General features: G+C 32.6%; 1 long non-coding RNA gene across 1 annotated transcript; it reads left to right on the forward strand.

The window, feature by feature from the left end:
* The first annotated feature begins 27,491 nt into the window (after positions 1 to 27,491).
* LOC143257157 (uncharacterized) lies at positions 27,492 to 36,822 on the forward strand. Its single transcript, XR_013031707.1, has 3 exons — positions 27,492 to 28,243; positions 31,036 to 31,180; positions 35,782 to 36,822. It is a non-coding gene; the product is annotated as an uncharacterized LOC143257157 (long non-coding RNA).
* Positions 36,823 to 72,089: the final 35,267 nt, after the last annotated feature.

Here is a 72,089-nt window from a genome sequence, read left to right on the forward strand (position 1 = left end):
GGTGTACTATATGTGTGTTAAAATAACGTCCTGAAGGGAAAGTGTATGGATACAAAATAAAGTAAAAATGTTTATTGCTATTCATTTCTCTTTACTAGATACATAAAACAAAATACTAAACGGCTTCCTTTACATTACAGTTTTGTTTACAGTTTCGACTTCTACACTGTTCATCTGTATAGAATTCTAAAGAGGAAAACCAAATCTCTATATTACAATGTAAGAAAATATATCGTATATAAAATCTGGTCCATAACAATACTTTAGATACATCTGTATTAGATACGTTTAATAAAACCCGAATTGACTTCCTGTTTTTTACTACATTTGTTTAAAATGTTTAAAAACATTAGTTTAAAATGTCATTATAAAAAAACCAAACGCAACAATAATTTCTATATAATATTAGTCGTCACATGAAGTTTAAATAAATGTTTCTTTATATATAAAGCAGACAACAATATTTTAATGACTCCTTATAATTTTAGAAATGTATGAAATTTCTAGGTTCTTTTATTTATCATATTTATGTTACTTATGTACAGTCTATTCAGTTCTATAGTTTTTATAGTTCTTGAATACCAACAAATTCAGCACACAAGTCATGTGTGCAATGAAAAGAATCATATCAGTGTTATAAAAATAAAATATCATAGTGAACGCTTCCCCCTCCAGTGGCATAGTAGTGTGTTTGCAGACTTACACCACTAGAAACCGCATTTTGATACCTTTGTGGGGCAAAGTACAGGTGGTCCATTCTGCAAGAATCGATACACAATACAAAATAATAATTCCAAGAAATGTCACCCTTACTGGACTGTACATTCCCTGGGACACAGCACATCATAGAAAACAAAAATTTAACATTTTAAGAAACCAAATAAACACAGTCATAAAACAATGTTCATCCGATAAAATAAACAAAATAAAACAACACTTGACCAACATCAACAAATTTGCTCCATAAACGGTTGAAACAATTATATGCACACACCTAGATCAATAACATTGGGCAGAGTGTAATTTCCCAATTGCTCAGCCTAAAGTAAATAGAAAAGACCTATTTTTCTCTTCAAACTTTGCTTTTGTGACCTGGAGACGTCAACATGGTTGCATTCCTGAGGAGTTTCCAAGGAGGCTTTTCCAATTTTCCTGTTATTTTTGCCTTTGGTACAGCAAGGACATCGCAGCGCACTTTAACAGGACCACAACGAACCGAGTTTTCTGAGGTGATGCACAATGTCAAGTGTGAGCCACTAGTGGACCCCAGAAGGTGTTGTTCCCCACCTTGCGCATAAAATTGGGTCTTATGAAATATAAGGGGCAAAATTCAGGGGTTTGATTCCCCTCGGTGGGCTTAGCAGATAGTACGATGTGGCTTTGTTGTAAGAAAACACACATAAACACACAAATAAAGAAGATCCTGGAATACACAAAATCCCGAGAAACTACTCACTTCTAAACATTTTGTTCATTTTATATAACTTTGTAAAATACATGTGAATCTTATATTCATATGTTGTTTTATTGCGACCTTATGTAACTAAAATTGTGCAAATTTGCCCATTTTACATAGAAAATAAGTTAATTTCTAAATTTCATTATGCAGGTCACAAACGCAAAGTTTGTAGAGAAGAACGGCCATTTTCTGTTCTTTTGCAACATAAGCAATTAAGAAATAACACATACTGTCTAGGAACAAAATTGTGTTACATTGTGTAATAAATCCCAGACACAACAAAGTACAAAACCTTACACTGCTGCATTCCATATGTTCCCGACAAGAGCGAAAAAATAACTAACATTGGGTTTGCTTTTTTAGTGGAACTTCGTGCAAAGCTATTCGAGGACTATCTGCGCCAGCCGTCCCTAATTTAGCTGTGTAAAACTAGAGTAAAGACAACTAATCATCACCACCCACCACCAACTCTTTTACCATCGAATAGGGGGATTGACCGTAAATTATAACGTCTTCACGGCTGAAAAGAAGACCATGTTTGGTGCTACCGAGAGTTGAACCCGTGACCCTTAGATTACGAGTCGAACGACTTAACCAACTTGGCCACCAATATTCGGATAAGTAAATCTTATAACAAAATACAACATTTCACTAAACATCAAACTTATTTTAAACCCAGGTAGAAAACTAAACACCATACAATGTAAAACCTACACTGAGAAATCCAACACCAACATTATTTACAAAATACAAAGCAACAACTGCCACGATTTGAATATTGAAGAAACAAGTACAAAATTGGAAACCAAATTCAAAGAACACAAAATCACTGTGATGTTCCTCGAACTTTAGAGTTTACAGTAGGACGACCTGGAGGAGGCTATGAGGGCAGTTTACACATTAGACGTTGGAACGTTTCGTCAGACGCTCACCATCCTTTTATCCTGTAATATCGGCCAATTCTTTATATGATATATATGTGGAATAGTGTTGACATTTCAGCTTTTATAACCTTGATATAATTATCTTCATTGTACACAGGATTTGTGCACTGAATTTGATGATATTCAATTACTATAAAAACTATACAACTGAAAAGACTGCACACAAATAACAAAAACATGATAAATAGAAAAACATATAATTATATATCGAATAACTTTAACTCATCTGATGTTTGATACATTTTTAAAATTATTAGTAGTGATCATAATATTGTTGTAAAGTCAATCTGTTATATATTTATACATATAAAAAACCACTTATTTAAACTTCGTGTCACGACTAATATGATGTAGAAATTATTGTTACGTTTGGGTTGGTTATAATACCATTTCAGCTTTACATGAACCTATTAATTTCAACTTATATTCAATGTAAAGAAATTTGAAAAAGCACCTTTAAAAGATTAGTAAATTTTCATTTACTCAACTAAATATAGTGTTATGTGTGATTCTTAGTAGCTTGAGTACTGTGTTATTACTCTACGAATAATTAGTTTCTTAGTTTGATTGTATACAAAGTCACATGTGAATGTCCTAAAGCCGGAACTAAAACGAAAACCAATGTGGTAAAGAGCAGGCAGTCGTTTGGTATTTTATTAAAAGTATATAATGCAAATAAATCTAAAGTATTGTTATGGACGAGATATTATATTGGAAATATATTCTTGCATTGTAATATAGAGATTTGGTTTTCCTATTTAAATTCTATACAGATGAACAGTCTTAAAGTCGGAACTATAAACAATATTGTAATGTATAAGAAGGCGTTTAGTATTTTATTTTGTGTATCTATTAAAGAAGAATGAATAGCAGTGTTATGGTCTAGTTATCAGCCACAGAAAACATTTTTACTTTATTATGCAACCTTACACTTTCCCGTTAGGATGTTATTTTAACACATATGTAGTTCACTTATCAATAAAGCTGGACGTCGAATTTAAGTTATTGGTGAATAATATAAAGTGTTTTTTTCATTTTATTGAATGTAGTAATTGGTAAATAAGTCCGATAATAAGTATAAGTTAGAATATGTTTAAGATTAATGTTATTATTTTGTTACAAGTAAACGATTGTTGCTTATTTAGCATGAATCGTTATAGTTTGTTGTTAATATTTAGATGTAGATTTTACTGTACAAACATTACTGAAAAATGTAAAAAATGAAATACAATTGAATGCACATTGTAGTACGGAAGGTTTACTCCAGTGTGTATTATGTTTGGTTGTAAAGCACAATATGTAAGTCTCCTTTTTACAATATTGAAATCGTGGCAGTTGTTGCTTTGTATTTTGTAAATAATGTTGGTGTTGGATTTCTCAGTGTAGGTTTTACATTGTATGGTGTTTAGTTATCTACCTGGTTTTAAAATAAGTTTGATGTTTAGTAAAATGTTGTATTTTGTTATTGTAAGTTTTATTTATCCGAATATTGGTGGCCAAGTGGGTTAAGGCGTTCGAATCGTAAGCTGAGGGTCGCGGGTTTCAATCCCGGTCGCACCAAACATGGTCGCCTTTCCAGCCGAGAGAGCGTTATAATTTACGGTCAGTCCCACTTCGATGGTTAAAAAGTAGCTCAAGAGTTGATGACTAGCTGCCTTTACTCTAGTCTTACACAGCTAAATTAGGGACGGCTAGCGCAGATAGCCCAAGTGCAGATGTAGCCGAAATTTGAAAATCAAGCAAAGAAACAAACAGTATCTTTATCTACTTTATGGTAGAAGAATCAGCTAAGCAGCCTGTATACGTTTAGTGAAACGAAAAAATTGTGTTTACCTGTGTCTTTTAATGTTAAAATAACTAAGTAGTGGCTATAATACGGCACATCACACACCTTCATTTCCACTTACAGTTTTCATGTTATCCCACCACTACATTAGCTACGGTAACAGATATGTTTTACATCTAAATAACAAATAATCACTCACAGTTTCCTATTGATTCAGTGTGTCACCTGTTACTGGAATCATTCTGATTGGTTGTGATATTCTTATATTTGAGCATCTCATTAAAAATACAACTATAATAGTTGAGAATCAGTACCGTAGTCTAATTGTATGTTTACACTCTTGTAACACGTAATAGAAAATACACGTATCTAATACTTCCAGAATCCTTCGTAATACAATTTTATATCTTGTTTGAGAGTATTTCTATATATAATAAATTATTATGAATATTATACTAAGTTCAGATCTTAAGTATTTATTGGAATGATGTACATGTATATGTTACGGATATTTTACATATATATCTCACACATACTTTATATATAAATATGTTACTGGTACTTTTCATATGTGTTACTGATGCTTTACATATATATGTTACTGATACTTCACATATAAATGTAAACATAAATGTGTGTATGTTACTGGTACTTTTCATATGTGTTACTGATACTTTACATATAAATGTTACTTGTTCTTGACATATGTGTGACGGATAATATATATATATTTGTTACTGATACTTTACATATATATATCACTGATACTTTATATAATTCTGATTATTATGTTGTCAGAAACTAATATTTTTGTTTAGTTTAACAAATCACTATTTGACAATATGCATGGTAACTTTGACATTTTTCTCTCTGTTGTTTCTTTGTTAGTTTGTTTTGAATTTCGCACAAATCTACTCGAGGGCAATCTGTGCTCGCCGTTTCATATTTCGCAGTGTACGACTAGAGAAAAGGCAACTAGTCATCACCACCCACCGCCAACTCTTAGGCTTCTCTTTTTACCAAGAAATAGTGGGATTGACCGTCACTTTATAACGCCCCACTGTTGAAAGGGCGAGCATGCTTGGTGCGACGGGAACCCGCGACCCTCAGATTACGAGTCGCACGCCTTAACACACTTGGCCATGCCTGGTCTCTCTATGTTGTAATTGTGTACTTTCTCTGTGTTTTGGTAGAACTGTCGTGTCTTATTCTTGGTCACTAGATGTAAACTTTCTGTAAAAATTAATGTTCTACTTTCTAGTTTTATTAAGTAAAAACAACATCCACAGTTAAGTCGTCACTGTTTTGTGACACTCCCTCAAAATACCTTTGTCCTATACCTTGATCCTGCAGCTAATAACAGACAAAATTCATTGTTTTCAAATAAGTTTCGTTATAATGTTAAACTTCATTAACCACATGAATATTGATTATAACAGATCAGAGAAATAAGAATACAATAATTATTATACTGTTGAAAGATGTTTAAGTCTGAATTCAAACAAACAATTTAAATGTTATGAAGAAATATCAATTATAAGTTATGTTTTTCTTTGTCGTTTAGGAACTTGTTTCAATGTTTATATCTGGTTTGTTGTTGATGAAGGTTTGTAACAAAATATTTAATGCAAAACTAGATAATTTATAATAAAAATAGGTAGCTAAACGTTTGAAACGTGTCTGTGTTTCTAATGAAAAAATAATGTACTTTTGTTTATGGATTTTAAGTACTACCAGAGATGCAATGGAAGGTACATGTTGGACATGTAATCATCGAGTTATATTTAAACGTGAAGAGCAATATAGAAATATGTGACTGGAGTTTTACGTAAAGTAATATCCGTAAACAAAAAAGTAGATTGGTTTAGAAATTAATAATAGGAGATTTTGTTGATAAAGTAACGAAAGTGTTGAATATGATTATATTTTGTGAAGTGTTCTGAAACATGATTGGTTGAATTTGTTTATGACGTAATGTTAAGAGTCTTTTTCAACGTAATGTTTTTCGGCTGAGCTTTACAAATTGATAAATACTGACGAATAAAATATCAATATAAAATGTTATCATCGATACGTATTTTAAAATCTCATTTTCTTCACTGTATGAAGCTATGAAGACATAGCATGAAGAAGAGGTTTTGTTTTTTGTGATGTTCCTGGAACCTACTGTTGTTCAACTAATGTTACAAGGGGAGTTGGAGAATTAACTCTGAGAATACTTCAGTATTCACATGGAATTTTATCATCAATAAGAAATAAATAATACAAATAATTCCTGTGTTTTCTTGTTGTTAAAAGTTAACAACGAGAGATCGAATACTGAATTTTATTATTATAAGTTATCTATGTTAAAGCCTCTTTTTAACGAAGTCGTTGCCTATAAATATATTCAGAAAATATTTGAAATTATCATTTTACTGTACAATAAGAGATTGTCAAGCAGTTTAAAACAGTACATAAAATTTTAAATTTTAATTGTAAATATTAGAAATCTCTATCAAATAAATCCGCTTTCGATAATTACTTATTATTTCTATGTATTAAGTATGAACATCATCGACAATCAAATACATTTTCTGGACCATAATATGTAATGAAAATTTCATTACGTATTTCATTGATATTTTATAATTTAGCCTATATCTAAATAGTAAAACGATAGATAATGACTAGAGATAAGTAGTTAATAATCGTTTATATATGAAAAAAAATATTACCTTACATGCGACATTTGTACTTTTAATTCATTGTAATAGGTTGGAAATATAAAATGTCATTCGAAAAATAACGCAGGATTTCATAATACAGATATCATCGTTATGGATCACTATATTATGAAATCTGTTTACATTTTATATAATAATATGGAGTCAGCACTTTGGAACAGATAATTAAAATAATAGTCAAAATAGTGAAAAATAAATGACAACCTTCTCATAAATATAATTTAATGCAGTGCCATCTACTGTAAGAGCAGCATCTCTACTGTAATAATAGAGTAACTATAATCAAGTTCCAATTATGTTAAGAATTCTTATAAGTTCGCTTTTTCTTTCTTTTTTTACAGTTCATGTGTCAATTATAAAATACCTATTAAATTCATTTTTTAGGTCAATGTGCCTTCTGGCAAACTTACTTAGAACTGTAAATCCAAGATCTTGTTTTGATTTGATTTAAACAAAGGTTGAAGTCGAAGTTCAAACGAAAGAATCGTGAACCGATTTGCATTATAAATAAAGTTATTTAACGTTATTTCCTTATAACTGAGTAAAATAAATAGAAACAAGATATAACCATTCGAAAAAAATAAAATCAAGGTTATCTACGTTTCTAACATTATAACTAAGATATTTGAAAGTGCGGTTATGTTTTATAATGTTTCTTGTTTCATAACAATAAAGTTGAAGAACAGAATGTTTCATTTCTCTCACATGTCAGAACAGTATAAATATATAAAGATTTTGTTATAAGAACAAACCACATTGGTCGATTTGCTGTGTTCACTATTTGCAATAAAATCTCGTATTTAATCGTTGTGAGTACTTACACTTACTGCTGTTCCACTGAGGACAATTTGAAGAAATTGTGTCAGCTCTTACAGAATCTAGTTTCATGAATTTACAAAAATAGTAAATGTGAAACGTTTGTGTTCTAATGATAATAGTAAAATGTAACGAAAACTTAAAGGTTAATTTTACAGAAAAACGAAATCTTTGCATTTAAAAAACTACTTATACTGATTAATTTTGCAGGTTCCCATTTTTTATAAAAATATGTGCTAATAAATGAAACATAGAACTTGGTACAGAAAGAACCCTTTCCGAGCCGCAATCCGAACTTTTTAGTTTTTTACTTTTGCCGCTAGGAAAAGTACTGTGACGTAATAGTTGCCAAACACACTGCCACGTCAGCGCGTTGAATGTAAATAAACATGGCCAGTGCATACGGAGAAACAGAGGTGGAGTCTGTTTTGACTTTGTGTTGTGAACAATGTCGAGTAGGGCCATATCAATTCGAACCGACTCTGAACGAACCTGAAACAGTTATTTTTGACACAGATCCGACAAGCTTTAGTGATGAGAACAGTTCCACGAGCGAGAGTAGCGGAACTGTGAGTGATACTGAAAAAAAATAAGATTATATATTAAAACAACTTGCTTTATGAGGTTTGTGAGATCTACATTTAATATGACAATGTCAAAGTACTGTGTGAAGATTAATTTCATTATGATGAGTTATGGAAATATGTTAAGGAGTTTACATTTGATTGTTTACAAGTATACATTTTTTTAAATACATAACATGTACTTGATTACTTCAACATGTTCAAGATATAGTCTTATTTCAATTTATCTTGAAATGGTAAATTTGAAAAATAGAATTCTTCGAACTTTTCCATGTTTAAAAATGATACAAAAACAACTACAGAATTATCTACCAGCTTTTATATTTGGAATATAATCTATTTGGAATAGATTTATCTACTGTCTAGATTAGGAAATCAAGGTTTTATTGAATTTCAGGTGCCGCAAGTGCAAAATACGCTCATGAATGTGAAATGTGAATGTCTTGTTACATTCTTCAAAATCTTGTACAAAAATATAAAGTAGCAATAAAAAGACAAAAAATCGTCTCACAAAGTATGTAACCCGAAAAAAGCACCGATAAATTTACATAAAACACCAGCACTGAAGGGAACAAAATGGTTGGAGCGCAAAGAAGCGTGTTTATCAACTATTACGTCATAGTTGTAAAGCGTCACGGAAACAGCCAGACGACCAAGAGGATATTGAGTTCGAAAACCTTCGTATTTTGTTTCATTTTTTACTTAAAAACAAAAGTGTTTAAAAATATGGCATCCACACAGAAATTATACCTAACCAAATTACAGTTTCTAAAACAATTATTAAATTTCTTGAAAATTCACCTTTAATGACTTGGATATCAAAAAGGTTTGGATAAAAACAAAATAATTTTGGTATAACGTATGTTTATGGAACAAATACTAAAGCTATCTCCTACAGTCGTTAATTGTTAACTATTGACTACAAGGAAGACAGCTATTGATTAAGTAGCACCATACCACCCACCAAGTGATTAACTGTCACTGTTGTGTGGCACTGATAGCTGAAAGTACAAATAATATGTTGTGCTATAAAATGAAGTTAACACCGGCTCGAGTTATCTGACATTATTTGTTCTGTAACACAAATCTAACTCTCTCCTATTATCCGTTTATATTTACAAATAAGGTTTGTTTGTTTATTTGTTTGTTTTGTTTCGCACAAAGCTACTCGACGGCTATCTGTGCTAGCCGTTCCTAATTCAGTAGTGTAAGACTAGAGGGAAGGCAGCTAGTCATCACCACCCACCGCCAACTCTTGGGCTACTCTTTTACCAACGAATAGTGGGATTGACCGTCACTTTATAACACCCCCATGGCTGAAAGGGCGAGCATGTTTGGCGCGACGGGGATGCGAACCCGCGACCCTCAGATTACGAGTCGCACGCCTTAACACGCTTGGCCATGTCGGGCCAGAAATAAGGAAACAAAGACATTAGATATTCAGTAGAAACAGTAGAAATGTTACACACATTAGTTTATTGTCGTAATAAGCTGATAATCTTTCTTTCTTTGGGTTCTGTGTTACAGAGACGTGAAACTAGAAATTTATGGTTAATTTTGGAGATTAGAATTAGGTATTTTACACGTACATTAGAAGATAATAAATGAATAATTATACATATAATCAAAATTTAATATATCACATCAACTTTTAGATTTTTCAACAGAGCCTTAAGAGTTGTTTGTGTGAAAATTTTTCCAAGCTTTTAATTAATTAACTAACCATTTCAGACGTGGAGAGTAGAACATTTGTATGAAGTTAACAACGTATGAATGATTACGTTTCTTTATGAAGTATATTTTTATTTAGTATTTCGTTTGATCTTTGATTAAAATTCAAGTAACTAATACTTAATATTTACATAAAATATTTATTGACTTAAAATTATTTTCTCCAATATGATTCGATCTGGCGTGTAGAAAATAAAATCTTCAAATTTGATTCAGTGGAACGGCTGTGTGTTACAAGTCTACAACTTACGTATTTTCAAAGAACTACTATTATCTAAGAAAATTTAAAAGCAATTCATTTTCTGTATAATAATAAAAGCTTTTTTCTGTTACTTTAGTAGGCGTATCAAAATTAAATTGATAACAAGATGTTATCATTGGACACTTTTAGTTTTGTTACAGGTTTAATAATATTAATTGTAGTTAATTTGTTGTTTTCAAAAATCCATACTTTCAAGAAATATATTTCGTCAGGAGAATGCACCATATTATTGTCATCTGGTGAGCAAAATAAATCGAATGGTATATCTTCGGTTTGATTTGTAAACGATTCTAATAAATAGTATTATCTATATTATGGAAAATACTGGGTAAAATAGATTCATAAATCTTGTATTAAATACAAAACTGTTTCTTACAGTAAATCAACGATTTCTCTTCAACAAGTATAATGAATGTTTATTATGAAGTTTTTAGTATCTATGGAAACATTCTGTTTTATGAATTACGTAGATCCTGTTCATCATCATAATGTCCTTGGATTCTACTTGGTAATGTGTAGATGCCCCCTAAACTGACCATTTCAGGAAAGGGTGGTTTACAATATTTTATGTTACCAAGGGAAAGATCTGATCCACTGTTAGAGAAACATTTCTAAAAGAAAACACTCTGCAAGAAGAACCAAAATATTTCATAACCAGCCAGCACTCTCACATTGAAAGTAATGTATGAAATTAAAAAAACAGACATGACAAATAACCTGCACACAGAGATTCATTGAAACACCTTTATAACTGTAAACAAAATAACTTAATGAAGTTAACTCTTCAAACGCGACAGAAGAACAATATTTGTAAACTTTTCCTGAAGGTCACAGCTGAATGGTTAAAAAGTCTAATGTTTTTCCAGCGGCTTCTATTATGTGATATATAGGAATATCTCGTAACAAATATTCAAGTATATGTCTTCCTGCATTAGAGCAACAAAATTAACTACATATTGTGGCAAAAACGAGTTTTAAGGTTGGTGCAGATCGCATCTGAAGAACAAAGGGTCATACTACGTACGTCGAGGCTGCCAACAATATTCTATTGGTAAACACCATCCTTCTGGGAACTGATTTCCATATATTGCGTGACTGCATCAAGATAACATACAAAGGTTAAGATTAAATAAAATTAATGTCTGTTTCTAACTGTCAAAAGGAGAAAACTTTGGTTATAAAAACAACTTCTGGTTGTAACACGTTTTATAGAACGTTGTGTTTTTTCCTGTCAAACAGAGAAAACTTTTGATGTAAGAGAAGCACTAGTTTTTACACATTTATTAGACGTTGTCTGTTTTTTACTGTCAAATGAAAACCTAGCCGTTGGACAGGATCACTATCAACACACATAATTATATTAAAAGCAGTGAATCGGTTGTTCTTAAAACGCCATATTTTCCAGAAAAATATGTTCAAATACTAGTTCATTACATACCATTAATTTAATGGAAGTTTTCTCACAGACACATCACATAGAATATTGTTGGTGGTAGCGAAAAAGTCTAAACACCTGTCCTTTTATTTTTACCACAGCTTACGAATGTCCCACAGTTGGACTACACCTGGTATGTTCTGATGGTTAGGACACATAGGATACAAACACATCGTCGAATATTTTCACTTTTCTTTCGCCTTGGAAAGTGGTTTTCATTAGCTGCCTTTTCTTCAGTCTGACACTTAAAAATTAGTGACGGCTAGCTTCTCATGTAAAAAAAAACACCAAAAAGTAAATTTTTGAACTAGTTGTTAATTCTTACAGTTGGTATAAGTATTGAAACAAAAACAGTAATTAGAAATTTAGCTTTCCTGGTATTTTTAAGCTACTTCAATAATCGAGAGAAGCTTCTCTAATTGTGCTGCTCTCTACCTGCTAAAAATAATTGTTAATGTAACCATAATAATTTTCAGCGCTTTAACTGTCCAAAATAATAGATCTAGAGATTAATGGCTTATTTAAAACGTTTATTAGATTTTTACTAAATATTTCAAAAGCAATTTGAAGTAAAATGTTATACCCGGAATATTGTATCATTAACCGTAAACAGAGAAAACAAGCGAGACGTGATATATAATTTAAATTGTCGCATTCTATACATGAAGAAACATAACTAAGAAGTACTTAAGTCAGAATTTTATCAGTTCATAAAACTAAACCATCAGTGGGAATAAAAAAAAAGATATTATAATAGCTTATTTTTGACAAATGTTAAAATTTAATGTTCGTCATCCTTCAAATAATAAATATTATAATGTGTATATGATATTCAAGATCTACAGAAAATCAGATGGTGAACAGAAAATTCACCACCAAGGAGGTTATCTTAATTGCATATTATGGCCATACATACTATTCATACACTCTTTACCCTCTTCGATGTTTCCAGTGTTAACAGTTCGGTCACTCAAAGACGTCATGTCGTGGTTCCTTAACGTGTGCTTGTCGTAATGGCAATAACCATGATGCCTATGAGAGTGAAACATATCCTTATTGTATGAATGGCAATGGCTCTCAACCGCCTGACTTTCGTTCTTGCCCTTAATGGTGGGAAGAAAAAAAGGTAGAGCTTTTGAAAACAATTCATCACATTACCTATCCTCAGGCTCGAAAATTGCTGTCCACCACCTCATCTAGGACGTATTGTGTTGCCCTTCGTTCCTCAGCTACTGTGAGAGTGCAGACAGATCTCTCTGTGCCTCCTGAAGAATCGTTCTCCAAAAAAAATGTCTACTGATCTCTATGGTTAAAAAGTTGATGAGTCCACTTCAACACATATTTCTGTCCCTTATATATATTCCTCCAAACCCCAAGATCCACATACTTTCGATACAGGTAGAGGCATTTATTTGGATTCATCTTCCTCTCTCACACCAAAATTCAAAACAATCATTCGTGCACGTCCCCAGTCTCTGGAATCCCCTTCCAACAGCAAAGATCTGCCCAATCGACCAAGGTCAGGATCCATGGAGGTCGATGGAACTCCCTCAAATAAGAAAAGTAAGGAAAAAAGATGTGGTCGTAAACAGAAGGATTATCCGCCCAATTCGCCTACACATAAATAAGAATGTCCACCCTGATACAATGGAATTGTAGAGGTCTACGTTCTAATCTGGATGACATCAAAACACTGATTGCTCCCTACCATCCTTCGTGTCTCTCCTTACAAGAAACATTTCTTAAACCTGCCGATACAGACACCTTTCGACGGTTTTATTTATACAGAAATGGCAAGCTGTGTGATGGATGAGTGCATGAAAGGGTGACACTGTTGGTTGATCAGCATGTGCCCACCCTGTCTTTGCCACTCGACACACCCTTGGAGGCCGTAGTCATCCGTGTTACCTTGGGTCATACCACCACTGTTTGTTCTCTCTATCTGTCACCTGAAGAGACATATGATCAATAAGACCTTGATGCTCTTATTAAACAGTTACCGTCTCCCTTTTTCGTCTTGGGGGACTTTAATAGACATCATTCCCTCTGGGGAAGTGCTGATATTGATGGGTTCGCTCTGTAGAGCATATGCTCTCTGATTACAATCTTTTTCTTTTCAATACTGGTTCTTCAACTTATTTTCACACACCTAATATGTCCTTTACTGCTATTTATCACTCAGTTTTCTCCCCTTCATTATTTTCCCATTTTTCATGCAGGGTTGACAATAATGCACAAGGTAGTGATAATTTCCCTATAATCTTGAGACTGGCCGTGGTTGATGCAACCAGACCCGCGTGAACATGTGAGGGCTAAATTAGGCTAACTGACCCTCTGTTACTGCTCTTACAGAAATTGATCCTGCCACTATGTGGCAGCAGTATCTGACTGTATTATACAAGCAGCTGCTCAATGTATTTCTAAAACCTCGACACATTTTTTCACTATATCCTCGTCCATTGTGGAATCCTGTTTGTCATATGGCTCGGAAGGCTCAAAAACGAGCCTGGGATACTTTAATTCGATATCCCACACTCTCAAACAGTATCGCGAAACAAAAGGCCCGTGCACATGCTCGATGGGTCAGGTGTCAAAGCAAGAAGGAATTGTGAATTAAGTTCATAACCAGCATTTCCTCTACCACCAGTTCCAAAAGTCATTTGGGACAAGATTTGAAAGGTCAGTGGGTAATATCACTCTGTTCCCCTCTCGATATTTCTCTCTGATATCCAGAAAAGTAACTGATGCCAAGAGTATCGCCGATACTCTAGGTGAAAGCTTTTGCCGGGTATTTAGCAGTTTTGATTCTTCTACCACCTTCTTAGCCATCAAGACTCGGGCAGAGCAATTACCTCTTTCCTTTCAAACTGATTGTCTCTATGACTATAATCGTCCCTTTACACTGGTGGAACTAAAACTGGCCTTTCACCGGTCGAGCAGTACATTGTTTGGACCTGATGATATGCACTATGAGATGCTGTACCATATATCTCCTGCTTCTCTTGCTATCCTACTGGTTGTTTTTAACTAGTCTGGCAGGAGAATGTTTTTCATGATGCCTGGCGTCAGGCTATTGTACTACATTTCTTCAAGCCTGGGAAGGATCCCAAGATTCTTTCAAACTACCGTACAATTGCTTTGACGAGCTTTCTCTGTAAGACCTTAGAGAGGATGGTTAATGATCATCTTGTTTTGTGTCTCAAATCAAAAACACTCGTCTCTTCCATTCAGTGTGGGTGCAAACGTTAGCGCTCCACCATGGACCACCTCATTTGACTTGAAACGTCAATCAGAAAAGCCTTTCTCAAACGACAATATCTTGTAGCAATATTCTTTGACATTGAAAAGGATTATGGTACAAGTATGGCATTTTGCGATGCCTCCATATATATTGGTTACGTGGCCATTTGCCCATTTTTATAAAACTTTTGTATGATGGACAGGTGATTACGAGTTCGTGTGGTTTCGACACTTTCCTGTTCTTTTCTACAGAAACTTAGAGTCCCTCAGGGCTGTGTTCTGAGTGTCACACTTTTCAGTATAAAACTTAATGCCTTCACTGAACAATTCACTTTCATGCTTCAAACAGGCTCTATGTCGTCAACTTTCACATTTCAGGTCAGTCGTCGAACACTAGGTATATTGAGCAGAAGCTACAGACTGCCATCAATTGTTTACAGAAGTGGATCACAGCAAATGGCTTTTCCTTCTCTCTTCTTAAAACCGTTTCATGCACTTTTTGTGCCACTTTGATCCTGAACTCAGTATCGGTGAAGTTTAATTGCCTGTGGTCTCTAAGACTAAATTCTTGGGGCTTATCTTTGACCATAAGCTAACCTTTACACCACACATAAAACAGCTACGGATCAAATGTACAAGAGCACTGAACATCTGCCGTGTCCTCTCTTCTACAACTTCGGGAAAGGATCAACGCTCTATTCTAAACATATATTGTGCTCTTATTTGTTCGAAACTCGACTATGGATCACTGGTTTGTGGCTCTGCCAGACCATCGGCATTAAAGATGCTAGACCCTATTCATCATCAAGGACTTCCTTTCTTCTGTGGGGCTTTGCACACTTCCTCAGTTCAGAACTTATACATAGAGGCTCATGAACTTTCTTTGCACCACAGCCGTTTGCAACTGTTTTTACTATATGCTTCGAAACTTTGTTCCTTACGAAAAAATTCCATCTGGATTTGTATTTTCTTTCCTCGATGGGTCATACTTTTTCAGAACAATTGCTCCTTTTGGCCTTCGTATCCAATCGCATTAAGATGAATTGGGTCTGTTCTTGAAACACATTACTGTATCCACTGGTCAGTCCAACCCACCATGGCTTTTTACACTCCTCATTTGTGACCTATCTTTAAGTCATCTGAGAAGAGTAAACACTCCTGATTGGAAATATTGTCTGCTATTTGCTGAACATCTGTGGCTCCCTTTTAAAAATCAACAAGTTCTTCTTGTTCAATTTGAAATTACCATTTCCGACCGTAGCATTAAGTAACTCCAAACCAGGACTGGAAAGGCCAACTTCAGGTGCCTGACGGTGGTTTTTGTACTTACCTATTAGTCTTCCTGGCGAGTTATGATTATTACAGTCACGCTACAGAAATTCCTTTGCAACTTCAATCACTGTGGTTTTTCTCTTCACGTTGTAGACTACATGTAAACATTGGTTTTATGGTATTTATTCAATTTTAACTTTATTTTGTATTACCTTAATTTCCTCATAAAACACTAAATCAACCAACCAACCAAGTACAGAACAACGTTTCGACTTAAGGCTGACACCCACCACAACACTGGTACAGATATGTTGACGATAGAATTACTAGATTGACATCTATAGAACACGCATTTAGGTTCTTCAACCCGAACATAAAGTTCACATGTTAATAGGAAAAAAAACTAAGAAAATAACATTTCTCAACCTCAAGATGACAAGAACCGAAACACAATTCAAAACAGAAATCCTCAGAAAAATCACCCATACTGAATTATACATTCCCTGTGACCTAACACATGAAACAAAACAAAAACTCATCATATTAAGAAACCAAATAAACGCAGTCACAAAACTATGTTCACCTGATAAAATTAACGATGAAATCAACAAAATAAAATAACACTTCATCAACATCAACAAATTTCCTCCACAAACCGTTGAAAAAATTATTCGCACACACCGAGATCAATAATACAATCAACAACAAACAAACGACAATAAATCCAAACAAACTACAAAACCTCACACAGCTGTATACCCCATATTCCTGACATCACAAAAAATACAAACAGCATTTAGATGAAAGAAAAACCTATAACAAAACACAATATTCCAGTAAACACCAAACTTATTCTAAAACCAAGAACAAATCTAAACTCCAAACTAGGTAAAAACTACGCTGACAAACACAACACCAACATTATTTACAAAATACAATGAAACAACTGCCACGACTTACATATTGAAGAAACAAGCAGAAAAATGGAAACCAGATTCAAAGAACACAAAAACACCTTCACATGTTTTTGAGCACTGCAAATCAAATAAACACAACATAACCATAGAAGCTTCCCAGATACTAAGTAGGGAGATATATATAAACAAACGCAAAATCAATGAAACCCTACTTAAACAACTAAAATCAAAATTAAACCAATATAAAGATGTTCGTAACGTATAACTGCATCGCCCCTTACAATACCGTACCTGTTTACACTCTCGTCCCTGAAACATGTGCTCAGCAAATGTCAGTTGCAAACTACATCTTTGTTATCCTAAAGATGACCTAAGATGATCCAAACGTTGTTCTGTACTTTATTTTAATTAAAGTTTTAATACCCATACCAGATGTCTTGAGAATACATTTTTCATAACCTTGACATTTTGATATATCTAACATCGTAAGTTAAGTTGTTAAGTGTTTAGTAAAAACAGGGCTCTTGTGGTTCCAGTTTCTTCAGTTTAGTTTCTCATAAAATCAGCCGTTGATATCGATATGTATCTGTAAGCTTGTGTACTAACGTCAAGCCCTTATATATGAGGTTCGGAATCGTTAAATTTTGTTATGAACCAAATATTTGGGTCGAAAATATGTTACTTTTTTCACTATTGGAGCAACAGGTGAGCTTATCAACACATGTAAATGTCTCACAAAAACGGGCAACCTCTACCTAAATAATTTTGAAGTCGAAAAAACATGATAAAAGTAACATTATTCAATTGACGGTTCGACGTAAGAGATTTAATACTGAATGATTACATAATACATATAAAATAAAATATCACTTTTATACACGATGTATAACAGTGTTTGAACTAGGTTCTGATTTCATGTTAACAGTTTACTAAACGCGACGTTTATTGGCTAAGCCTTTCAGCTTGATAAATAGTGACTAATAAATATCGTTATGAAATATTAATAATAAAGTGTTTTCTAATAATGTCATATTATTCACTATCTCTAACTGTTCGGACTATATGTTCAAAATATTTTGTTGACTGTGATGTTCCTCCTACCTAAAGTTTGCACTTTGAGTACCTGGAGAAGGCTCTGAGAGCAGTTAACAGATTAGACGTTGGAATTTCTCGTGAGACACTCACTGTCCTTTATTCCAGTAAAAGAGGCCACTTCTATATTTTATATATATGTAAGAAAATGTTAACGTTTGAGCTTTTATAACCCTGTTATAACACTCTTCATTGTACGCAGGATTTGTATACTGAGTTTATTGATATATATTCAATTACTATAACAACTATACAACTGAATAGACTGTACCCAAGTAAAATAAACAAGATAAATAGAACATAACAATTGTCTGTTGAATAATATTAAATCTTTTGAAATTTTATAACATTGTAATATTATTAAATGTCATTTTAATATTGTTTTTAGGTCGGTCAGTTTGTTATCTATTTTATATATACAAAATCGTATTTAACTTCATGTGTCGAGTAATATTACATAGAAATTATTGTTACATTTCGATTTGTTGTAACAACATGTTAAACTTCACACGGACATATTAATTTCAAATTACATTTGATAAAAAACGTTTGAAGTTGCAAATTTTAAAAGATTAGTAAGTTTTTATTTACTGAAGCAAAGATAGTGTTATATGTGAGAGTTAGTAGACTGTATTATTATTATTCGAATAATTAGTTCCTTGGTTTGATTATATACAAAGTAACATGTTATTGTCTGAACGCCGGAACTCCAAATAAAATCAACGAGGTAAAGAACATGAAGTTGTTGAGTGTTTTATTAAACGTATCTAATAGAGATATTTCTAAATTATTGTTAGGGACTAGATATTACACACGAAATAAATTCTTACATTGTAGTACAGAGATGTGTTTTTCCTATTTAGAATTCTATGCAGTTAAAGTGAGTAAAAGTCGAAACAATAAACAACATTGTATAGGAAGTCGTTTAGTGTTTTGTTTTATGTATTTCATTAAGAAGAATGAATAGCAGTGTTATGGTCGAGTAGTGATTAATCATATAAAACATTTTTACTTTATCATATTACTATTCACTTTCCCATCAGGATGCCATTTTAACACATAACTAGTGGCCAAAATCTTAAGGACAATAAAGATAAAGAGAAAATATGCATTTTGCGTTGTTAGACTCAACCACTTATTTGAGTAAAGCTTTGAAATATAAAAAAAAGGAAAAGGGAAAAAAACTTTTTAAGTATTTAATAGGGAAGATGTGAACACCATGAAATTAGCCTAAATACAAGCTGGTCAAAAGTTTAAGACCATACTGAAACGAAGCGTTAATCGGTAAACACGTAGCGAAATTTAGTCATTTGTATTCAATCATTAGCGTTGTCAATATCTACCACTGACATCTCTTATGTTGCATTGGATGAAGACATGTCAAAGACTAAAACGTTGACAGAGTTTGAGCGTGGCAGAATTGTCGATCTGCAAAAGCAAGGTCTTCCTCAACGTGCCATCGCTGGTGAGATTTGACGTAGTAAAACTGCTGTTGCAAGTTTCTTAAAAGACCCTCCGAGATGCGGTACGAGAATTTCAAGTGGTTGGCCCAAGATAATTTACCCCGGTGTAACGATTTCAAACTATCCCTGTAAATGTTACCCCACGAAAATTTGAATTCGTTTTCATACAACTGGGGGGTAGGACAAAATCGATATCAGGTTACTCTCGGGGGTAGTCTGAAATCGATTTCATTTTATCCCCATTGATTTCACACTACTCCCTTCCCGATTGACTCATTTTAACGGTTTGTTAAGATGCTAAACATTTTTATCGCACTCAGGGTGTGTAAGTGAAATTAACATATTAATAACAATGTAAAAATTCAAATATTTATCATGTTCTATATCTCATGGTATCAATGACTCATTTTTATTTCATTGCGCATAAAGAAATATAAGAAAATTAATACGTATAAATTACAACATATTAAATGAAGACAGCATGTAGACCTTGTGGTTTGGCAACGACGAGCCCTTAAAATACCTTTTATCTCATATAAATCATCAATTTTAATAAAAAAATAAAAAATATTTGGCGGAAGTAATAATTATTTTTGACCGCGAGTGGACGCAGGTTATGTTTTCTGATTGATTGTATATATATCGACGTTGAAAGGAACTAAGAATGCTTCACATATGAACTCTTTAATTTATGTAAATCCCGTCTGTTTTTTTGCCTTTTGCCTATTATCATGCACTTAGATACGTATTCGGCACTTACTACAAATATTAAAAGCAATCATTATGTTTATTCATTTTGGCATTAGAAGAAAGGGTAAATTGAAATCAAGAGGGGTAATTTAAAATCGATTTCATGTTACTCCCCCGGTACTCTGAAAACGATTTCATATTACCGAGGTGTAACTTGAAAACGGGGGTAATTTGAAATCGTTACACCGGCGTCGAGCAGGATGATTCGACACCAGCTGATCTTTGTACCAGATTGAGGCCCTTACAGACACAGAATACAGCTCAAGAACAATAAGACGGCCTCTTCGAGAGAAAGGTTTTAAAAACCGTAAACGTATTCGAAGGCCACATCTCCTTCCACACCACGAAAAAGCTCGGTTAAACTTTACTCATAAGCACCAAACATGGGACGAAGAGAAGTGGATGAATGTTTTGTTTTCTGATGAAAAAAATTAACCTAGATGGTCCAGATGGCATACAACGTTACTAACACGATAAGGATATCCCACGAGAGGCATTTTCTACACGACACAGTGGAGGAGGTTTCATCATGATCTGGGGTGCTTTCTCCTTCCATGGAACAATGGAGCTTTAAGTTATACAGGGGCGTCAAACAACAGCTGGTTACATTGGCATGTTGGAAAGAGCATCCTTACTGAGTGAAGGCCCTTGGTTTCGTGGAAATGACTTGTTCTTTCAGCAATCCACAATGCCCGCAGAACAAAGGACTTTTTCATGGTGAATAGATTAACTCTTTTGGACCATCCAGCGTGTACACCCGAACTGAACCCGATTGAAAATATTTGGGGGTGGATGGAAAGGTAAGTCTATAGAAATGGACGTCAATTCCAAACAGTGCATGATCTTCGTGAAGCCAACCTTTTGCAAACGCTTATATCGACCATCCCAAAGAGAATGTTACAATTATTCGCAATGACGGTCGTGCAACTCACTACTGAGACCTTTTAATGGGCATTTTCTAACCTGTTTAGGACTTTTTTCGTATGGCCTTAAACTTTTATCCAACTAATTTTTAGTCTAATTTCATAGTATTCACATTTTTACTATTAAATGCCAAAAGGTTTTTATTGCTAATTAACGACTGTATATCATACAGACCACAGCACTAAGAACTATATAACTAGTGTGCTAGCTTACTAACAGAGTGCATCTTTAAACTCATTGTAAAGAGGCCTTTTATGTACTATTGCAGAGACAATAAAAGGTACATTTTTATACACGAAGACATAATGTTATATTTAAACGTGAAGAGCATTGTAGAAATAAATGTGACTGAAATTTTACATAAGGTAATATCCGAAAAACAAGAGAGTAGATTGGTTTAGAAATTAATAAAAGGAGATTTTATTGACAAAGTAACGAAAGTTTTGAATATAATTATGTTGTGTGAAGTGTTCTGTAACATCATTGGTTGAATTTGTTACTGACGTTATTTCAACAGTCTTATAACCGTAATGTTGATCGGCTGGGCTTCACAAATAGATAAATAGTGATGAATAAAAAATAATACAAAATGTTATAATCGATACATTTTCTAATAATGTCGTTTTGTTTATTGTCTGAAGCTATGACGTCTTGTCCAGATGGCATAGTATGTGGAAGAAGTTTTGTTTGTTCTGATGTTCCTCCTATCTACTGTTGTTCTAATAACCTTGGAAGAAGAATTGCACGTGCACGTACAAAGTCATAAAGTATATTAATTGTAAGAAGAAACGATTCACACTGAGGATACTACAGTATTCACGTGGAATTTTATCATTAATAAAAAAATAAATAATACCAATAATTCCCGTGTTTGTTTGTTGTTAAAAGGAGAAAAAGATCTATCTTAATTGTGACCACACGAGAAATTGAAACCCGAATTTTAGCATTATAAGTTATTGATGTTACCAGTTTCTCAACTTAAGGTGAATGAATTTAAAGCCTAACTTTAATTACTGACTACAAGGAAGGCAGCCATTAATTAAGTAGCACTATACCACCTACCAAATTATTAACTGCTACTGTTGTATGGCACTGGTAGTTCAAAGTACAAATAGTATGTTGTGTTATAACATGAATTCAATCCTGGTTCTATTTCTCTAACATTATTTGTTCTGTATCACAAGTCTAACTCTCTCCTGTTATACGTTTAAATTTACAAATATCGAAACAAAGACATTAAATATTCAGTATAAGCAGCAGGAATGCCACACAAATTAGTTTATTGTCTTGAAAGGCTGATAATCTTTCTTTCTTTTTGTTCTGTATTACAAAGACGAGTCTGAAAGTTTATTATTGTTTTGTAGAAAAGAACAAAAGTTCGAAAGTGAAAAGTTTCATTATTAAAAAACAGAGCGAGAGAGAGATTTCTCCAGACGAAGTCTCATTAGTAATAAACTCGATATCGATGGATTTGCTAATTTAAAATTACATTACAAATTAAGAATTTTGAAATAACACATTTTTTTCACACTTTTTGATAATTAGTTTCTCAGTTCATTTATGTAGCATGCTACATTAGGTGTGTTACATGTACATTCGAAGATAATAAATTAGTAATCAAAATTTTACGTATCATATCAACTCAAGGATAACTGAACTTAGACTTAAGAGTTGTTTGTGTGAAAATTTTAAGAAATTCTTAAATAACTAAGTTAACATTTCAGACGTGCAAAGCATAACATTTGTATCAAGTTAACCAATGCATGTATAAATAAATAAGTTTCTTTATGAAATACATTTTAAAATGGTATTCTGTTTGATCTTTGATTCAAGTAACTAATACTTAATATTTACACAAAATATTTGTTGACTTAAACTTATTCTCCTCAATATGCTTCAATGTGGCGTGTTGGAAATAAAATCTTTACAACTAACATAGTAGAATGGCTGTTTATTGTAAGTCTATTAATTATATATTTTCAAAGAACTACTGTTGTGAGAAAAAATAATTTACTGTATAATAAAAAAGCCTTTTCTATTTATTTAGTACACATAATATTAATATTAAATTCATAACCAGATGTTGTCATTGGAATGTTTTAGCTTTCCGACAGGTTTAATAATATTAAATGAAGTTAAATGGTTGTTCTCAAAATCCATACTTTCAAAAAATATATATCGTCAGTAGGAAGCACTATATTATTGCCATCTAGTGAGTAAAATAAATTGAATTTGATATCTTCGGTTTGATCTGTATACTCCTCCAATAAATAGTATTATATATTTTATGGAAAGTACTGTGTAAAATAGTTTCATAAATCTTGTATTAAATACAAAACTGTTTCTTAATGTAAGTTAACGATTTCTCTTTCACAAGTACAATGAATATTTAATATGAAGTTATTTGGTATCTATGATAACATCTTGTTCAAACAATCACATTGATCCTGGCCACTATCATAACGTCCTTGGTTTTCACTTGTTAATATGTCGATGTCCCTAAAACTGTCCCTTTCAGGAAAGGTTCGTTTACAGTGTTTTCTGTTATCAAGAAAATATCTAACCCACTGTTACAGAAATATTTCTAAAAGAAAACATTCGGCAAAGTCAACCAAAATATTCTATAACCAGCGAGCAGTCTCACTTTGAAAGTAATGTATGAAGTTAAAAACTAGATATGACAAATAACCAGCACACAGAGATTCATTGAACCACCTTTATAACTGTAAACAAAATAACTTACATGAAGTTAACTCTACCAACCCGACATAAGAACCATCTTTAGAAACTTATCCTAAAGGTAATAGATCAAAGGTTAACCACTCTAAAGTTTTACCAGCGACTTCTAGCCCGTGATATATTGGAGTACGTCGTAATAATTATTGAGATATATGTCTACCTGCATTAGGGCAACAAAACTAACTTCATATTATGTCAAAAACGATTTCTAAGGTTGGTGCAGGTCAGAGCTGAAGAACTATCATACAGCGTATATCGAGGCTTAAACCAATATTCTGTTGGTAAACTCCATCCTTATGTGGACTGATATTTGGTGTGGCTGCATCAAGATAATACACAAAGGTTAATGTTAATCTGCCGGTTATATCATGACGTGAAGATAGAAATAGGAATTATTGTCTGTTTCTAAGTGTCGAAAGGTGAAACTTTGGCTATAAAACAACCACTGGTTGTCGCACAGCTCTTAGATATTCTCTATTTTTTACGCCATTTGATACGATCACTATTAACACACATAATTATAGCAAAAGCAATTAATCGGTTGTTCTAAAACGTCATATTTTCAAGATATATATTTCGTCAATAGAGCGCGCTTTAGTATTGTTATCTTATGAGCAAAACAAATCGAATTTTATCATTTTATGTATTCCCTTTAATTTCAAATATTAAGTTATCATATGTTTATTAATAGCTTTTTATTGAAAGTTTTCTTATAAAATTCGACTTAAACGAAAGATTGTTATTAAATTAATTAAATCCCTGAACATTCCACCTAAACATGTACACGGTATCGTGGTACTGGATGTTTAGTATAAAATATTTCTGAAAACTTATCTGATACTGGGTATTATTTTAGTGTCTGATACTTAGCTTAGATTTATTCTGCGTTCAATAGTACTGACAGATATTAATATTACGTTTTGATGACGTCATGATCTATAGACTGATTTAATTTGTTCATGTTACTTAAAAATGGATAAACTATTTGTTTTCTTGTGAGTTTAGTTTGCAAATTCTGCAAATGAATAATATTATTCATTCTAACAAAATTAACTACAGACCATGTCAAAGACGTTGCCTTGTCAGGGATTTTTAATTTGTGTAGGTGACAGATGTAATACAGTATAGAGGAATGTGCCAAGATGGACTCTGGATATTTAAATCCAGATACCAGTATACTGTTGTTAAAAACCATCCTACTATGGACAGATAGTGAAATATGATAAAGCTTCATCGATATAATACAATTAGCCACAAAAGTCTATGTTAACATGTCGATTAAATCGTGATATATAAGATCAAATACGAGGTAATTATATACCTTTCATAGACACTGGATGTATCGTTTTGTACTTTCGTGTTTGTGGTATTCGTAATATGTATCTCAAAAGTCCTTGTTCATGGACATTGACGGTGTTTCATAATTGCGTATAGATGTGGGAAGTGAAGAATGTATATTCTATGTAATGTACAAAACATTCCTTTAGTGGAAATTTTCTCACAGACCCATCACATTGGATATTGTTGGAGATGGCAGAAGAGTCTACACACCTGTCCTTGTATTATTACCGCAGCTCACAAATGTTCCACAGTAGGACTAGACCTACTATGTTCTGGTAATTAGGACATATAAAATACAAACACATTGTGGAACATTTTAATCTTTCTTTCGCCTTGGGGACTTTGTCAGGTGACGATCAACTCGACTGTTAGTTCCTAAAGATTAGCCTAAAAGTTGACGGAAAGTGGTATTTATTAGCTGCCTTTTCTCCTGTCTAACACTTGAAATTAGTGATGGCTAGCTTCGTACGTAATTAAATAAAACAATAAAATTGATTGTTCAACAAGGCGGTAACTCTTACAATTGGTATAAACATAGAAACAAAAACAGTAATTAGGAATTTAGCGTTCTAGGTATTATTATGATACTTTAGTCATCCAGTGAAGCTTCTCTTATTGTGTTGCCCTCTACCTTCCAAAAAATAATATTTCTTATAACAATTATAATTTTCGACGCTTTTACTTGCCAAGATGGTAGATCTACAGGTTAATACAGTGTTTCAACGACTTATTAGATTTTACCGAATATTTCAAAAGCAGTTTGATGTCAAATATTGTACACGGAATAATGTATCACAAAGAAACATAACTAGCAGGTCAATAAGACAGGATTAAATCAGTTCATAAAACTAAATCATTAGTAGGAATAAGAAGACATTATTACAGTTTTATTTGTGTTAAAGGTTAAAATTCAATGTTCTTCTTGATTTAGATAATAAATAATATAATGTATGTCGGTTATTCAAGACTCTACAGAAAATGAAATGGAGAAGAAAAATATTTATAGGGGATTTATTATCAACAGAGGTAAAATAAAAATAAACTTAACTGTTTTTTGATAAATACGTATTTGTACAATAGTCTGTCACAGCTGGGGCCACAACAGAAATCGAATCCTATATTAAAATCAGAGAAATCGAACCCTGTAATTTAGTATAACAAGCTCTCAAAGTTTACAGTTTCTGAACGATTTGGTTTGTTTCGAATTTCGCACAAAGCTACAGGAGAGTTATCTGCGCTAGCCGTCCATAATTTAGCAGTGTAGGACTAGAAAGAAGGCAGCTAGTTATCACCACCCGCGGCCAATTCTTGGGCTACTTTTTTAACTAACGAATAGTGGGATTAACCATAACTTTATAACTCCCCCACGCCTAAAAGAGCGAGCTTGTTTGGTGTGACAGGGAATGGAACCCGCGACACTCGGATTATAAGCCGAGTACCTTAACCACCTGGTCATGCCTTCCATTACTAAACGGAAGGAAACCCTAGAAAAACATTGGTTTTCCAGGAAAATTAAGAACGTGTTTAAATTACCGAGATATCTTTACTATGGAACACTATATTTGTAAAGTATTTGTGTTTGATAGCGTAGTAAAACATATATAGCAGTCAAAAACAATTAAATACGAATCGTTTACTTACTCATAAGGATAATGTAAAGCAGTGTTATCTTTTAGTAAAAACTGTATAAAGCTACGTCCTACATGGTAAGATCTCAGTATATAGAATGAAAAATCCATTCCTTATGCTAATAATTTCCTAATTTTAATACCACATTCCACTGGAGAATTTTCTGTGACATATATAAAATAGTTATTAAATGAACTTTAAAGTACTGAACGTGGCCATCTGGTTAACATGCTCAGACTATGAATACCACGTTTTATTCTAAGCGTCGCCGAGACCTCATCACGGTTAGGGGTATGCTGACGTCATAGCGCGATGACGAGAGTGCTTTTTATAGCGACCTCACGTGGATTTAGAATGTACCGTTTCGTTTTCGGTTTTTCGACAAGTAGCTGAAGTGTTCAGACGTGTGAATTCATCCCTGCCATGTTTCCTTCATCACACAAGCTTCCTTCTACGTCAAGATTATCAGTACTCCCGGTAATTCTTGACGGATTAACGTTAGATTTCACCCTCTAATCGGATTAAGAGAAGGAGGTATATTACTGCAGTCTTCAATACTCCAGGACCACGTTAATCTATGTAGACCGTAGAATACAAATATAAACGTCCTGTGCTCTCCTACCAAAAGTTCGAGTAGCTTATACTCAGTATTTATTTACAACATTCATTTGTCTATAACTCCAGCTGAAATTCAACATTCACTGGAAACAACAACTGTAGCCCACTGAATCTACTTCAAGACCACATGATTACAAACCCACTTTGTAAAAGTTATGATTGAGCATAAACTGGTAGCTGTTTCTATTCTAAACAACGAATTATCCTACAGCATTTTAATTTTAGTGACGAACGTCCCCGGTGTCGACCAACTACATTTCCACATGTCAAGTTTATCAATCAGAGTACTCCTTGTCCAGTAACCTTTCATCTCCATGTATTCCCATTATCTCTGCTGCCAGCAGCATTTCTACACTTAATTCTAAGAAGAAAGACAAGGATACTCTGAACAACGTTAACATTACTTTTCAACAGGGTCCCAAACAAAGAAGACAGCTTCATGCCAGACTCAACCCACGCTCGTTAAGACAACAGACATCAACACCACGTTCAGCAAGAAGACACCAATCAGATTCGTAAGAAGGCACCAATCGTCCTAGGCAGAAATAGAACTACTCATCGATACAGATAGAATTGATCACTCTCTTTGTGTTTTTTTTAAAAGTTTACTAATCATGATTTCCTTTTCAGCAACTTCCTGGCACGATGAGGGAAGAATTTTAGGCGCCCTGATTGTGATTGTGGGTTTTTTTGGAGTATGGCTGTTTTCCCCAAAGCAGATTTTGAGGTTCTCGGAGTTACAGATCTCTATCCTCTTGTGCTGTTTTTATAATTTAAGGGTCAATATTTAACCTCATGCACTGATCATAGTCCAAAAGCACGTCCATAAACGAAATTCCTTGTAGCTCCGCCACTGGTGCATTACATCATGACTTAAAATTAGCATAAATTTACAACCTCTTAAGGACTCTTAACGCAAAATTAAAAGGGTAAAATCTGGGTTTGTGTGCTGTACAAGAGTGACAGTTAAATCAGACAAGAGTATTTCAAATAGCAGAAAGATGATGTTAACGAAACAAATATGTTCACTATCATGTTTTCTTCACTACGTCAGTGGTTCCCAAACTGTGCGCTTTGACAAACACACAGTGGTAATGAAGGATATTTCGAATTTATGATGGAATCACAGCAATATCTACAACTTTAGGACACGGCGCGAACTACTAGCTCGTGGTAGTTCATAGTTTTAACATTAGACCTTACTACATTCCTTTTGATGTCGTTCTCAAATATTTGAGATATGTTTTTGTTAACTTATACTTTCGGCTATGACAGGAACTTCTCGAACTTTCTCGTTTCTTAGAATTTGTATATAAATACCTGTCGACTCTCAGGGTACATCAGTAATAGAAATAACTGAAGGTTGTTGTGACTAAGTGTCTGCGAGGTCTAGTGAAGTTCAGTGAATTATTTTGTTTATTTTTAGTCATTGTGCATAAAATGAAAATACTTTTGAACATTAATAAGAAGTGTGGAAGTGAAGAATTAGATGTCGAACCACAGACTAATGGCAAAGTTGCGATTTAATGGAAATATGAGGACAGTCATCTAGACTTTTGTTTTATTGCAGTAGATGTCAATCAGGAAGAGTGTCCGCAAAGTGTATTATATCTAAAGGTGCTCATTTAATTTACTACACACTGAACCTAGTCCTGAAAAGTATGTTGAAATTTGAGTAAGTTATAAAAATTCGGCCTCAGAAGGCGAGGTTTTAAAAGAAACTGTGTGAAGATATGGGACCTGTGCACACTTATCTGTTCTACAACTGTAGTTTTCCATTGTCATCTCATGGGAATATACTGTCCTGTGTGTTCGAATTACAGCAGTAATTACTTTCTTATCTGGAAGAAAAAGAACACGAATGTACTAAAAACTTCTTGGGCATTGGTTTTTCTCTGTCAAAATTAGCATACCTGTGTAATCTCTTCAAGAAACTGATTATCTTGAATCTCTCTCTTCAGGGAAGCAACACGCACACTCTGAAACTTGAAGAGAGTGTTTCAGTTTTGATAAATGTTACTACTATAAAGAATAAAAATGAATGAAGATGGTGGCAAAGACAGTTTTCCTCTGCTGCAGCAGCTTATTACATCCAATCAAGTTGATTTGACCCACGAACTAAAATCTGTTTTTGAGAAGCACCTAACACAGCTCAATGACTAGTTTGGAAATTACTTTCCTGAAGATATGGAAAAGTTTGCTGAAGTTCAAGAGGGTAATACTCCATCTGAATTTACACCTGAAGAAGAAAAACTTTTATTGAAGTGTCTTGTGACAAGTCTTTAAAAACACATTTTAGTAACATGGAACTAACTGAGAATTAGAAATCAGTAGAAGATGAATATTCGCTGCAAAGAGCTAATGCTCAGCGAATCCTATTTGTAATTGCGACGACATATATTTACGAAGCTTGTTTTTTGGCAATTGGTGTAATAAAAAGTAGCCACCGCACGAACTTCAATCTGGAACAGGAAATGTTGGTAGTGTCCAATATGATTCCAATATTTGAGAAGCTGTGCAATGTCTAACAGTCACACACATCCCATGTTAAATTGTGGTTATTTAAAAATCAACTAAAATACTGTTTATACTTTCAATTTATGTGTATTATTATGTAAAACGACAACTAATTTGTTAGAATAGAAATACTTTTTAAAAATTAAATTTTTGGACCCAGGTTCTTCATAAACTTAAGTGTATGTTTTGTTTTTTTTTTCAAAGAACGCCGTGAAAACATTCATGTGACACTAAAAGCGCTGTAAACCGAGAAAGATTGGGATACTCAAAAACGCATTATTCATTACGTAGTAAACCATAAAAATAGAATATCATAGCGAACGACCGCCCCCCTCCAGTGGTATAGAGGTGTTTGCAGACGTGCACTGTGAGAAATCGAGTTTCGATACCTTTGAAGAACAAAATACAGATATCCTGTTCAACGGCTTTCTGCTTTATTTCAAACAAACAAAACCATAGTGAATATCTGTCTACCAGACTCTATAAACCATGCATTTTATACAGTGTATCTCCACATATGGTTTCAACAGCTGGTTGTTAACTATTGTCTCTTGTACTTCTTGGCAGTCCACCAGTATTACCTTCATTGTTTCAAGTACCTTCTGTACTTTATATATTACGACATTCTTTATATTTATATTTCATTCTCATTTTTTTCTTTTAATAGTTCGTAAATATGAGACTCGTCAAATTCTACTCAATAAACAAGCAAATTTGTTTACATTTCTCGTAGTTCATGAAATAGCATATGATACCTTAGGAACAATTTCGCCCTTTATCTTTATAACAGATCGTGACAGGATGACAATTTCCAATACTGTTTCGGGATTGGTAAAAACCTGTCGTGGATTCAACTGTTTTTGCCCTTTTTTCAATCTGTGGTTTCGTGTTTCTGGATATCAGAACAAAAAGTTATAAAAATTATCGATACTGAGGTATGTTGTGATGTAATTCTTATTTTCTTCACGTGTTTAACATGTTGTGATATATACCTTGTCTTTAATATATATGTTCTTCAAATAAGACTTGGCTTCAATATTCTTAAATACCTGAAGTGTGGTACTGAACATTCTTCTTATTGTCTAGGTTATCGGTCTTTAATAACAAATGTGTCTGGAGAATAAGACATACGTTTTATGAGTTTCATGGTTAATGGTTATATTGTTTTCATTCTTTCGTGTATTCTACGATAACATTTTTTGCTTATGAACACTTTAAAAGCATGTTCTGTTTTTAAATTTATATATTCATATATGTATTTAATAAATTATATTGTACACTTTCACTTCATGTTTATTAAACTGAATCCGTAATCTTATAATAACCACAAAATTTAACCTGTTATTTCGATTTATTTATAACTGGAAGGCAAATTAGGCTTTCAATAAGTTTATAGTTTGATGCACGTAACAAACACTAAATAAACTGATAATTTCACAAAACTGTTGAGAAATATTTTCAAAACTAACAGCGCCAACTGAAATTTCTCAATCATGATGATAAAACTTTTCGCCATTATAGATAGCCATGTTTTCGTAACCCTTTGTAATGACTAGAAACCCACTTGAATAAAAATGTATTTTCGAGAATATTGGTATGGGAATTAACACTTTAATTAAAATAAAGTCCAGAACAACTTTTCGAGTTAAGGCTTAAACGTTCCAATATACCGGTACAAATATGTTGGCGATACAATTGTTAGATTTACATCTACAGAATACACACTTAGTTTTTTTCAAACACGTTAACTGTATCCATCCCAATATAAAGTGCACCTGTTAACAGGAAAAAAAAACTAATCAGAAACATTTTTCAACCTCAAGATCACAAAAACCGATACACAATTTGTTGATATTCAATTACTATAACATCTATACAACTGAACAGATTGTACACAAGTAACATAAACATAATGAATAGAAGAACATACAATTACATAATAAGTAACTTTAACTCGTGTGAAATTTGACACATTTGTAAAATTCTTAGAAGTCATCTTAATACTGTTGGAATGTCAGTCTTTTTTCTATTTATAAGTAAAAAAAAAACATATATTTAAACTTCACGCGTTGACTAATATGATATAGAAATTATTGTTATCTTTCAGTTGGTTATAATAACATTTTAATCTTTTAACGGACAAATTAAATATAAATATAAATAGGTTTGAAATAGCACATCTTAAAAGATCAGTAAATTTTCATTTACTGAACTGAATATAGTGTTATGCAGGATAGTTAATAACCTATGTACTGTATTATTACTATCAAAATAATTAGTTTCTAAGTTTGATTATATTCAAAGTAGCAAGTGATTGTCTAAACGCCGGAACTAAAACTAACGTTGTAAAGAGCAGGTAGTCCTCTGTTGTTTGGTTAAACGTATCTAATATAGATGTATCTAAAGTATCGTTATGTACCACATATTATATAAGAAATATATTCTTACATTGTACTATATAGATGTGACTCTCATATTTAGAATTCTATAGAGTTGAAATGAGTACAATTCGAAACTATAAACAAAACTGAAACGTACAGGAAGTTATTTTGTAATTTATTTTATTTATCTAATAAAGAAGAATGAATGGCAGGGTTACAGTCTGTTAATTAACCACTGACAACATTTTTTACTTTATTAACCCTTCACTTTCCCGTTAGGGTGCTATTTAAAACAAAAAAACACATATATTTCGCCCATCAATAAAGCTGAACATAGAATTTAAATTATTGGTAAAACATAGAAAATGTTTTTATACTATTGAATGTATTACCTGTTAAAGAAGTATTATAATTAGATTGAGTACGTTTAAAATAAATGACATTACTTTGTCACAACTAAACGACTGTTACTTATTTAGCTTGAATCGTTATAGTTTGTTGTTAATATTTAGATGTAGGTTCGACTGTAAAAACATCACTGAAATATGTAAAAAATGAAATAAAATTCAATACACATTGTGGTCCAGAAGATTCACACCAGTGTTGATTATGTTTGGATGTGAAGCACAATATGTAATTCTCGAAGCTAGCACCCTCTTTTATATAGTTATCATAGTTAATGTTCAACTAGTACGCTTCATGTCCTTTTCCAACTGCTAGCCAACTATTATTATACACAAGTTTGTTCATTATGCAAACATTGTTCTAAATTTTCAACAGTTCTGGTCAAGAAAGGGTAAGTGGTTACGGCGCTATATTAGTAATCTGAGAGTCGTGAGTTCGAATATCTGTCATACCAAATCTGCTTGCCCTTTCAAACGAAATAGTGTTATAATGTCACGGATAGTCCCAAAATTCGTTAAAGAATGAGTAGCCAAGAATTGGGTGTAGGTGGTGATGACTAGCTGCCTTCCCTCTTGTCTTACAAAGCTAAATTAGAGACGGCTAACGCAAATAGCCCTGGTGCAGCTTAGGCTGAAATTTAAAAATCAAGCAAAGAAACAAACAGTTTGTTTACCTGCTTCAGGAAAGAGGAATCATCTAAGCAGCCTGTCTACTTTTGTTGAGACGAAAGAAATTTGTTTACAGACACCTGTGTCTTCTAATGTTAAAATAACTATGAAGTAGTTATAATACCTCACATCGAAGTTCTTTCGTCATAATGTTAGAACAGATATGTGTTTACGAAGCGATATATTGATATATAAATATTTATGTACATATATTATATAAATTGTATGTCAGGTAAGTCATATAGTTTACATTTATATACATAGTGCTACACATTCCACACTAATCACACAACTTCATTTCCAGGACCAGTTTTGCTCTTCGCTAGTACAGCTGTAAGTCTCCGGATTTATAAAGATAAAATCTGGCGTTCGAATCCCCTCGGTAAGCTCAGCAGATAGCCATATGCGATTTGCTACAAGAAAACGCACACACACACACATAGTTACAGTTTCAAAGTTATTCCACCAGGTTAACAGATGTAAATAACAAATAATCACTCATTGTTTCCTATTGACTCAACGTGTGTCTCTGTGCATGCCTGGAAAATATCGTAATTTGATTCTTAACGTCAATTGTTACTAAAATCATTCTGATTGGTTGTGATATTCTTAGAACATGGGATATAATTAAAAATATAACTATAACAGTTGGAATATAGCACCGTTCTAAATGTATGTTTACACACGTGTAAAACGTAATGGAAGTATCTAGAAATTCAACAATCCTTGGTAATATAATTTTATATCTTGTTTGAGAGTATTTCTCTATAATATCAATTATTATGAATAGTATATTAAGTACAGATCTTAAGTACTTACTGGAATAATTTTTATTATCATAATGTCAGAAATTGATATTTTTGTTTCATTTTGCAAATTTGTAATTAACGACGTGCACGGTTACTTTAACGTTTTTCCATCTGTTGTTGATATGTACTTTCTGTGAGCTTTGGTTGATTCGTTGTGTCTTGTTCTTAATTCTTAGATGTAATTTTTCTGTCAGAATGAAGGTTCTACTTTCTAAGTTTAAAACAACATCCACAGTTAAAAAGATGTTGAAAATGAAATCAATTTATTGTAAAGTTACATTTTACTAACTACACGAGTTCCAATTTTAAAGGACGAGAAACATGAAGATTACAATAATTATTATACTTTTGGTGTTTACAACACTGTTGAAAGCAGTTCCAGGTAAGATTATAATTATTTAAGTTTGAATTCGCACAAACAGTTTAAATGTTATAATAGAAATATCAATTATAAATTATTTTCTTCTTTGTCGTTTAAGAACGTGTTACAGTGTTCACTTCTGGTTTGTTGTTGGTGAAGGTTTTTAACAAATTATTTAATAAAAACTAGATTATTAATAACAAAAATAGACAGCTAAAAGTTTGAAAGTTGACTATATTTGTAATTAAAAAATAATGTACTTTTTTGATGATTTTATAGTTTACAGCAGATAAAATGATACTTTAAATTATTTGAACAAGATTTCGTGTATTAAAGAGCAATACAGAGTTAAACAACCAGATATTATTGCCATATGTTTTTGTTGCTGATTAACGAGTGTATAAAATAATTATTATATTAATACAACGTCTGTTAGATGATTCATTTGGTGTTGTGATCATGTTTTTTATAACATGCAGTACACAGCTGTGAGAACAATACATTTGTTAGGTAACGTTTTTGTAAAGAGGACTTTGATATACTATCAGAGATGCAATGGAAAAAACCCTTTTTATACATGTATTCATAGTGTTATTTTTAAACGGAATGACCATTGTAGAAATATATGTGACTGAAATTTTATGTAAGGTAATATCATGAAAACAAAAAAGTAAATTGGTTTAAAAATTAATAATAGGAGATTTTATTGACAAAGTAACAAAAGTTTTGAATATAATTGTGTTTTGTAAAGCGTTCTGTAACATCATTTGTTGAATTTGATAATGACATAATGTTATCAATTTTATAATCACATGAGCTTCACAAATAGATAAATAGTGTTGAATAAAAAATAATACAAAATGCTAAAATCGATACGTTTTCTAATAATGTCGTTTTGTTTATTGTCTGAAGCTGTGACGTCTTGTCCCGATGACATAGTATGTGGAAGAGGTTTTATTTGTTCTGATGTTCCTCCTATCTACTGTTGTTCTAATAACCTTGGAAGAAGAATTGCACGTGCACGTACAAAGTCATAAAGTATATTAATTGTAAGAAGAAACGATTCACACTGAAGATACTACAGTATTCACGTGGAATTTTATCATTAATAAAAAATAAATAATACCGATAATTCCTGTGTTTGTTTTGTTGTTAAAAGCTAACAAACATCTATTTTATTTGTGACCACAAGAGGGTTTGAAACCCGAATTTTAGCATTATAAGTAATTGATGTTACCCGTTTCTCAACTTAAGGTAATTAAATTTAAAGTCTCTTATAAACCACGTAGTTGCCGATAAGAATATTTAGAAAATATTTAAAATAACCACATTATTGTTCAATAAGAGATAATCTAGCACTTTAAAACAGTTTAAACCTTTTTGATAGAGCATATTACAGGCAAAAATCATCGACAATCAAATACATTTTCTGGACCATAATTTGTAATGAAAAATTTCATTTCATGTTTCGTTAATATTTTAGAATGACACCTTCATCTGAATAGTGAAACCGAAGGATAATGACTGAACATGAAAAAATAATAATCGTTTATATATGAAAAGATATTACTTGATATGTGACATTTGTACCTTTAATCCATTGTAACAAGTTGGAAATAGAAAATGTCATTGGAAAAATAATGCAGGATTTCATAATATGAGATATTATTGTTATGGAACACTATATTATCAAAACTATTTAAGTTTGACATAACAATATGGAGTCAACACTTTTGAACCGTTAACTGTGATATTTTTCAAAATAGTGAGAAATGAACTACAACCTTTCTCATAAATATAATTTAAAGCAGTTCCATCTACTGTGATAATAGAGTAACTATAATTCAGTTCCAATTATGTGAAAATTTCTTCGAATTTCACTGTCACTTTCTTTTATTACATTTTATGTATTAAACATAAATTACATATTAAATTCATTTTTATGCCTATGTACCTTCTGGTTAACTTGCTTTGTATTATAAATCCAAGGTCTTATGGTTTGGAACCCGTTGACAAAATATCTTCCAATGTAATTGTTATTCATTGTTATATTTTGTTTTCACTTATATTAAAGTTGAGGTCGAAGTTGAAACATAGGAATCGTGAACCGATTTGCATAATAAATAAAGGTATTTAACTTTATTTTTTTATAACTGAGTAAAAGAAATAAAACCAAGCTAAAATCATACATATTACCTACAATCAAGGTTATCTATGTTTGTAATTAAAGAAATTCTTGTTTCATAACAATAAAGTTGATCAACAGAATGTTTTTCTTCTCTGACATGACAGAAGAGTATAAATATCTAAATATTTTGCTTTAAGAACAAAACCACATTGGTCTATTTGCTGTATTTACTGCGGGCAATAAAATCTCAGATTTAAGCGTTCTGAGTTCTTAAACTTACTGCTGTCCTATTGAGGACTATTTGAAGACCTTGTATTAGCTCTTTGCAAATCTACCTTCATCAATTTACGAAAATAGTGAAGGTGAAATGTATATGTTCAAACTTACTTTAACATTTAACACAATAGTAAAATGTAACGGAAACTTAATGACTTGGAGATCAAAAAAGGTTTGAATTAAAACAAATTAATTTTGATATAACGTTTTGTATTTATGTAACAAATACTAAGATTGTTTCCCACCGTCTTTAATTGTAATTGTTAATTTTTGACCATAGGGAAAACAGCCATTAATTAAGTAGTACCATGCCACCCATGAAATGTTTAACTGTCTCTATTGTATAGCACTGGTAGCTCAAAGCACAAATAATATGTTGTGTTATAATTTGAAGTAAACTCTGGCTCAATTACTCCGACGTTATTTACAAGTCTGAATTACAAGTCTAACATTTTCCTAGTTTACGTTTATATTTACAAATAACGAAACAAAGGCATTAAATATTCAGAGTAAAAACTGTAGAAATGTTACATAAATTAGTTTACTTCGTGAAAGGCTGATCATTTTTCTTTCTTTGTGTTCTGTGTTGTAGAGACGAGAAACTAGAAATTTACGATTATTTTTGTGGATTGGAACGAAAGTTAATGTTCAAAACTGAAAAGGTTCTTTGTTAAAAAAATAAACGAGAGAGATATTTCTCTAGACGAAGTATAATTAGTAATGGACTCGATTACGATGGATTTGCTAATTTAAAATTAATCACAAATTAAGAGTTGTGAACAACATATTTTGTCACAGTTATTGATAATTAGTTTCTGATTTCAATTATGTATTAGTTAACATTAGGTGTCTTACACGTACATTTGAAGATAATAAATCAATAATCACACAATTAATCAAGTATCTAATACTTAATGTTTATACAAAATATACTTCCATCTGGCGTGTTGAAAGTAAAATATTCAAAACTAACATAATAGAACGGCTGTTTATTGTCAACCTATTAATTACATATTTTCAAAGAACAACTGTTGTAAGAAAAAAATAATTTTCTGTAAAATAAAAAAAGATTTTTCTATTTATTTTGTACGAAAAATATCAATATTGAACTCATAACAAGATGTTGTCATGGGAAAGTTTTAGCCTTGCGATAGGTTTAATAATATTGAATGTAGTTGATTGATTTCAAAATCTATACATTCAAGAAATATATTTCGTAAGTAGAAAGCACTATCTTAATCCATCAGGTGGGCAAAATAAATAGAATGTGATATCTTTGGTTTGACCTGTAAACTCATCTAATAAATTTTCTTTTGTCTGTTTTATGGAAAGAACTGTGTAAAATAGTTTAATAAATCTCGTAATAAATAGAAAACTGTTTCTTAGAGTAAGTTAACGATTTCTCTTATATAAAAAAATGAATGTTTAGTATGAAGTTATTTAGTATCTATGGTTACATCTTGTTCAATTAATTCTGGCCATCATAATAATGTCCTTGGTTTTCACTTGGTAATGTGTAGATTCCCCTGAAACTGTCCCTTTTAGGAAAGGTTGGTTTACAATGTTTTTCTGTTACCAAGGGGAAGATCTAGCTCACTGTTATAGAAGCATTTCTAAAAGAAAACATTTGGTAAGAAGAAACAAATTATTCTCGGACCAGCCAGCACTCTCACATTGAAAGTAATGGATGAAGTTAAAGATCTAGATATGACAAGTAACCTACGAACAGAAAAAGCGTTATAAAGTCACGGATAATCCCATCATTCTATAGTAAAAGAGTAGCCAAAAGCTGGCGATGGGTGGTGATGATTAGCTGCCTTCCCTCTGGTCTTTCAAAGCTAAATTAGGGACGGCTAACTAAAATAGCCCTTGTGCAGCCGAGGCCGAAATTTAAAAATTAAGCAAAGAATGAAACGGTATGTCTAACCTTGCACTAGACTCTAAATCCTTGTTTTTCTTTTATTGAATTATTATTCAATTATTGAATAATTATTATTATTATTTTCATTTATTTTTTATTTTATTTTTATTTATTTATTTATTTTTAATTATTTTATTGTTACTACTACTAGTAGTAGCATTTTCTCTATGGTGAAAAGCAACATAAGAAGAAAAAGGTGAAAAATACAAAATAAATATTTGTATATATATTAAATTACAATCAAAATGAAAAAAAAAATGAAAAAATACAAGAGAAATGATTAATGGAAAAAAAAACATTTTCTTGTGCGTCCATGCATGGACTGTGCCCTGAAATGGGCCAGAGAACGACATTATACTTATACTCTGGCCTAAAGCTATAATAAAACAAATCCCTGAACGACAGACGCTATCAACGTTCGGGAGGGAGGAAGAGGTCTAATGTACCTGACCCTCCTGGGTATTTAACATCAATACCCAAACACCTACTCAGCGAAACTCGAACTCGGTATGTCTACCTTCTTTAGAGTAGAAGAATCATCTAATTTGCATGTATACATTGAAACGAAAGAATTGTATTTACAGATACCTGTGTCTTTTAATGTTAAAATAACCAAGTAGTGGCTATAATACGGCACATCACACAACTTCATTTTCACTTACAGTTTCCATGTTATCCCACCACTACATTAGCCACGTTAACAGATATGTTTTATATCTAAATAACAAATAATCACTCACAGTTTCCTTTTGCCTCAGTGTGTGTCTCCCACTATGCCTGTATAATACTGTAATCTGATTATTGACGTCACCTGTTACTGAAATCATTCCGATTGGTTGTGATGTTCTTAGAACTGAGCTTCTTATTAAAAATACAACTATAATAGTTGAGTATCAGTACCGTAGACTAATTGTTTGTTTACACTCGTGTAAAACGTTACCGAAGTATCTAATAATTTAAGAATCCTTCGTAATATAATTTTATATCTTGTTTGAGAGTATTCATATATATTATCAATTATAATGAATGGGAATGATGTATATGTTACTGGTACTTTACACACGTGTTAATAACACTTTACAAAAACATGTTACGGATAATTTATATATGTTACGGATACTTTATTTATATATAATGTTACTGATACTCTACATATATATATCACTGATACTTTACATAATTCTGATTATCGTGTTGTCAAAAACAAAAATATTAGTGTCAGTGATATATATATGTTACTGATACTTTATATAATTCTGATTATCATGTTGTCAGAAACTAATATTTTTGTTTTATTTTACAAATCAGTAATTGCCCACATGCTCTTTGACATTTATCTCTCCGTTGTTAATGTGTACTTTCTCTGTGTTTTGATTGAACTGTCGTGTCTTATTCTTGGTTGTTAGATATAAATTTTCTGTAAAAATGAATGTTCTATTTTCTAATTTTATTAAGTTAGAACAATATCCATAGTTAAATCGTGGCTGTGTTTGACAGTATCTTTGTATTTCCATGACTTTTCCCCAAAGTACCTCTGTCCAATACCTTGATCCTGTAGATAGTAACAGATACAATTCATTATTTTAAATTAGGCTTCGTTATAAAGTTAAATTTCATTAACTACATGAATATTGATTTTAACAGATCAGAGAAACGAAGACTGCAATAATTATTATACTTTTGATGTTTACCAACAGTGTTGTAAATTATTTAACAGGTAAGATTGTAAATTATTTAAGACTGAATTCACACAAACATTTTAAATGTTATTATAGAATTATCAATTATAAGTTATGTTTTTCTGTGTCGTTTAGGAACCTGTTTCTCAACACTGCAAATCAACTAAACACAGCATAGCCATTCTCAGATACTAAGTAGGGAAATAAATATAAACAAACTCAAAATCAAAGAAACCCTACTTACACAGCAACTAAATCCAAAATTAAACAAATATAAAAATGTCGCTGACATATAACTGCATCGATCTCTACAATCCCGTACCCGTTTATACTCTCGACCCTGCGACAAGATAGAATCTTCTACTTTCTAATTTTATTAAGTTAGAACAACATCCACGGTTAAAAAGATGTTGGATATGAAATGAATTTATTGTTAAGTTGTATTTATCAAACATGAGAAATTATTCAACATAGAGAAAAGATACATCAATTTTTGTACGGTTCTTGTACTATATTCAGTATCCCTGTGATACATCATTACTGTGTTTCACCAGTATATTTATATTTCCGCGACTCTACATCAACTTACCTCTGTCATATACCTTAATCCTGTAGCTAGTAACAGATGGTATTCATTGTTTTAAATTAGGCTTCCTTATAATGTTAGATTTCACTAACTACATGAATACTAATTTTAACAGAACAGAGAAATGAAGACTACATTAATTATTATACTTTTGATGTTTACAACACTGTTGGAAGCAAAGCAGGTGACATTCTAAACTATTTAAGACTGAATTCACACAAACATTTTAAGTGTTAATATATAAATATCAATTATAAGTTATGTTTTCCTGGGTCCTTTAGGAACCTGTTACAGTGTTCACTTCTGGTTTGTTTTTTGTGAAGTTTTTAATAGAATATTTAATAAAAACTAGATAGTTTATAAAAAATAGAAAGCTAAAAGTGTGAAACTTGTCCAAATTTTGAATGGAAAAATAATGTGGTTTTCTTGATGATTTTATAGTTTACAGCAACTAAAATGATTTTTTAAATTATTTCAACATGATTTTATGTATGAATCAGGAATACAGGGTTAAACAACCGTGTTTGTACAACCTTGTTTTCTTTATAAGATCTGTCCTTATAGCTCTCAAAGTAAATATTTAAATTTTAATTCCATTTGTTTCTACAATTGGATATATTGGTAATATTAACAATAAAATAACAGATAACATGTTTTTGTTGCTAATTAACGACTGTATAAATTAATTATTACATTAATACAACAGTTGTTAGATGATTCACCTGGTGTTGTGGTCATGTCAGTTATAAATTACAGTCCACGGCTGTGAGAACAATATATTTAGTGGCTAGCTTGCTAAGAGCGATGCGTCTTCTAATAATGCTATATTGTTTGCTGTCTGAAGCTGTGAGGACTTGTCCAGATAAAATAGTGTGTGGAAGAGGTTCCGTTTGTTGTGATGTCCCTCCTACCTACTGTTGTTCTAATATCGTCACAAGGAAAGTTGAAGTTGGATATGGAATATAGGGAAGCATATTTCAAGTGTTTGTCACTCTCGGGGTGACCCTTTTTGTTTGTTTGTTTGGTTTGAATTTCGCACAAAGCTACTCGAGGGCTATCTGTGCTAGCCGTCCCTAATTTAGCAGTGTAAGACTAGAGGGAAGGCAGCTAGTCATCACCACCCACCGCCAACTCTTGGGCTACTCTTTTACCAACGCAAAGTGGGATTGACCGTAACATTATAACGCCCCCACGGCTGGAAGGGCGGGCATGTTTGGCGCGACTAGGGCGCGAATCCGCGACCCTCAGATTACGAAGCGCACGACTTAACGCGCTAGGCCATGCCAGGCCCCTATTTAAAGTGTAAGAGGAAACGATTATAACATAAGATACTTCAGTATTAACATGGAATTTTATGATCAATAAAAGACAAATAACACAAATAATTCCTGTGTTTGTTTTTTGTTAAAAGCTGTCAAAGATCTATTTTAGTTGTGTCCACACGAAGGATCGAATCTCGAATTTTAGCATTATAAGTTATCGATGTCAACTGTTTCTCAACTTTAGGTAAATTAATTTAAAGCCTCTTATAAACCACTTAGTGACTATAAAATATTAAGAAAATATTTTCAAATTATCATTTTAGTTTACATTGAGAGTTCATCAAGAAATTTAAAACAGTACATGAAACCTGATATTTTAATAGTAAATAAAAGAAATCTCTAACAGATGGAGTTACTTTCGATAATTATTAATTATTACTGTGTGTTAAGTATGAACATCATCGACAATGAAATGAATTTTCTGGACCATAATATGTATAGAAAAATTTAATTACTTGTTTCGTTAATATATTATAACCGAACCAACATCTAAATTGTAAAACGATGATGACTAAAGATATATAGTTAATAATCGTGTATATACAAATAAAAATATTACTTATCATGTTACATTTGTACTTTTAATTCATTGTAACAAGATCGAAATAAATATGTCATTATGTTATCAAAACTATTTAAGTTTGATATTATATTACAATGATACGTAAAAATCGTGAACTGATTTGCCGTACAAATAAAGGTATTTAACTTTATGTCTTTATGACTGAGTAAAATAAAAGAAACCAAGCTACAGCCATACTTATTACAATTTTCTTTGTTGTCCGAGGTAACATGACTTTACCGTATACAATGGTGTTTTCTTCTATTGTAACTATAAGGAATATGTTATTCTCGTTCCCTGGGTACCTACGTTACGTTTGTATCAAATAGGATACCATAATTACTTGATAACCAAATTTAGAAAATAAAGTTTAGAGATGTATTTAAAATGTAATAAAATAAATTTCATTACCAGTTACAAACTTTAAAGCAGCGTCACCTAGTGTAATAATGTAATAAGTAGAATATAATTCCTTTTTTGTAATCAAGTATTTTTCTGTTTTCGCTGTTGCTGTCCTTTGTAATATTTTCGTTCTCATTTAATAAATAGTTATTATTAAAACCTTTTACAAGAAGTTGATTGATTAGAATCTTTTGTTTGGTTTAACCGAGGTTGAGGTCAAAAATGAAACGCAAAAATCTTGAACCGGTATATATTCTAAATAAACGTGTTTAACATTATATCTTTATGACTAAGTAAATTAAATAAAACAAAAGAATAACCACATATGTTACATACAAATAAAGTTATCGTGGTTTCTAACATTATAACTAAAAGGTTTAAATGATGTGATATTTCTAATATTCACTGGTTCTGAGGACTTTCTAGTTTTATAACAATAAAGATGAACGAAATAATGTTTTCTTTCTCTGACAGAACAGCATAAATATCTGAAGATTTATTTGCCAAATTTGTCTGTCTTCTGCATTCACTAGGATATAATTACCCGGATTTAAAAGTTCTATCTTCTTAAGCTTAGCGCTGTTCCATGGGGCTCCACGTGAAGGCGTTCAGTTAGCTGTTTAAGAATTTAACTTCATGAATTATAAAAAATAGTGACGGTAAAATGTTTATGTTCAACTTTACCTTAACACTTAACGACGAGAGCAAAACCTAACGACTTGGAAATCAAAAAGGTTTGAATGAATAAAATAATTTTATTATGACGTATTGTGTTTTTGGAATAAATATTAAGCTATTTTCCACCGTCCCTAATTTTTAATTACTGACCACAGAGAATAAAGCCACATGATTAGCTGTCGCTCTTTTATGATATTAATAATTTATAGAGACGAGGAACTAGAAATGTACGATTATTATTTATTCTCCAACAGTGAGGAGTTTCTTTAATGAAAAATAAAACGTTTTTTAGACCAAGTCAAACTTTCCTCAGGCCTGGTTGCACTTTAAATTATATAAAAATACGTTTCTTTCAGGATGTTTCTTGAAAGATAAGTTGTGAAGCAACTGTTGAAATTTTATGAGAAACATAAATCAAATTTAAATATTTAATGTGCTGGTTAAGAAGAGTCTCCGATTTACGAAAGAAAATTTATATAAAACTTAACATGTAATGATATTTGTAATATCAGTTGAAAACAGTACTGGCAAACTAATAAGAAAAGAAAGTACCGAAGTGATAGTGAAAAGCCAAGGGTTGAAACACATGTGTTCTAAATGATGTATCATGAAGTAAATGAATGTGTTGAATGAAACAGATAAATATAATATTAATATTGAATAATTAAAATATGTATAAATAAAACAGTCTAATCGTATGAGTGATATAAGGGTTCATATCAGTTATTTGGACAGGCTCAAGAACTAATGAAACATTAAATTAAAAGTGTGGGTCAAATTGCAGGATAAAATTAGAATTAGAAGAAAGAGATGGTTAGTTTACAGATTGACTGCTGATTCAAGACAACAGTGGATCCTGTAAAGAGGTGATTCCATTTTTTAGGATCTATTTAAACCATTCGGAATCAAAGAAATCGTAACTGATATGATGAAAAATGTCGGACATTGATCACTGTTTTTTAATACAAATGACATTGTAACTGTTTGTCATTCACAATCTGGTGATAGTCAAGAAGTCTTTTGAAGATAATCAAAGTATGAACGCTTTTCAGTTCTGAAAACCTGGATTCGATATCCATGGTAGGTCACAACAACAACAAAAAATAATTTCATATAGTGTGTAATTGTTTGTAATTAATAGAGTACAGTTAATTATTAATATTCTTTAAGTATTTAACTGTATAATTTTAATTTCTAATAACCTTTAAATTAATATCAGATCATGTTATATGGAATTCAATTATTCTTCAATACTTGCATAAAACATTTAAACTGTGTTGTCCTCTACCCTTTACGGTGCGGCACAACCAAGTTGGTTAAGGCGTTCGACTTGTACTCTGAGGGTCGCGAGTTCGAATCCCGGTCGCACCAAACATGCTCGCCCTTTTAGCCATGGGAGCATGATAATGTGACGGTCAATCCCACTATTCGTTGGTAAAAGAGTATCCCAAGAGTTGGTGGTGGGTGGTGATGACTAGCTGCCTTTTCTCTAGTCTTACACTGCTAAATTAGGGACGGCTAGCGCAGATAGCCCTCGAGTAGCTTTGCGCAAAATTCAAAACAAACAAACAAACAATCCTTTATGTCAGTTCCATAAAGTAATTTTTATTCAGTTATATGCAGAGTTTCTGAGGTTGAAATATTTTAACGAGGTCTCAGTGAGGATTCTTGTACGTCGTGAGGGAACGTCCCAGGTAAGGTTCCGTTTTTTCAGTTTACCTTCTCTGGGATCTAAACATGCATCCACGTGTTTGCTTTGCGTGGTAACAAATGAAGGGGAGAAGACGATCCTGATGGTAGAAGGGTCAAACTCTAACATACCACTTTGGTCAGGAATTCCTGTAGGCGGGTGGTCTTGGGGTTTTCCCTTAGGGTGAATCGACTGGTCCACTTGGGTTATGGTCGACCAAATACCAGAGTTGAATGTTCTAAACAGGTATCTGAAGCTCATGCTCATGAAACCCTGGTGTTGCCGCAGTGCCCTAGTTTGGCATTGCACTGCGTCCCCTTGTAGGACTCTATGGTGAGTGGGGTCATTGGGTACCAAAACATTTTTTTTTATTATAGAGCCTTCAAATAAAAGCTTAAATAAAATAGTGAAAAACAGTCCATGGGTAAATGACCACGTCGTGAAGATTCTGAGCAACAATCTTCAACATCTATGACACCTCTACCTCATTTTCTTATATAACACTATCTTTAAGACAAACCTTTTTTTTTTATTCAGAAGGGACTAAAGGTTCTTGCTGGCACTCCAAAATCAGTCAAAAACATTTGCTATCCACATTTGAACACAGTGAACTCGTGTTACATTCAAAGGCAATTAGAGATATAACTTTTTAGATTACGCCTCATGCTACTTTAAATTTGTCACGAGAAGTTATTGTTAAGAGGAGTTTAAACCACATCCCCGAGTCGGGGATGCTTGCTTGTGTCTCCACCCAAGGAGTTTCTACAGTGAGGCGTACCTCCACTCGGAAAGATGGAATTATGATGCCAACCAATGCCTTTGTTTTAAGAAGCGATCACTTCTTTCCTTTTCATCTGATTGTTTCTATGACTATAATTGCCCTTTTACACGGGCATTTTATCGGTTTGGCAGTACACCGGTCAGACCTAATGATGTACATTACGAGATACTGCTCCAGCTATCTCCTGCTTCTCTTGCTATTCTTTTGATTGTTTTTAAATGGATCTGGCAGGAAAATGTTTTTCCTGATTCCTAGCGTCAGGCTTTTGTCCTACTTTTCTCTAAGAACGGGAAGGATCCCACGATTCCTTCAAATTACAGTCCAAGTGCTTCGACGATTTGTCTCTGTAAGAACTTAGAGAGGGTGGTTAATGCTCACGTTGTTTGGTTACTCGAATCAAACAACCTCCTCTCGTCTACCCATTGTTGATGCCGACGACAACGCTGTACCATGGACCACTTTCTCAAATGACAACATCATGTATCAACATTCTCTGGCCTTTAGAAGACTTATGATAGGATACATGGAAGTATGGAATTTTGAGAGACCTCCACTTATATGGGTTATATGGTCATATGCTCATTTTTATTTTTATTTTTAATAAAGAGTCGATTTTAAGTTTGTGTATGTTCGACACTTTCCTTTTTTCTACAGGATCTTGGAGTTACTCAGAGCTGTATTTTGAGTGTCACACCTTTCAGTATAAACATTAATGCCCTCTCTGAACAACTCCTTCTTACAGTTGCAAATGGACTCTATGTCGACGACTCTCACATCTCATGTCAGTCGTCGAACATGAGGTGTATTGAACGTCAGCTACAGACTGTTCTCAATCGTTTACTAAAGTGGACCACTGCAAACGGTTTTAATTCTCTCTGTCTAAAACCGTTTGCATGCACTTTTGCCGCCAACTGGGTATTCACCCCAATCATGATCTCCGTATTCATAAAATCTTGCTACCCGTGGTCACTGAGACAAAGTTCTTGGGGCTTATTTTCTATCTTAAACTGACCTTTATACCACACCTAAAGCAGCTACCAGTCATTAGAGCACTGAACATTTTCCGTGACTTCTCTTCCACCACTTGGTGGGTATCTATGTTCTATGCTAAAGATATATCGTGCTCTTATTCCATCAAAACAAGGCTATAGGTCACTAAGTTATGGCTTTGCCAGGACCTCGGCCTTGAAGATGCTAGACCCCATTCATCATGAGAGACTTCGGCATCATGAGAGACACCGGGGCTTTCTGCAAAACCCCTAGTCCAGAGCTTGTACAAAGAGTCTCATGAACATTTTTTACACCTCCACTGTTTATAACTGACCTTATTGTACGCTTTAAAACTTTGATTCTTACTGCAGCATCCCACATGGGGCTGTATTTTCCTTCCTCGATGGGTCTTGCTTTTTCATAACAAACGACCTGCCTTTGCTCCTTTTGGCCTTTGTTTCCAAGTGAAGTTCGATGAACTGGGTCTGTCTTTCGATAACATTGCTGTATCCAATGGTCATCCCATCCCACCATAGCTGATTACAGAATTATAACGTTAAAATCAGAGGTTCGATTAACCTCGGTGGACTCATCAGATAGCCCGATGTAACTTTGCTGTAAGAAAACACACAAATACACTTCCATAAAGCCTTTGTGATTATACTGTCCTCTACACTTTAAAACAACACTCTGAACCTAGGGATTTCCAATACCTAACAATATGATAAAATCAGAAACTGAGTGTTTATTAATTAAGTTGTTGCGAACCTGAGAACCCACGAAAAAAATATTATTCTCGAAATTTTCTAAATATGTACAAACAAGGAAGACGACAGATTAACCATAACAAATAATTGGGTCAAATGTCTTCTGTCACGTGACAAACATTAGTATGTCGCTACATTAAACTAAGCAAATGTATATTGTTCCTGTATGGCCAGGAGGTTTGGGAGCTCGACCCAAATTCTAACGATCGCGGGTTCAAATCCCCGACTCATAAATCTTGCTGCCCCTTTCAGCCATAGATGTGTTATAAGTGACGTTTAATCGAAGAATGTGCAGGTCAAAAAGTAACCAAGATTTGGCGGTGAATGGTGATGATTGTCTGCCTTCCTTCTGATCTCACAGAGGTAAACTAGGGACTGCTGGCACAGATAATTTTCGTGTAGCTTTGTGAGAAATTTAACAATGAAACAAAGAAACAAACAGTGTGTCTACATGATTTATGGTAGAAAAATCATCTAAGCAGTCTGTATAGTTTTGTAAAATAAAAGAAATGTCTATAAAGACACTTGGGTGGCGTGTTCTAATATTAAAATAACTAAGTATTGGATATACTATGGCACATCGAGGCTCCTTTGTTCTAATGTTACAATAGCTGCAGTTGCCATTCTGATTTATTGTCATGTTCTTAGAAATATGCATCTCATTAAAAATACGACTATAAAAGTAGAGTATTACACTATTGTCTACTTGTATTTTTACACTTTAATAAAAAGTTATAGAAGTATCTGATAATTTTGGTGATATAATATTTATATATTGTGTGATAGTATAACATGTTATTATAGCAATTATAATGAATATTATAGGAAGTATAGATCTTAAGTACTTGTTTGAATAATTTTTGTTACCATGTTGTCAGAAATAATATTCTATTTTTATTTCACAAGTCAATATTTCGCCACAAACATGATAACTTTAACGATCTATTTTTCTATCTATTATTAATCTTTCTTTATATGTGTTTTGGTTGATCCGTCGGGTCTTGGTCTTGGTTGTTAGATATAAACTTTCTTTAAGAGTGAAGTTAAAAAAATCAAAGATGAAATAATTTTCAATATAAAATCAATTTTATTCTTAAACGGTATTTAGAAAATAATTTTTATCGTTCAAAATCATACATTAGATGTCGTGAGGTTATTATAAAAGTTTAGTGTCCCTGTGATACTTCGTGAACTTGTTTCAGCTGTAACTTTCTACTTCCGTGCATAAAAAGAACCGTTGTTCTGATATATCTGTAGCTAGTAAGATATAGAATTCATGGGTTGTACTAAGATTTGAGGGTTGTTGTTTTTTTTGGCTTCGTTCAAAGTTATATTTCATAAGCTACATTAGTATTGATTTTAACAGATCGCAGAAATGAAGACCATAACAATTATTATACTTTTGATGTTTATAGAAATATCAATTTAAGTTACGATTGTGTTTATCGTTTAAGAATCTATTGCGAAGTTTATTTCTTGCTTGTTATTGATGGTGGTTTGTAACATAATATTTAATAAAAGTAAGATAATTTAAGACAAAATGTGTGTATAAAAATTCGAATCTTGTCTATGTTGCTAATGAAAGAATGTGAAAAATAATATACTTCTGTTGATGACTATATATTTTACAGCAATTTAAAGAGAGAAATTAAATTATTTCAAAATTATTTCATACGTAAAACAACAATACAGGGTGACACAACCATGCTGTTTTATAAGATTTGTCCTTATAACTTTTAAAGTAAATATTTTAATTGAAATTCTATGTAGTTACAACTGAATATAAAACTGAAAGTAAGGAATGTTAACAATATTATAATAGATAACTGTTTCAGATGTGTTTGTTGTTAATGAACGAGTGTATAAAATAATAATTACATTAATACAACAGCTGTTAGGTGATTGATCTTGTGTTGTGGTCAGGTTTGTTATAACATATATCGTACAGCTCTGAGAACGATATACCGTATTTTATACGATTACACACTCACTTTAAAAATACCTTGACAAATCTCTATGCGTCTCCCAAGACAAAAGTGGTGGATTAAAGCAAAAGTAGAGCTTAGGACCAACTCAAATCGGCCTCTCATACAGATCTTATATTTTTACTTACTAATTACAATAATTTGCTACAGCATGAAACATTCAATTGGGTATGGGTAGAGAAAGCACTTTAAATAACTGAAGAAGGTTGAAACGATTTTCGCTTCTCTACAGAGTGCTTTCTCTATCCATACTAGCTGTTTTTACATATATAATTTTTTGTACAAGTAGGCTTTCTCATCATCAACAATGTGGGTTTGTTCTCGTGACAAACAAATAAAGTATTTATACTGTTCTATCATGTCAGAGAAATAAAACATTTTGTCCTTTCTTTATTGTTATGAAACAACAAACTCTTCAGAACCAGTGAATATTAGAAAAATTACGACACAGTCATCTTAGTTTTAATGTTAGAAACTTAGATAACCTTAATTTGTGTTACGTATTAACATTAGTTTTATATATTTTACTCAGTCATCAGTAAATAATGTTAAACTTCTTTATGTACAATAAATATCGGCTTAAGATTTTAACTTTTCAACTTTGGTCTCAATCCTGGTTAAGTCAAAGAAAATATTCCGATTAATCAAAACATTCTAAATTTGTTAATAAAAAAGATTTAATAATTATTTAATAAATGGAAAGAAAGGAAATATTAGAGAGGACCGTTACGGCGAAAGTAGAAAACTACTTGATAACAAAAAAGGAATTATATTCTGTTTACTGCATTATTTCACTACGTGACGCTGTTTTAACGTTTGTATCTCGTAATAATATTTATTTTATTAAAAATTAAATACATCTCTACACTTTATTTTATAAAATTGGTTATCACGTAATTATGGTATCCTATTTGATACAAACGTAATACAAGGCCCCAGGGTAAGAGAATAACATATTCCTCATAGTTATAATAATTGTACACGGTGAAGTCATATTCCATCGGACAACATAGAAAATTTGTATCACATTCACGAAATAATGTTCAATACAAGCAACTGTCAATATTAAAACATAAATACAGTTGTGGCATATTCCGTAGAAAATATCACTAGTTATTAAATAAATTATTAACATTAGCTGGAAAATAACATTAGTTATGTGACAGACAAACATCAATTTGAGAAATGTTTTAACTTATATCTATATTCAGAGAACGTGTTTCATGAGGAAAATATAAGAACTACTTTTCAACATACTTTAGTACTTTGTGTTGAATGTTCGATAATTTTTTAAATCTTCTTCTTCTGCTGTACATAGAACGGAATGTACAATTTAGCACAAAGTGAAAACTGTATATATGAACACTGTCTTTTCACTTTACTGGAAAGTGTCATCCTGCCACGAAATCCTATACACACTACGGCGAAGTAGTTCGTAATATATATTTTATTTCACAAAGTGACGAAAAATATAAAACAAGTTTTTATTTCTGTTGTAAAAAATTTGGAGACTCTCCCATTTGCAAGTTGTGAAAAGAGAAAAAAAAACATAAAACTTAAATAAGAAATTAAAGATAGTTATAATATATGAACTACAGAAGGTACTTCCCACAATGTAGGTAATACTGGCAGGCGGCCGAGAAACTGTAGTGAACAGACACATGTTGAAACAACATGTAGAGAGAAATGGATATTTTTGTGTGAAATACCGGGTTTGAAAAATGGTGGACATATTATTCATTACCATAATGTATTTTTATAGTTGACATCGTAACAGGAAATGTGTTTTATGTTTGATTTTTAATAAAATAAACATAAATATACATGTGAGAACTATGAAAGTTTTCTCCTTACTGTCTGTTATCTGTCAACCTAAACAAAATGTTTGCTTCTAAGCATCGTAGTCCAAGAAACAGGGTAATCAACATAGCCGTTTCTCTGACATTGTCTTTCGTCACTTCTTGGACCACTCTTATCTATCCAATCAGAGGGATCTGACTGTCACTCTTGTTGCGTACCCAAACTTTCATGCTGCGAAGGATAATTTTGAGTTAAAGTTATTCAATATATAATTGTATGTTCTTCCATTAATCACGCTTACGTTACTTACGTATAATCTATTCAGCTGTATAATTTTTATTGCAATTAAGGGTAAACAAATTGAAATACTGGAAAAGGAATTATATGAAACTTAGGACTTACACCCTGGGCATGTTAATCATTTAGTCACGTAAAGTTCCAATAAAATGGTTTTAATAAGTATTTTATTAAAGTCACAGGAAATATTGGAATGTTACGTGATATTGAAATTGGGAAATTATTATTATAAAGAATGGACTTTTAATTCTATATACTGTGTTTTTACCCTAGACTAGAAAGCTTTACACCATTATTCCAATAGGTAGCACTGCTTTACCTTATCTTCATGAACAAAGAAGATAATGATGTTTAATTAGTTTTCAATATAATATAATCATCTTTTGAAAATTTGTTTTACTACGGAATTTAACCTAAATATTTTACAAATTATAATTTTCCATACTGAACATTTAAAAATATTCGTCTTGTTCTTGGAAAGCCAATGTTTTTCTGATGTTTCCTTTCGTTCAATTTTGGGCAACCTTGAGGGTTCAATTTCTGTTGCAGTAACAGTTGATATAGTCTTTTGTACAGCTACAAATTTCGCAAAAACAAACTCAATTATTTGTTTTATGTGTTACTGTATTGATAGTAAATTCCGTATGAATATCTTTGTTTACCATATCATGAACTGTAGATCTTGAATATTAAAAATATACAATTATATTTATTATATGAGCCACGATAATCATCTAAATTTAACATTCTCCAAAAATATAACTTTAATGACATTTTTGTTCCTACTAATGATTTAGTTTTAATAACTGATTGAATCCTGTCTTACCGACCTCTTAATTATGTTCCGTCATTTACAGAATATAATAATTTACATTATATATCACATGTCACTTGTTATTTCTGTTTACACGTAATGATATAAAATACCGTGTATAATATTTTACTTGATTTTTTTTAAATGTTTGATAAAAATCTAATATATGTTATAAATTACTCTATTAACCTCTTGAATCTATCATCTTGTAAAATTATAGCGTCGGAATTTATTAGGGTTACATCAGATATTGTGTTTGAAAGATAGAGGACAACACAATCTTAGATCATTCACTAAATTATTGAAGTAGCTTGGCAAATACTTAGAACGTAAAATTTCTTACTACTGTTTTTCTTTCTATAATTATACCGACTATAAGCGTATCTAACTTGTGGAACAATTTGTTTTTTTTTCTTTTATTGAAATTCGCACGAAGTTAGACGTACCCTAATTTTTAAATTTTAGAAAAGAGAGACAGTAGCTTATAAAAACCATCTACCGTCAGCTTTTAGGCTTTTATTTAACAACTAGTAGTCGAGCTTATTGCTTTATTACAATGTACCTAGCACGAAAAAAAGGTGAACATATTCAACGATATGTTTGTATCATACGACTGACAGTTGAATGTCCTAACCATCAGAATATACCGGGTCTAGTCTAACTGTGGGATATTCAAAATCTGTGGTAATAATACAAGAACAAGTGCTTAGGCTCTCTTTCTACCACCGACATAAGAAGGGCAGAAAATTTCCTCTGAAGGAAAGTTTTGTGCATTACATTAATTTTCTATTCCTTTCCCAACCCTTTCACATCAGTACACACTTATCAAACACCCCATTCAAAGTCCATGTACAAGGACTTTTGAGAGATATCCTAAGAAATCCATATTTTGAAAATCCGGTAGGATACCCATAGTGTCTATGAACGGTATCTTATTAATTTCTGTTTGAAATTTTATGTAACGATAAAACCGACAGGTTAATAAGGACCTTTGAGGCTAATAAACCATATGAAAATGTGTCATCACATAGACTACCGACTGTCAGTTGTTAAACTGTATATCATTCAACAGATTAAAACTTAGAAATTTGTTTAATATACTCTTTCAAAATCATTATCACGTGATATATCCTGAAATTAACACATCCTTCAAAAGTTTAAGACATTTTTAAAATGTCTGGTGTTACACTTCATCACCAATAATTTAAGTAACTTTGTCATTCCAATTATTCAGTGTGTGTTTTTTTCTTTTGTTATTGAAAACATTTCTTTCCTTCAACCCAAATTCAGGGCTCTAAAGAGATTTTTTAAGACCAATAATTTTGGTGTGAATTTAAGTTTTTGTTTCATTTCAGAATATAATAAAACAACAACTAATGTTTGTACTAGTTTTGTCTCGAGTATTGCTTCACTCTTCTTGTACTGTGTCCTGCTCTGTTCTTCTTCTTCAAGACATTTGTCATCATGTTGTTGATCTTCATTTTGATGATTTAAAAATTAGTTGAAATTTGTCTTTAACTTGGGTTTGTGACCTCTAAAAAGTTGCTTATTCAATTTAGTCTGAGCTAATGTCACTAAAAATTAAAATCTTTTCAGGAAGTGTACTTTGGTCATTCTCATCTTTTCCAAGGATAATGAAAATGCTCTAGGATAAACTGTTTCAGTGATATTACTTCATTATTGATTCTCAAAAGAGTTTCCGTTATAGCCATATTAAGTGAGTTGTGGAGCTTAGATAAAGTTCTGTTTTGTGCAGAAAGTTCGTGTTTATTTTGTAAAACTAATGTCAATAGCACAAACTTTCTGATTTTCATTTCGTTATGTTTTACTATTGTGGTTAAATGTTGAAGTTAGGACGGGCTCAAACGTTAAATTTACAATTTTTTATACAACTGGTGAAACTAGTTTCTAAAACAGCTATCCCCAAGTCATCAAATTGTCCCCAATGGAAAGATAATATCCGAGGTTTTATTTCCCACAGTGAAATCAGCAGACAGATCAATGTGGTTTTGCTCTTACAACAAACAAATAAAATCTTCAGATATTTATACCGTTCTGTCATATAGGAGAAATGAAACATTCTGTCGTTCAACTTTATTGTTATGAAGCTGTTCAGAACCAATGAATATCAGGAATATCACCACGTGATTTAGACATATTTGTTATAATGTTAGAAATCAAGATAACCTTAATTGTGTATAGTACATATGGTTATAGTTTGATTTTATTTATTCTACTCAATTATAAAGGAATACTGTTAAATACCTTATTTAGAATATATTTTGATCCAGCAATATTTCATTTCAACTTTGACGTCAACCTCAGGTTATGTCGGAACAAAACATGCAAATCTATCAGAATTGCATAGGAAGGTTTTTCTACAATGGGATCCAAACCGTAAGCTCTGGATTTATAGTTCTGGGCTAGTTAAGCAGAAAGCAAGTAATTATCACATTATCTATTAGAGCTATCAAATATTTACTATTAAAATATTAGGTTTTATAAAGTGTTTTAAACTGCTTGACGATCTCGTATTGTACACTCATCTGATGATTCCAAATGTTTAATTATTTTTGTAGGCAACTACATGGTTTGTAAGAGGCTTTAAATTCATTTACCTTCGTTGAGAAACTGGTAATTTCGAGAAATTATAATGTTAGATTTGAGGTTTCTATCCATCGTGCGGTCCTGAAAACACCATTGTCAACTTTGTGGCTAATAAAAAACAAACACAGGAATTATTTCTATTATATATGTTTATTGATAATGACATTCCACGTGAAAACTCTGGTGTTCTCAGTGTTATTCGTTTTCTCTTTACCCCAACGTTCCACCAGGATATGTACGTCCAAATAAACTACCAAATCGAACACCAGAAAAAACAGCAATAGGTGGGCGGAACATCACAACAAGTATAATATCATGTGCATACGATGTCATCTCGGCAAGTCCTTACAGCTTCTCTCACAAAAGAAAAATGACATCATTAGAAGACATATTACTGATAATATTTTAAAATGACTTTTTCGTCACTATTTATCTTTTTGGGAAGCCTAGCGAATAAACATTATGTTTATAAAACTCTTAACATTACGTCATTCCCACGTTTAACCAATGATGTAGCAGAACACGTCAAGAAACTACAATCATATTTAACAGTTATGTTAATTTGTTTACTTTGTCAATAAAACTTCCTACCATTAATTTCTAAACCTATCTACTTTCTTGTTTCAAAGATAGTATCTTATAAAAAATTAAAGTCATATATTTTAAGCAAATGCTATTCCTCAAGTTTAATTATAACACTATTATTACGTGTATAAAACTCTACTTTGATATTGATTCACCAAAAGTACATAAATAATCTTTTCTGAAAGAAGTTAAAGTAATCGTCTGTTGGCCATCTAGTACACTAAATACAGTATTTTACGCCTTGCAAGGTGATGCATCGTGAAAGATGAAACCAAATTTTGAAAAAAACATTTCTTAGAAAAAAAAAGACCTGGATAAAGGCTTAATTTTTTTTCAACGTACTAAGTAAATAACGTTAAATACATCAAATACTCCACTGTATATTGACAGTATTAATTAACTTGAATATTTTATGCAATTAAAAATACTTGTAACTGATAAGTAATGAGATAACAATCTGTATGAGAGGCCGCTTTAAGTAGATCCGAAGCTAACCTCTTGCCTTAACCCATCACTTTCGTCTTGGAAGACACATGAGGATTTTTTTCCCGGTATTTGTAAAGAAAAAAAAGTGCGTCTTAAGTGGCATAAAATATGGTATATCGTTCTCACAGCTGTAACCTATATGTTATAACAAACCTGACAACAACACCAGATGAATCATTTAACAGCTGTCGTATTAATGTAATTATTATTTTATACACTCATTCTTGCCGCTAACGGCTCATACTATGTACTCGATTTCATCATTGCACCCAAGGACATGATTAATAGAATATCTAACTTTAAAGTGCATGATGAAATCACCAGTGACCACTTCCCCATGTCATGTATGATTCACCCGCGCCACCCTGCTGTGGCGTACGTGACTCCGTCCGCATACACCTACACTGAAACAGACTGGCTCACTTTTAATACCTCTCTGGACTCATACCTACCCCATCCAACCGAACATATAAATAACAAAACAGAACCAGACAACTATGTTGATCAAATTACAGAAGCCATAAAGAAAGCCATAAAAAACACAATTCCTAAATCAAAAAAAAAAAATCACTTATTCAATGGACGCTAACACCAGAAATTCACGCACTAATAATCAAACGCAGAAAATTAAGACGAACACACTACATCACACGCGATCCACACATTAAAACAGAAATCAATAGAACAAACACAAAAATTAAACATGAAATTAAAAAAGTCAGAGAAAACAATTGGCATAACTTCTGTAAAAACTTAGAAAAAACCAAGAACAATCCAAAAGAATTCTGGAAAAATTCAAGAGTATTGCTTCAGACAAAACACAAATCACATGCTACAACACATCACACACAACAATAAAATCGCAAGGACGGACGAAGAGAAAGCTGACTATTACAAATCCTCTTTTAGCGATTTAAACTCAGCAGATTTCGACACACAACACCAACACCATGTCAACAACTACATAAATACAAACCAAGCTTCTTTCTCACCAGGATTTCCCGGCGAGACACTAGAAGCATACTCAAATTCAATCAATAGAAAAATAACCATAACCGAACTAAAGATTAATATCAAAAACTTGAAGAATACTTCCCCCGGACATGACCAAATACCAAATATTATTCTCAAAAAAAGTTCCACTCTCTTACTACAACACCTCACAAACATCATGAACATTTCACTAGCGACCGGGTATTACCCTGACACGTGGAAAAAAGCCATCATAACAACGATCCCCAAGAAACAAACTAACAGAACAAATCCAGATAATTTCCGCCCCATCAGTCTGTTAAGCTGTCTTGCCAAACTGATGGAGAGAATTATCTCCAACCGTCTCCTCTATTTTTGTGAATCAAACAACATCCTTCCAGAATCTCAAAATGCCTCCAGAAAAAATAGACAAACAACAGATCACCTCACACGACTCACCGAATCAATCTACAAAGCTTACAACAACAATCAAGTAACCATCGGGGTATTCCTAGATGTCAAAAAAGCATTCGACAGCGTTTGGCACAACGCCATCATATACAAACTAAATCACCTACAAATAAATCCCACGATAGTCAAATGGATTTCAAATTTCTTAACCAATAGAACAGCACAAGTAAAAGTCAATAAAACCATATCCAAATTATTTAATTTTACGGCAGGAGTGCCCCAAGGATCAGTCCTCTCTCCACTTCTATACATAATTTTCGTCAGTGACATACCTTTTCCAAATCTAACATACACACACAATTCACAATACGCAGACGACATCGCAATCTGGAGCACCTCCAGAAACCCAGTAATGGCCATGTCTCGCGTACAAGAATCACTAAACAACGTCTCAACATGGAGCAACAAGTGGAGAGTCGTGTTAAATCCGACAAAAACACAAGCAATCACCTTCTATAGAAAACTAAAGAAGCAAAGAAAAAATCTAGAAAAAATAAAACTATCACTTAGAAACACAACCATTAACATGAGCAAAAACATCACATTACTTGGCGTCACTTTCGACACAAAACTAACATGGAAAAAACACATAAACAATATACACTCATCAATCAGAAAAGGATTTCATATCTAAAGACTATAACTGGTAAACAATCGAAATGCGCACCGAACACCATTATACAAATATACAAGGCTTACATCCGTCCACTAATAGAGTACGGATGTCAAGTAACATACAACATGTCAAACAACACACTCCAGAAAATCCAAGTGCAACAAAACAGAATATTAAAATCCGCATTCAGTTTACCATTATTTACGCCAACAAATTATCTACACCAAATCAGTAATTTACCAACTATAAGAGATAGAATGACAGAACTTTCTCTCAAATATTATCTAAAAGCAGAAAATAGAAACAAACTAACGGCATCACTACACAAATTATCAAGTGCACCAACAAAATACATATCACCTTACAACATATTTCAAGAATCACAATCCACTCAACAAAGAATCTAAATAAATAAAATCCATGTTATTAATATGTATTCCTTTTTTTTCAGGTACAGGGCACACGACAGGCAAAACTTTCGGCGCCTGTCGTGTGAAAGTGGGTTTTCTCGGGGCACTCCCGTTTCCCCCCACATCAAAATCTTTAGGCATTGTATTTCTAGATCCAAGCCCAGGCAACTCTTTTGCCAGACCCTGAATCGTGCCATTTGATTTGATCTGGATTTGAATGAATTATATTCATGTTCACATCTGCCCAACTTCTTCCTTTCGGGACAAGTCCCGGCCTTTCTTTCCACTGCTGCCTTTGCCTCCACCCAAAACAGCATTTAGAGAGACATCCTCCACCCAAAAAGTCAAGAACAATAACAATAATTAATTTATCAAATAAAATAAAAAAACAAAAAAACTACCACTTAATCTTAATAACAATCCACGAAAGGGGACGAAGAGGAACCACAAGGTTCCTGAACACCCCCGGTTGGAGAGAGAACTCTTCTGATTTCTCTCTCTCTAAACTGAACCCCTGCCACGTTAGTTTAGTTTAGTTTAGTTTAGTTTACACTCATTCATTAATAACAAACACATCTGAAACAATTATCTGTTATTTTATTGTTAATATTTCTTACTTTAAATTTTATATTCAGTTGCAACTACATAGAAATTCAATTAAAATATTCACTTTAAAAGTTATAAGGACAAATGTTATAAAACAGCGTGGTTGTGTCACCCTGTATTGTTGTTTCACACATGAAATCATTTTGAAATATTTTAAATGCTCAGTTTAAATTGCTGTAAAATATATAGTCGTCAACAGAAGAAGAATATTTTTCACATTCTTTCATTAGAAACATTGAGAAGATTCGAATTTTTATATACACATCTTTGTTATAAACTATCTTACTTTTATTAAATATTATGTCATGAATCTCCATTAATAACAAACAATACATAAACATTCTAATAGGTTCTTAGATGATAAAGACCAACGTAACTTATAATTGATATTTTTATCATAACATTTAGCTGCCTTTAGATGACTTAGCTGCTTTCCCTCTAGTCTTACACTGCTAAATTAGGGACAGCTAGCACAGATAACCCTCGAGTAGCTTTGTACGAAATTTAAAAAAACAAACAAACATCTGGAGTTGTTTGTAACAGTGTTGTAAACATCAGAAATATAATAATTGGTGTAGTATTCATTTATCCGACCTGTTAAGGTCAGTATTAATGTAGTTATAACATTTTACTTTGAACGAAGACTAAAATCAAATCTGAAAAGTTAGTACAACCAATCAATTCTTTATCTTACTAGATAAAGAGATATCAGAACAGCTTTACTTTTTAGACACGAAAGTAGAAAGTTACAGTAGAACTTGATCTATCACAGGAACACTTCAACCATTAAAACAGCAAGACATGTCATGTAAGACTTTTAAACGATAAACATTTCATTTTCTAAATAACATTTAACAATAAAATTTATTTTATATTTAAAATTTTCTCATCCTTGATGTTTTTCTTAGCTTAATAAAACAAGAAAATAGAACCTTCATTCTTAAAGAAACTTTATATGTAAAACACTCAGAAAGAAAGTTTACCATATTGTGGCGAAATATCGAGCTGTAAAATAAAAATAAAATATTAGTTTTTAACAACATGATAACAATAATTATTCAAACAAGTACTTAAGATCTGTACTTCCTGTAATATTCATTACAGTTGCTATTATAAGGAAATATTCTGAAACAAGATATAAATATTATATTACCAAGGATTGTTAAATTATTATACACTTCTACTAAGTTTTATTGGAGTGTAAACATACATTTAGACTACGGTGCTGAAACTCAACTGTTATAGTTGTATTTTTAATGACATGCACAGCTCTAAGAACATCACAACCAATCAGAATGATTTCAGTAGCAGCTGTCGCCAAGAATCAAATTACAGTATCACAGAGACATGCAGAGAGATGTATAAAACTGTAAGTGATTATTTGTTATTTACATGTAAAACATTTCTGTTAACGTAGCTCATGTAGTGGTGGAATAACTTTAAAAGTGTAACTGGAAATGTAGTTGTATGATTAGTATTGAACGGATAGTATCATGTAAATAGTGAAAAACTATTTCAACCCCCACACTCACAAATTGTATATAATTGATATACACAAATAGTTTACATTTCATTACATAGTGTCGGACAGGGTAGCTATTGTAACATTAGAACAAAAGAACCTCGATGGACGATATTATATCCAATACTTAGTTATTTTAACATTCAAATACACCACACAAGTGTCTATATAGACATTTATTTTATTTCATTAAAAATATACAGGCTGCATAGATGATTTTTTTTACCCTAAATCATGTAGACACAGTGTTGATTTCTTTCAGTGATGACGAGAAACCCACTTGTTGAGAAATTTATATGCAAAAACGGCTCGTTTGGGCTGAGAAAACACTTTACATAGAAGAGCGAACAACGTTTCGACCTTCTTCGGTCATCGTCAGGTTCACAAAGAAAGAGGTAACTGACCGGAAGCTGACCACATGTTTGAAAGGGGTTGTGTAACTGTGTGTCGAAATGTAGAGGGCGGTATTAGATGTTTGAATATATAATTTTATTTATTATATTAATATAGGTATAAAGGCGTTCCTTTATATTGGTTTATTTTGGGTTTAAGTTGTTGTATAAGTAAGGCTTCTTTAATTTTACGTTTGTTTATGTTTGTTTCTTTATTTAGTATTTGAGTGTTTTCTATGGTTATGTTGTGTTTATTTGACTTGCAGTGTTCGAAAACGTGTGAAGGTGACTTTTTATGTTCTTTGAATCTGGTTTCCATTTTTCTACTTGTTTCTCCAATATAGAAGTCGTGGCAGTTATCACATTGTATTTTATAAATAATGTTGGTGTGGTGTTTGTCAGTGTAGTTTTACATAGTATAGACCTCAGTTTTGTGCCGGGTTTTGAATAAATTTGGTATTAATTGGAATGTCATATTTTGTTACTAATTTTGCCAAATGTTGGTTATTTGTTTGCTGATGTCGGGAATATATGGTATACAGCAGTATATGGTTTCGTGGTTTTTTGATTCGTGAGCTGTATTTACTTTAGTTGGTTGATTTTGCTTTCTGTCTAGGTGTGTGCGTATAATGTTTTCTACGGTTTGTGGAGGAAACTTATTGATGTTGGTGAAGTATTGTTTTATTTTGTCTAATTCATCGTTAATTTTATCTGGTGAGCATAGTTTTATGGCTGTGTTTATTTGGTTTCTTAGTATGTTGAGTTTTTGTTTTGTTTCATGTGCTGAGTCCCAAGGAATGTATAGTCCAGTATGGGTGATTTTTCGGTGGATTTCTGTTTGAAATTGTGTATCAGTTCTTGTAATTTTGAGGTTAAGAAATGATATTTGATTGTTTTCTTCCTGTTCACATGTGAAGTTGATGTTGGGATGTATAGAGTTAATGTGATTGAAAAAATTAAGTATGTGTTCTGTAGATTTGAATCCCACAACCGTGTCATCTACATATCTATACCAGTATAGTGGTGGATGTAATGCTGTGTTAATTGCTTGTGTTTCAACTTGTGTCATAAAAATATTGGCTAGAACTGGTGATACTGGGTTGCCCATGCTTAGGCCGTTTGTTTGTATATAGTTTTGGTTGTTGAACATGAAGTTTGTCTTTATCGTGGTGAATTCTATGAGGGTTGCTAACTGGTTACTGGGAATTTCTATAGTTGGGTTAGGGTCTCGGATATAGAGTTCTAAGGCTATCTTGCAGGCTTCAGTGGTTGGAACTTCTGTAAAGAGGGATATAACATCGAAACCATCAACATAATTTCACAAAACAGAAAACTGAAAAACAACCTTACAAAAATAGACATTAATTGCATAAAAAACCTAAAACAAGACAAAAACATAAAAATTCTAAAAGCAGATAAAGGTAACGCTATAGTCATAATGAACACGAATGAATACATCCAAAAAATGAATAACATCCTATCAGACACGAACAAATTTAAACCTATACACACAAATCCAACAAAGACACACGAGACGCAACTGAACAAGTTACTACTACAAATGAAAAAAGCCAACACAATTTCACAAACACTTTATTCCTACCTACGTAAAACCGACTCACGCACACCACAAATATACGGCATCCCCAAACCTCATAAACCAGATTGTCCATTACGACCAATAATGTCCACATATGAATCGTTTAATTACAACCTTGGTAAATACATAGCATGGGCATTCTCCAAATATGTAACATCAGCCAGCTCATTTATCAAAGACTCTTTTAATTTCAAGTCTAATCTAAATCAACTTAATCATAAAGCCTTAATGGCCAGTTTCGATGTTATATCCCTCTTTACAGAAGTTCCAACCACTGAAGCCTGCAAGATAGCCTTAGAACTCTATATCCGAGACCCTAACCCAACTATAGAAATTCCCAGTAACCAGTTAGCAACCCTCATAGAATTCACCACGATAAAGACAAACTTCATGTTCAACAACCAAAACTATATACAAACAAACGGCCTAAGCATGGGCAACCCAGTATCACCAGTTCTAGCCAATATTTTTATGACACAAGTTGAAACACAAGCAATTAACACAGCATTACATCCACCACTATACTGGTATAGATATGTAGATGACACGGTTGCGGGATTCAAATCTACAGAACACATACTTAATTTTTTCAATCACATTAACTCTATACATCCCAACATCAACTTCACATGTGAACAGGAAGAAAACAATCAAATATCATTTCTTAACCTCAAAATTACAAGAACTGATACACAATTTCAAACAGAAATCCACCGAAAAATCACCCATACTGGACTATACATTCCTTGGGACTCAGCACATGAAACAAAACAAAAACTCAACATACTAAGAAACCAAATAAACACAGCCATAAAACTATGCTCACCAGATAAAATTAACGATGAATTAGACAAAATAAAACAATACTTCACCAACATCAATAAGTTTCCTCCACAAACCGTAGAAAACATTATACGCACACACCTAGACAGAAAGCAAAATCAACCAACTAAAGTAAATACAGCTCACGAATCAAAAAAACCACGAAACCATATACTGCTGTATACCATATATTCCCGACATCAGCAAACAAATAACCAACATTTGGCAAAATTAGTAACAAAATATGACATTCAATTAATACCAAATTTATTCAAAACCCGGCACAAAACTGGGGTCTATACTATGTAAAAACTACACTGACAAACACCACACCAACATTATTTATAAAATACAATGTGATAACTGCCACGACTTCTATATTGGAGAAACAAGTAGAAAATGGAAACCAGATTCAAAGAACATAAAAGTCACCTTCACACGTTTTCGAACACTGCAAGTCAAATAAACACAACATAACCATAGAAAACACTCAAATACTAAATAAAGAAACAAACATAAACAAACGTAAAATTAAAGAAGCCTTACTTATACAACAACTTAAACCCAAAATAAACCAATATAAAGGAACGCCTTTATACCTATATTAATATAATAAATAAAATTATATATTCAAACATCTAATACCGCCCTCTACATTTCGACACACAGTTACACAACCCCTTTCAAACATGTGGTCAGCTTCCGGTCAGTTACCTCTTTCTTTGTGAACCTGACGATGACCGAAGAAGGTCGAAACGTTGTTCGCTCTTCTATGTAAAGTGTTTTCTCAGCCCAAACGAGCCGTTTTTGCATATAAATGTTGATTTCTTTGTTTCACTGTTAAATTTCCCCCAAAGTAACACGATAATTATCTGCTCTAGTCGTCCCTAATTTAGCTGTTTGATATCAGAAAAAAGTCAGATAGTCATCACCATCCACCGACAACTCTTGGATACTTTTTTATTTAGAGATTCTAGGATTAACCGTCACTTAAAACGCCTCTTTGGTTGAAAGAGCCAACAAGTTTTATGAGACAGGGATTCGAACTCGCGACCTTTAGAATTCGAGCCGAGCTCAGTCACCACCTATCCAAACCAGAACGGTATACATACACTGAGTTCAGTGTAACGACATAATCCTCTTTGTCACATGACAGTAGTCATTTGTACAGGTTTATAAAGCACTACAGCTTCAAACATCTGAAACTCTTACCAAATTATTTGTAGGCAAACTGTTCGTTTCTTTATTTGACTTTTAAATTTCACACAAAGTTACACGAGAGTTATCTACTCTAGTCGTCCATAATTTAGCTATTTGAGAACGTCACCATCCACCGCTAAATACTGGTTACTTCTTTATTTACAAACTTTCGGATTAACCACCTGGCCATATGGAGATTAACCGTCACATATAAAGCCTCTATGGCCTAAAGGGCCAGCAAAATTTTCGAGAGGGATATTGGAACACTCGACCCTCAGAATTCGAGTTAAGCTCGCTAGCCATCTGGTTATAACGGGACGGTGTACATACACTTAGTTCAGTATGACGACATATTCCTCTTTGTCACATGACAAAAGTCATTTGTACCGGTTTATAAAGCTCTACAGCTTCAAACAGTTTCGTAATTATTTGTTATGGGTAATCTCTCGTCTTATTTACTTGTACATATTTAAAAATGTTATAGATTAAGAATTTTTCTTCTTCTTCATTCTCAGAGAACAGAGATTTTCATCGTCTCGCTCGTGTTTTGAAAAATAGAAAACATATATATATATTATTGTGCACTGTAACATCGTGGTTCATGTGAAGATTTATGCAAACAAATATGAATGTAACCTTTACTGGTTCGTCCGTTTTGAGTGGCATAACATCATGGTAACCCAGCTACAGCACGTTGCGGAAAAATACCACGAGCAAGGAGATTTTATTCTCACGCGCTCCTCTCCACTTTCTACTCCAGAAAAAGACTCGAACAACAAAGATCGATTTAATTAACGTTATACTCAACAATATATATTGATAACAATGTAACGTGATAAGAACATATTTAACATTGACAATATTTGATTAAACTGTTGAACATATAGTATAATATGTTTGTAATGATTAAACTAGTGTACAGTAAAAATTACAAATGGACACGAAGCGTGATACTTCAACAGTAAATATTAAAACTCTCTAACAGAGGACGTTATTCTTGAGAATTACATATTGTGTTTCACAACCAAACACCATCAACACTCTAGTAAATCTAGTGAACCATAATATGTATTAATTTTTTCATCTTTCATAAATGTTTTTTTTACAATCAAACCTACACCTAAATATTAACAACAAACTATAATGATTTAAGCTAAATAAACAACACTAGTTTATATGTAACTAAATAATAACATTAATTTTAAACATATGCTAACTTATATTTATTATCCGAATTCTTTACCAGGTAATACATTCATTACTATAAAAAAAAACTTTTTATTTGTTACCAATAATTTTAGTTCGATATCCGGTGTATTGATAGTTCAACAATATTTGTCTTAAAACAGCCTCCTAACGGGAAAGTTTATAGTTAATTAATAAATTAGATGTGTTTTCTGTGGTTAATCACTACACTGTAACACTGCTATTCATTTTTCGTCATCAGGTACATAAAATAAAATATAAACGACTTTTTCTACATTACAATTTAGATTTTGTTTATAGTTCCAACTTTTAGAGAATTCAACTGTATGGGATTCTAAATATAATAATAATAATAGTTTAGATACTTCTGTATGAGAGACGTTTAATAAAATACCAAATTACTTCCTGTACTTGTCTGTTTGGTTTGTTTTGGAATTAACCACAAATCTATACAATGATTTAGCTGTGCTCTGCTCACAATGGGTATCGAAACCCGGTTTTTAGCGGTGCTTCCTGCAATTTAGCACGTTAGTTCTATTTCGAATCCCGGCGTTAAGACAATTATATGTAACCTCCCATATAATCACTCTAAGAAACTAATTATCCGTATAATAATGATAACATAATACATAAGCTACCAACTATCAAGCATAATATTATTTTTGGTTCAGTAAATGAAAACTTACTAATCTTTTAAAATGTACTATTTTACAGTTTTACTATGTGTATTGTAATTTGTAATGCAAAATGTCAGTGTAAAAATTGAAAAGCTATTATAACCAAACAAAATCACAACCGCAGGTTGGATGCTATAGTAAGGATCGAAGTTTCTAATCGTATCGTAAAGACAGTTGCAAACGGTAGCGGTGTAGAGGATGTTCCTGAGACTTTGTGTATAAGCTCTGGACTGGGGGAGTGCGGAAAGCCCCGGTACAGAGTCGAAGTCCCTGATAATGATTACGGCCCATCATCTTCAAGGCCGAGGTCCTGGCAGAGTTTTGATCGAATAAGAACCTTATATATATTTAGCATAGAACGTCGATCCCTACAAGAAGTGGTTGAATAGAGGACACGGAGGATGTTCAGTACTCTTGTAAATTTGACTCATAGCTGCTTGATGTGTTGTATAAAGATCAGCTTACGGTTAGAGATAAGCGCCAATAACTTTGTCTCATGGACCACGGTTAGCACAAATTTACAGATATGAAGTGAATACACTGTTGGTTGCAAAAGTGCATGTAAACGATTTTAGAAAGAGAGAAGTTAAGACCATTTGTTGTGGTTCACTTCAATAAACGACTGAAGGCAGTCTGTATCTGACGCTCAGTATCGTTCATGTTCGAGGACTGACATGAAATGTGAAAGTCGTCGACATAGAGCCCGTTTGCAACAGTATGAGAGAGTTGTTCAGTGATGGCATTAATGACACTTAAAACACAGCACTGAGTAACTCCAAGATCCTGTAGAAAAGAAGGAAAGTGTCGAATCTACACAAACTTGAAATAAACTCTTTATTAAAAAAGTAATAAAAATGATCATATGACCTATATAAGTGGAGGTCTCTCAAAATTTCATACATCCATGGAGTATCATAAGCCTTCTAAAGATCAAAGAATGTCAATACAAGATGTTATTTGAGAAAGGCTGCTGTCATTGACGTTTCAAGTCGAATCAGGTGGGCTAGAGTGGAGCTATGTCGTCGGAACCTGCATTGGGTGGGCGATAGAAGGTTGTTTGATTCGTGAAAAGAAATAAGACAAACATTAAACATCCTCTCCAAGGTCTTACAGAGACAACTCGTTAAAGCAATTGAACGGTAGTTTGAAGGAATCTTGGGCTTGGAGAAAAATAGGACAAAAGCCTTGCGCCAGGCATTAGGAAAAACATTCTCCTCTCAGAGAAGCAATTAAAACAACTGTTAAACTGTTTAAAATCAGTTAAAAACAATTAAAATAACGGCAATAGAAGTAAGAGATAGATGGCACAGCATCTCGTAGTATACATCATTATGTCCGACCGATGTACTGCCACACTAATAAAGGGCCAGTTTGAGTTCCATTTGTGTAATGTAGCGATTGTAGTCGTAGAGACAGTCAACACAAAAGGAAAGTGGTGATCGCTCTGCTTCAGTCTTGGTAACTAAGAAAGTGGAGGATGAAGCTGGAGTACAAGATACCTGGCAATAACTTTCAACAAGAGTATTAGCAATGCTCCAGGCATCAGCTACTTCATAGCCATTAGAGAGCAAGATCTTTCTAATCTTGTTCCATATGACTTTGGAACTGGTAATAGAAAACACTCGTTTTGAACTACATCCAAGATTCCATCTAACTTTAACGTCTCATCCGACAAGCAAGTGCACGGACCTGCTGGAAAGCGATGCGGTTCGAGAGTGTGGGACACCTACAAAAAGTATCCAAATCCCGTTTTTGAGCCTTCCGTGTAATGGGAAGGGGAGGCAGGATTCCACCACCGACAAGGATATGGTGGAAATTCTGATTCTAAAAATGTTTTAAACTTTCGAGGAGTGCGTTAATTTTGGTACATATTACAAATGATTTTGAAAGTGTACATTAAAAAACAGGTGCAAGCTTTAATCCACTGAACGAAAAACAATTTTACGTCTGACAATTGTTAGTCTGCTTAATGATACATTGTTTTTGGATTTCTTAGGATGTCTTTCAAAAGTCCTTGTACATGGACTTTGATTGGAGTGTTTGATAAGTGTGTACTGATGTGGAAAGGTTGGGGTAGGATTAGAAAATTAATGTAATACACAAAACTTTTCTTCAATAGAAATTTCTTACACACCCATCTTAACTCGGTGATGACAAGAACCTAAGCACTTGTCCTTGTATTATTACCACACATTACAAATATCCCACAGTTAGACTGACCCGGTATATTCTGGTAATTAGGACGCTCAACTGTCAGTCATACGATACAAACACAAACATATCGTTGAATATGTTCACCTTTTTTTCCGTCTTGGGGATATTGTAATGTAGCGATCAGATCGACTGCAAGTTGTTGAATAAAAGCCTAAAATTTGACGTTAGATGGCGCGAACCCGCAACCCTCGGATTAGGAGTCGCATGCCTTACGCGCTTGGCCATGCCAGGCCGGTTTTCCAAGAACAAGACGAATATTTTTGAATTATCAAGATATATTCAGTATGGAAATTATATTTTTAAAGTATTTAGGTTAAATACTGTGATACAACATTCTCAACAAATGATTATATTATTGTCAAAACTAATTAAACATGATTCTCTTTGTAGATAAACACAGGTAAAACATTCCTATCTATTGGTAAAATGATATAAATCTTTCTAGTCTAAAGTAGAAACACAGTAAATGAAGTTAAAAGTCCATTCTTTATGATAATAATTTCCAAATTTCAATATCTCGTTACTTTGTAAAATTTCCATTGGCTTTAATAAAATATTTATTAAAAACATTTTATTGGGCTTTACTTTACGTGACCAACTGATTAACATGCCCAGATATGAATCATAAGTTTAATAAAATTCTCTTCCCAGTATTTGAATTTCTTCCCCCTTAATCGCCATAAAAACTACACATCTGAATAGATTGTACGCAAGTAACGTAAGCATGGCTAACGGAAGAACATACAATTATATACTAAATAACTTTACCGCAAAACTATCCTTCGCGGTATGAAAGTTTGGATACGCTACAGGAGTGAGAGTTAAATCGCACTTTTTGGTCAGATGAGAGTATTTCAAGAAGTGGCAGAAGACGATATCAGAGAAACGGCTATGTTGATTACTGGTCCGTGAACTACGATACTTAGAAGCAGACATTTTGTTTATGTCAACACCTATTAGACAATGTGGAGAACAGATATCAATGTTCTTACATGTATATTTCTTTTTATTGTATTAAGAATTAAACATATAATACATTCCCTGTAACGATGTTAACCATAAAAACACATCATGATAATGAATGATATGTTCACCAGTCTTCAAACCAGGTATTTTACACAAAAGTAACCATTTCTCTCCACAAACTCTTTCAGTACATGGCCGTTCGTCTTGGTCTCTTGTACTTTGTACCTTTTCATTTCAGATACTGCCTGTACTTTATATATTACAAATACCTTTAATTTCTTATTTCAGTTTTTCTTATTTTTTTTTTCTATTAACAATTTGCAAATCCGAGACTCTCCAAATTCTGAACAATGAAAATAGAAACTTGTTTAACATTCTTCGTCAGTTCAAGAACAAAAAACATGATATCTTACGAACTACTTCGCCCTAGTATTTATAGCAGTTCACGGCAGGATGAAACTTTCCAGTATAGTGATAAGACAGTCCTAATTTGTACATTTTTTTTACTTTTTCCTAAATTCTACTTTCCTTTTTATAGACAACAAAACAAGAAGATATAAAAATTATTGAAATTTTAACACTAGATACTAAGATATGTTGAGGTGTAATTCTTATTTTCTTCATATGTTTAATTTGTTGTCTGTTAATAGATAAGAGTTAGGATATTTTTCAAACTGATGATTTTCTATGACATAACTTAAGTTAATCTCCAGCTCATGTTAATAATTTATTTATAACTAGTAACAGTTTCTACGTGATATGCCACAACTGTATTTATGTTTTAATTTTGACGGATGCTAGTGTAGAACATTATTTCGTCAATGTGATATAAATTTTCTTTGTTTCCCGAGGGTACTTGATTTTATTGCTTATAATTGTGTCTTCTTCTAATGTAATTATGAGGAATATATTATTCTCGTACCCTGGTGCCCTACCTTACGTTTGTATTAAATAATTACTTGACAACCAATTTTCGAAAATAAAGTTTAGAGATATATTTAAACTTTAATGAAATAAATTTCTTTACGAGGTACAAAAGTTAAAACAGTGTCACCTAATGTAATAACGCAGTAAATACAGGGTGTTCGGAAAGTCACTGTGCACTTATATATTTATCAACAGACATGTTTCAATATAGAATACAGGAGGTAAATATGAATGACAATTATAAACAATGTTGAAAGTGACCC

This window comes from Tachypleus tridentatus, chromosome 7 (assembly GCF_004210375.1).
Source record: "Tachypleus tridentatus isolate NWPU-2018 chromosome 7, ASM421037v1, whole genome shotgun sequence".
Lineage (NCBI taxonomy): Eukaryota > Metazoa > Arthropoda > Merostomata > Xiphosura > Limulidae > Tachypleus > Tachypleus tridentatus.